Source organism: Engystomops pustulosus, chromosome 4 (assembly GCF_040894005.1).
Source record: "Engystomops pustulosus chromosome 4, aEngPut4.maternal, whole genome shotgun sequence".
NCBI classification, from domain to species: Eukaryota; Metazoa; Chordata; class Amphibia; order Anura; family Leptodactylidae; genus Engystomops; species Engystomops pustulosus.
This window is the reverse complement of record NC_092414.1, coordinates 6819633-6881710: the sequence shown is the minus strand read 5'-3', so window position 1 is coordinate 6881710 and position 62078 is coordinate 6819633. Positions and strand designations below refer to the sequence as shown.

The 62078-nt window shown below is 48.9% G+C and overlaps 2 protein-coding genes across 2 annotated transcripts; one reads left to right on the top strand and one right to left on the bottom strand.

The window, feature by feature from the left end:
• Positions 1 to 3617: 3617 nt before the first annotated feature.
• On the bottom strand, positions 3618 to 19264 carry LOC140125861 (uncharacterized). The gene is made up of 3 exons (XM_072144737.1): positions 19230 to 19264; positions 14889 to 16937; positions 3618 to 3741 (listed from the first exon to the last, which is right to left on the bottom strand). Exons 1-2 carry the CDS (start codon positions 19262 to 19264, stop codon positions 15866 to 15868), a joined length of 1107 nt encoding a protein of 368 aa, XP_072000838.1. The 3' UTR covers positions 3618 to 3741; positions 14889 to 15865.
• FBXL14 (F-box and leucine rich repeat protein 14) lies at positions 19204 to 22422 on the top strand. Its single transcript, XM_072144943.1, has one exon. It carries the CDS (start codon positions 19491 to 19493, stop codon positions 20694 to 20696), a length of 1206 nt encoding a protein of 401 aa, XP_072001044.1. The 5' UTR covers positions 19204 to 19490; the 3' UTR covers positions 20697 to 22422.
• Positions 22423 to 62078: the final 39656 nt, after the last annotated feature.

The following is a 62078-nucleotide window of genomic DNA, read 5'->3' as shown; positions in this document are numbered from 1 at the left end:
CATCTGTATACAGGGACCCCCCCATATACTGCACTATGGTCACTCACGGTGTCATCTGTATACAGGACCCCCATATACTGCCACTATGTCACACTGTCATCTGTATACAGGACCCCCATATACTGCACTATGTCACACTGTCATCTGTATACAGGACCCCCCATATACTGCACTATGTCACACTGTCATCTGTATACAGGACCCCCCATATACTGCACTATGTCACACTGTCATCTGTATACAGGACCCCCCATATACTGCACTATGTCACACTGTCATCTGTATACAGGACCCCCCATATACTGCACTATGTCACACTGTCATCTGTATACAGGACCCCCCATATACTGCACTATGTCACACTGTCATCTGTATACAGGACCCCCCATATACTGCACTATGTCACACTGTCATCTGTATACAGGACCCCCATATACTGCACTATGTCACACTGTCATCTGTATACAGGACCCCCCATATACTGCACTATGTCACACTGTCATCTGTATACAGGACCCCCCATATACTGCACTATGTGTCACACTGTCATCTGTATACAGGACCCCCCCATATACTGCACTATGTCACACTGTCATCTGTATACAGGACCCCCATATACTGCACTATGTCACACTGTCATCTGTATACAGGACCCCCCATATACTGCACTATGTCACACTGTCATCTGTATACAGGACCCCCCATATACTGCACTATGTCACACTGTCATCTGTATACAGGACCCCCCCATATACTGCACTATGTCACACTGTCATCTGTATACAGGACCCCCATATACTGCACTATGTCACACTGTCATCTGTATACAGGACCCCCCATATACTGCACTATGTCACACTGTCATCTGTATACAGGACCCCCATATACTGCACTATGTCACACTGTCATCTGTATACAGGACCCCCCATATACTGCACTATGTCACACTGTCATCTGTATACAGGACCCCCCCCCATATACTGCACTATGTCACACTGTCATCTGTATACAGGACCCCCCATATACTGCACTATGTCACACTGTCATCTGTATACAGGACCCCCCATATACTGCACTATGTCACACTGTCATCTGTATACAGGACCCCCCATATACTGCACTATGTCACACTGTCATCTGTATACAGGACCCCCATATACTGCACTATGTCACACTGTCATCTGTATACAGGACCCCCCCATATACTGCACTATGTCACACTGTCATCTGTATACAGGACCCCCCCATATACTGCACTATGTCACACTGTCATCTGTATACAGGACCCCCCATATACTGCACTATGTCACACTGTCATCTGTATACAGGACCCCCCCATATACTGCACTATGTCACACTGTCATCTGTATACAGGACCCCCCATATACTGCACTATGTCACACTGTCATCTGTATACAGGACCCCCCATATACTGCACTATGTCACACTGTCATCTGTATACAGGACCCCCCCATATACTGCACTATGTCACACTGTCATCTGTATACAGGACCCCCCCATATACTGCACTATGTCACACTGTCATCTGTATACAGGACCCCCCCATATACTGCACTATGTCACACTGTCATCTGTATACAGGACCCCCCATATACTGCACTATGTCACACTGTCATCTGTATACAGGACCCCCCCCATATACTGCACTATGTCACACTGTCATCTGTATACAGGACCCCCCATATACTGCACTATGTCACACTGTCATCTGTATACAGGACCCCCCATATACTGCACTATGTCACACTGTCATCTGTATACAGGACCCCCCATATACTGCACTATGTCACACTGTCATCTGTATACAGGACCCCCCATATACTGCACTATGTCACACTGTCATCTGTATACAGGACCCCCCCATATACTGCACTATGTCACACTGTCATCTGTATACAGGACCCCCCATATACTGCACTATGTCAAACTTGCCTCTGTATACAGGACCCCCCCCCATATACTGCACTATGTCACACTGTCATCTGTATACAGGACCCCCCATATACTACACTATGTCACACTGTCATCTGTATACAGGACCCCCCCATATACTGCACTATGTCACACTGTCATCTGTATACAGGACCCCCCATATACTGCACTATGTCACACTGTCATCTGTATACAGGACCCCCATATACTGCACTATGTCACACTGTCATCTGTATACAGGACCCCCCATATACTGCACTATGTCACACTGTCATCTGTATACAGGACCCCCCATATACTGCACTATGTCACACTGTCATCTGTATACAGGACCCCCCCATATACTGCACTATGTCACACTGTCATCTGTATACAGGACCCCCCATATACTGCACTATGTCACACTGTCATCTGTATACAGGACCCCCCCATATACTGCACTATGTCACACTGTCATCTGTATACAGGACCCCCCATATACTGCACTATGTCACACTGTCATCTGTATACAGGACCCCCCATATACTGCACTATGTCACACTGTCATCTGTATACAGGACCCCCCATATACTGCACTATGTCACACTGTCATCTGTATACAGGACCCCCCATATACTGCACTATGTCACACTGTCATCTGTATACAGGACCCCCATATACTGCACTATGTCACACTGTCATCTGTATACAGGACCCCCCCATATACTGCACTATGTCACACTGTCATCTGTATACAGGACCCCATAATACTGCACTATGTCACACTGTCATCTGTATACAGGACCCCCCATATACTGCACTATGTCACACTGTCATCTGTATACAGGACCCCCCCATATACTGCACTATGTCACACTGTCATCTGTATACAGGACCCCCCATATACTGCACTATGTCACACTGTCATCTGTATACAGGACCCCCCCATATACTGCACTATGTCACACTGTCATCTGTATACAGGACCCCCCCATATACTGCACTATGTCACACTGTCATCTGTATACAGGACCCCCATATACTGCACTATGTCACACTGTCATCTGTATACAGGACCCCCATATACTGCACATGTCACACTGTCATCTGTATACAGGACCCCCCATATACTGCACTATGTCACACTGTCATCTGTATACAGGACCCCCCATATACTGCACTATGTCACACTGTCATCTGTATACAGGACCCCCCCATATACTGCACTATGTCACACTGTCATCTGTATACAGGACCCCCATATACTGCACTATGTCACACTGTCATCTGTATACAGGACCCCCCCATATACTGCACTATGTCACACTGTCATCTGTATACAGGACCCCATATACTACACTATGTCACAATGTCATCTGTATACAGGACCCCCCCATATACTGCACTATGTCACACTGTCATCTGTATACAAGGACCCCCCCTATACTGCACTATGTCACACTGTCATCTGTATACAGGACCCCCATATACTACACTATGTCACAATGTCATCTGATATACAGGACCCCCATATACTGCACTATGTCACACTGTCATCTGTATACAGGACCCCCCCCCCCCATGCATATGACTCCTCCCCCTGAGCCCCCCTCATCCTTGTGCCCCTCTTCCTCTTCCCATCCTGTTACAATGTATCACACTCCGTGCATCAGGTACTCACCACCAGGAGTTGCCCCCCACCAGGGGCAGCAGGGCAGAGGTCAGCAGCAGTAGTAGCAGAGGTAAGTGCCCCCTCATGCTGCCCCCCGGACAGCTCGGCTCCAGCGATGTCCAGCAGCTCAGGGGTCCCTGCAGGAGAAGTGATGAGACTGATGAGTGAGGGTCCTGCCGGAGCACAGGAGGGGCTGCTCCCCTGCCGGCCGCCCCGGACACTGCACACACCCCCACCGCTCATTTACATTTTACTACCCGGGAAGTGAGAGGGCAAACACTGAGACACCAACAGAGAGACTGCAACATACAGAGAGAGAGAGACTGCAACACAGAGAGAGAGAGAGAGAGACTGCAACATACAGAGAGAGAGAGAGAGACTGCAACATACAGAGAGAGAGAGACTGCAACATACAGAGAGAGAGAGAGAGAGAGACTGCAACATACAGAGAGAGAGAGACTGCAACACAGAGAGAGAGAGAGAGAGACTGCAACATACAGAGAGAGAGAGAGAGAGACTGCAACATACAGAGAGAGAGAGACTGCAACATACAGAGAGAGAGAGAGAGAGAGACTGCAACATACAGGGAGAGAGAGAGAGACTGCAACATACAGGGAGAGAGAGAGAGACTGCAACATACAGGGAGAGAGCGAGAGACTGCAACAGGGAGAGAGAGAGACTGCAACAGGGAGAGAGAGAGAGACTGCAACATACAGAGAGAGAGACTGCAACATACAGAGAGAGAGAGAGACTGCAACATACAGGGAGAGAGAGAGAGACTGCAACATACAGAGAGAGAGAGAGAGAGACTGCAACATACAGAGAGAGAGAGAGACTGCAACAGGGAGAGAGAGACTGCAACCTACAGAGAGAGAGACTGCAACATACAGAGAGAGAGAGAGACTGCAACATACAGGAAAGAGAGAGAGACTGCAACATACAGAGAGAGAGAGAGAGAGAGACTGCAACATACAGAGAGAGAGAGAGAGAGACTGCAACAGGGAGAGAGAGAGAGACTGCAACAGGGAGAGAGAGAGAGACTGCAACGGAGAGAGAGAGAGAGAGAGAGAGAGACTGCAACAGGGAGAGAGAGAGAGAGACTGCAACATACAGAGAGAGAGAGACTGCAACATACAGAGAGAGAGAGAGAGAGACTGCAACATACAGAGAGAGAGAGAGAGAGAGACTGCAACATACAGAGAGAGAGAGAGACTGCAACATACAGAGAGAGAGAGAGAGAGACTGCAACATACAGAGAGAGAGAGAGAGAGACTGCCACATACAGGGAGAGAGAGAGAGACTGCAACATACAGAGAGAGAGAGAGAGACTGCAACATACAGGGAGAGAGAGAGAGACTGCAACATACAGAGAGAGAGAGAGAGAGAGTGCAACATACAGAGAGAGAGAGAGAGAGAGACTGCAACATACAGAGAGAGAGAGAGACTGCAACAGGGAGAGAGAGAGAAAAGAGAGAGACTGCAACAGGGAGAGAGAGAGAGAGAGAGAGACTGCAACAAGGGAGAGAGAGAGAGACTGCAACATACAGGAGAGAGAGAGACTGCAACATACAGAGAGAGAGAGACTGCAACATACAGAGAGAGAGAGAGAGACTGCAACATACAGAGAGAGAGAGAGAGAGAGACTGCAACATACAGAGAGAGAGAGAGAGACTGCAACATACAGGAGAGAGAGAGAGACTGCAACATACAGAGAGAGAAGAGACTGCAACATACAGAGAGAGAGAGAGACTGCAACATACAGAGAGAGAGAGAGACTGCACATACAGAGAGAGAGAGAGACTGCAACATACAGAGAGAGAGAGAGACTGCAACATACAGAGAGAGAGAGAGACTGCAACATACAGAGAAGAGAGAGAGAGACTGCAACATACAGAGAGAGAGAGAGACTGCAACATACAGAGAGAGAGAGAGACTGCAACATACAGAGAGAGAGAGAGACTGCAACATACAGAGAGAGAGAGAGAGAGACTGCAACATACAGAGAGAGAGAGAGACTGCAACATAGAGAGACTGCAACATACAGAGTGAGAGAGAGAGAGAGACTGCAACATACAGAGTGAGAGAGAGAGAGACTGCAACATACAGAGTGAGAGAGAGAGAGAGACTGCAACATACAGAGTGAGAGAGAGAGAGAGACTGCAACATACAGAGTGAGAGAGAGAGAGAGACTGCAACATACAGAGTGAGAGAGAGAGAGAGACTGCAACATACAGAGTGAGAGAGAGAGAGAGACTGCAACATACAGAGTGAGAGAGAGAGAGAGACTGCAACATACAGAGTGAGAGAGAGAGACTGCAACATACAGAGAGAGAGAGAGACTGCAACATACAGAGTGAGAGAGAGAGAGACTGCAACATACAGAGTGAGAGAGAGAGAGACTGCAACATACAGAGTGAGAGAGAGAGAGAGACTGCAACATACAGAGTGAGAGAGAGAGAGACTGCAACATACAGAGTGAGAGAGAGACTGCAACATACAGAGAGAGAGAGAGAGAGACTGCAACATACAGAGTGAGAGAGAGAGACTGCAACATACAGAGTGAGAGAGAGAGAGAGACTGCAACATACAGAGTGAGAGAGAGAGACTGCAACATACAGAGAGAGAGAGAGACTGCAACATACAGAGTGAGAGAGAGAGAGAGACTGCAACATACAGAGTGAGAGAGAGAGAGACTGCAACATACAGAGTGAGAGAGAGAGAGACTGCAACATACAGAGTGAGAGAGAGAGAGACTGCAACATACAGAGTGAGAGAGAGAGAGACTGCAACATACAGAGTGAGAGAGAGAGAGACTGCAACATACAGAGTGAGAGAGAGAGACTGCAACATACAGAGTGAGAGAGAGAGAGACTGCAACATACAGAGTGAGAGAGAGAGACTGCAACATACAGAGTGAGAGAGAGAGAGACTGCAACATACAGAGTGAGAGAGAGAGAGACTGCAACATACAGAGTGAGAGAGAGAGAGACTGCAACATACAGGGAGAGAGAGAGACTGCAACATACAGGGAGAGAGAGAGAGACTGCAACATACAGGGAGAGAGAGAGAGAGACTGCAACATACAGGAGAGAGAGAGAGACTGCAACATACAGGGAGAGAGAGAGACTGCAACATACAGAGAGAGAGAGAGAGACTGCAACATACAGAGAGAGAGAGAGACTGCAACATACAGAGAGAGAGAGAGAGACTGCAACATACAGAGAGAGAGAGAGAGAGACTGCAACATACAGGGAGAGAGAGAGAGACTGCAACATACAGAGAGAGAGAGAGAGAGAGACTGCAACATACAGAGAGAGAGAGAGAGAGACTGCAACATACAGAGAGAGAGAGAGACTGCAACATACAGAGAGAGAGAGAGAGAGAGACTGCAACATACAGAGAGAGAGAGAGAGACTGCAACATACAGGGAGAGAGAGAGAGACTGCAACATACAGAGAGAGACTGCAACATACAGGGAGAGAGAGAGAGACTGCAACATACAGGGAGAGAGAGAGACTGCAACATACAGGGAGAGAGAGAGAGACTGCAACATACAGGGAGAGAGAGAGACTGCAACATACAGAGAGAGAGAGAGACTGCAACATACAGGGAGAGAGAGAGACTGCAACATACAGAGAGAGAGAGAGACTGCAACATACAGAGAGAGAGAGAGACTGCAACATACAGAGAGAGAGAGAGACTGCAACATACAGAGAGAGAGAGAGACTGCAACATACAGAGAGAGAGAGAGACTGCAACATACAGAGAGAGAGAGAGACTGCAACATACAGAGAGAGAGAGAGACTGCAACATACAGAGAGAGAGAGAGACTGCAACATACAGGGAGAGAGAGAGACTGCAACATACAGAGAGAGAGAGAGAGACTGCAACATACAGAGAGAGAGAGAGAGACTGCAACATACAGAGAGAGAGAGAGACTGCAACATACAGAGAGAGAGAGAGACTGCAACATACAGAGAGAGAGAGAGACTGCAACATACAGAGAGAGAGAGAGACTGCAACATACAGAGAGAGAGAGAGACTGCAACATACAGAGAGAGAGAGAGACTGCAACATACAGAGAGAGAGAGAGACTGCAACATACAGGGAGAGAGAGAGACTGCAACATACAGGGAGAGAGAGAGACTGCAACATACAGAGAGAGAGAGAGACTGCAACATACAGGGAGAGAGAGAGACTGCAACATACAGGGAGAGAGAGAGAGAGAGAGAGAGAGAGAGAGAGACTGCAACATACAGAGAGAGAGAGAGACTGCAACATACAGAGTGAGAGAGAGAGAGACTGCAACATACAGAGTGAGAGAGAGAGAGACTGCAACATACAGAGAGAGAGAGAGAGACTGCAACATACAGGGAGAGAGAGAGAGACTGCAACATACAGGAGAGAGAGAGAGAGACTGCAACATACAGGGAGAGAGAGAGACTGCAACATACAGGGAGAGAGAGAGACTGCAACATACAGAGAGAGAGAGAGAGACTGCAACATACAGAGAGAGAGAGAGACTGCAACATACAGAGTGAGAGAGAGAGACTGCAACATACAGAGAGAGAGAGAGAGAGACTGCAACATACAGGGAGAGAGAGAGAGACTGCAACATACAGAGAGAGAGAGAGAGAGACTGCAACATACAGAGAGAGAGAGAGAGAGACTGCAACATACAGGGAGAGAGAGAGACTGCAACATACAGAGAGAGAGAGAGAGAGAGACTGCAACATACAGAGAGAGAGAGAGACTGCAACATACAGGGAGAGAGAGAGAGACTGCAACATACAGAGAGAGACTGCAACATACAGGGAGAGAGAGAGAGACTGCAACATACAGGGAGAGAGAGAGACTGCAACATACAGGGAGAGAGAGAGAGACTGCAACATACAGGGAGAGAGAGAGACTGCAACACAGAGAGAGAGAGACTGCAACATACAGGGAGAGAGAGAGACTGCAACATACAGAGAGAGAGAGAGACTGCAACATACAGAGAGAGAGAGAGACTGCAACATACAGAGAGAGAGAGAGACTGCAACATACAGAGAGAGAGAGAGACTGCAACATACAGAGAGAGAGAGAGACTGCAACATACAGAGAGAGAGAGAGACTGCAACATACAGAGAGAGAGAGAGACTGCAACATACAGAGAGAGAGAGAGACTGCAACATACAGGGAGAGAGAGAGACTGCAACATACAGAGAGAGAGAGAGAGACTGCAACATACAGAGAGAGAGAGAGAGACTGCAACATACAGAGAGAGAGAGAGACTGCAACATACAGAGAGAGAGAGAGACTGCAACATACAGAGAGAGAGAGAGACTGCAACATACAGAGAGAGAGAGAGACTGCAACATACAGAGAGAGAGAGAGACTGCAACATACAGAGAGAGAGAGAGACTGCAACATACAGAGAGAGAGAGAGACTGCAACATACAGAGAGAGAGAGAGACTGCAACATACAGGGAGAGAGAGAGACTGCAACATACAGGGAGAGAGAGAGACTGCAACATACAGAGAGAGAGAGAGACTGCAACATACAGGGAGAGAGAGAGACTGCAACATACAGGGAGAGAGAGAGAGAGAGAGAGAGAGAGAGAGAGACTGCAACATACAGAGAGAGAGAGAGACTGCAACATACAGAGTGAGAGAGAGAGAGACTGCAACATACAGAGTGAGAGAGAGAGAGACTGCAACATACAGAGAGAGAGAGAGAGAGACTGCAACATACAGAGAGAGAGAGAGAGAGACTGCAACATACAGGGAGAGAGAGAGACTGCAACATACAGAGTGAGAGAGACTGCAACATACAGGGAGAGAGAGAGACTGCAACATACAGGGAGAGAGAGAGACTGCAACATACAGGGAGAGAGAGAGACTGCAACATACAGAGAGAGAGAGAGACTGCAACATACAGAGAGAGAGAGAGACTGCAACATACAGAGAGAGAGACTGCAACATACAGAGAGAGAGACTGCAACATACAGAGAGAGAGACTGCAACATACAGAGAGAGAGACTGCAACATACAGAGAGAGAGAGACTGCAACATACAGAGTGAGAGAGAGAGAGACTGCAACATACAGAGTGAGAGAGAGAGAGACTGCAACATACAGAGTGAGAGAGAGAGAGACTGCAACATACAGAGTGAGAGAGAGAGAGACTGCAACATACAGAGAGAGAGAGAGAGAGACTGCAACATACAGGAGAGAGAGAGAGAGACTGCAACATACAGGGAGAGAGAGAGAGACTGCAACATACAGAGTGAGAGAGAGAGAGAGACTGCAACATACAGAGAGAGAGAGAGAGACTGCAACATACAGGGAGAGAGAGAGAGACTGCAACATACAGAGTGAGAGAGAGAGACTGCAACATACAGAGAGAGAGAGAGAGAGACTGCAACATACAGAGAGAGAGAGAGAGAGACTGCAACATACAGAGAGAGAGAGAGAGAGACTGCAACATACAGGGAGAGAGAGAGACTGCAACATACAGAGAGAGAGAGAGAGACTGCAACATACAGAGAGAGAGAGAGACTGCAACATACAGAGAGAGAGAGAGAGACTGCAACATACAGAGAGAGAGAGAGAGACTGCAACATACAGAGAGAGAGAGAGACTGCAACATACAGGGAGAGAGAGAGAGACTGCAACATACAGGGAGAGAGAGAGACTGCAACATACAGAGAGAGAGAGAGACTGCAACATACAGGGAGAGAGAGAGAGACTGCAACATACAGAGAGAGAGAGACTGCAACATACAGGGAGAGAGAGAGAGAGAGAGAGAGACTGCAACATACAGAGAGAGAGAGAGAGACTGCAACATACAGGGAGAGAGAGAGACTGCAACATACAGAGTGAGAGAGAGAGAGACTGCAACATACAGAGAGAGAGAGAGAGACTGCAACATACAGGGAGAGAGAGAGACTGCAACATACAGAGTGAGAGAGAGAGAGACTGCAACATACAGAGAGAGAGAGAGAGAGACTGCAACATACAGAGAGAGAGAGAGAGAGAGACTGCAACATACAGGGAGAGAGAGAGACTGCAACATACAGAGTGAGAGAGAGAGACTGCAACATACAGAGAGAGAGAGAGAGACTGCAACATACAGAGAGAGAGAGAGACTGCAACATACAGAGAGAGAGAGAGAGACTGCAACATACAGAGAGAGAGAGAGACTGCAACATACAGAGTGAGAGAGAGAGAGACTGCAACATACAGAGAGAGAGAGAGAGACTGCAACATACAGAGTGAGAGAGAGAGACTGCAACATACAGAGTGAGAGAGAGAGAGACTGCAACATACAGAGAGAGAGAGAGAGACTGCAACATACAGAGAGAGAGAGAGACTGCAACATACAGGGAGAGAGAGAGACTGCAACATACAGAGTGAGAGAGAGAGAGACTGCAACATACAGAGTGAGAGAGAGAGAGAGACTGCAACATACAGAGAGAGAGAGAGAGACTGCAACATACAGGGAGAGAGAGAGAGAGACTGCAACATACAGGGAGAGAGAGAGAGACTGCAACATACAGAGTGAGAGAGAGAGAGACTGCAACATACAGAGAGAGAGAGAGAGACTGCAACATACAGGGAGAGAGAGAGAGACTGCAACATACAGAGTGAGAGACTGCAACATACAGAGAGAGAGAGAGAGAGACTGCAACATACAGAGAGAGAGAGAGAGAGAGACTGCAACATACAGGGAGAGAGAGAGACTGCAACATACAGAGTGAGAGAGAGAGACTGCAACATACAGAGAGAGAGAGAGAGACTGCAACATACAGAGAGAGAGAGAGACTGCAACATACAGAGAGAGAGAGAGAGACTGCAACATACAGAGAGAGAGAGAGACTGCAACATACAGGGAGAGAGAGAGAGACTGCAACATACAGGGAGAGAGAGAGACTGCAACATACAGAGAGAGAGAGAGACTGCAACATACAGGGAGAGAGAGAGAGACTGCAACATACAGGGAGAGAGAGTGCAACATACAGAGAGAGAGAGACTGCAACATACAGGGAGAGAGAGAGAGAGAGAGAGAGACTGCAACATACAGAGAGAGAGAGAGAGACTGCAACATACAGGGAGAGAGAGAGACTGCAACATACAGAGTGAGAGAGAGAGAGACTGCAACATACAGAGAGAGAGAGAGAGACTGCAACATACAGGGAGAGAGAGAGACTGCAACATACAGAGTGAGAGAGAGAGAGACTGCAACATACAGAGAGAGAGAGAGAGAGACTGCAACATACAGAGAGAGAGAGAGAGAGAGAGACTGCAACATACAGGGAGAGAGAGAGACTGCAACATACAGAGTGAGAGAGAGAGACTGCAACATACAGAGAGAGAGAGAGAGACTGCAACATACAGAGAGAGAGAGAGACTGCAACATACAGAGAGAGAGAGAGAGACTGCAACATACAGAGAGAGAGAGAGACTGCAACATACAGGGAGAGAGAGAGACTGCAACATACAGAGTGAGAGAGAGAGAGACTGCAACATACAGAGAGAGAGAGAGAGACTGCAACATACAGGGAGAGAGAGAGACTGCAACATACAGAGTGAGAGAGAGAGAGACTGCAACATACAGAGAGAGAGAGAGACTGCAACATAAAAGGAGAGACTGCCACATACAAGGAGAGACTGCCAGAGAACATGATAGGGCACATGTAGAGAGACATCCTCAGACCCCCCAGAGGGCAAACACAGCCAGAGACAGTCACAGGCCCCTGCAGGGCAAACACAACCCGAGACTTGGAGAGACTGTTACATATTGGGGGGAGACAGATAAGACCCCATATATATATATGTGTGTATATACTGTCCCTTGTTATTGGGTCAACATCTGGAGAAACCAAATAGACCTTAGAGGGGGAGAGACAGTCTAGAGAGACCCTGCTGGGAGTTGTAGTGACTCCGGGCACAGGTACAGCAGCTGGTGGCCCCCAGACCCGGAGATAAGGCGCCCCGTCTGCCCCCCTGGCGGTGCCACATTTATCCAAACACATCACCGCAGGGAAAGTTACACTTGGCAGGTGCCACGTATCCCCCCCCACCCCTGGGCTCACCACTGAGGGGATACATCACATCGGACCTGGTACCGTCCAGGATCAATACACACGGTCTGCAGCTGTGCACCCAAAGATCCGCTTAACCCCTTGCGTCCCGAAGAGCCCCAAATACAGAACTAATAAAAAGTAATCCGGAAGTATCCGACGGGGTTTAATATGATTCTGTTACACACTGAGGTTTCTTATGTATTATCAGGCCATTGTTTATGAAGTTAGTAGCAGCAGGACTGTGAAATATGGATTTCTATTCCAGCGTTGTACTGGTGATATGTCCTCAGCAAGTAGCATTGGGTATAGTCCCCCGAGAGATGTGTAATCAGACCTTTGTCCATGTCCTCCTTCCTTCTAAAAACAAAATCAACTTTTAAATTTATGCTAATGAACCTGAAATGTTACCGAAGCCCCTCTGTGCTGTAGCTTTACAGGCTGTTACACTGTCTCCCCTCTGACTGGTTTAATCTTAGGGGACGTGCTCCTGCACATTGTAACAGCTGCTGATTCTGCAGCACAGAGGAGCTCGGGTAACACCCCCAGGCTTATTACCATAATTGTGAAAGTTGATTTTAGAAGGATGGAGGCCATGGATAAGAAAGATCAGGATGGATTCTGGGATATTTCCTTTAAATACTACAACAGTCACATAACTCATTGTGAGGGGCTGTGCAGAGGCTCAGTGCCCAGCAGTGTAAGGACATGTCCTGCATTCACTCCACACAATCTGCATTTTCGGGGGCCCCGGTCTATACCTGATGTGTTAGTGCCCGGCTGTCATGGAGGTTGGCGTCTGTTTGCCCCCTCCTGGCCAGCAGATGCCCGGGGGCAGGTGATCTGTGGACGTTCTGCCACATACCTGTATGACATCAGCGGTGCCGTCCCCTATACAGAGAGACGGACGGAGATTTATGGGATTGGTTTTTGGCGCCCCCTTCGGAAACTTGTCTAATGGAGCGTGAGGGATGAGGACTGCACAGCGCCCCCTGCTGGACACTCACCAGAGCACACACTCAGCGCCCCCTGCTGGACACTCACCAGAGCACACACTCAGCGCCCCCTGCTGGACACTCACCAGAGCACACACTCGGCGCCCCCTGCTGGACACTCACCAGAGCACACACTCGGCGCCCCCTGCTGGACACTCACCAGAGCACACACTCAGCGCCCCCTGCTGGACACTCACCAGAGCACACACTCGGCGCCCCCTGCTGGACACTCACCAGGGCACACACTCAGCGCCCCCTGCTGGACACTCACCAGAGCACACACTCGGCGCCCCTGCTGGACACTCACCAGGGCACACTCTCGGCGCCCCCTGCTGGACACTCACCAGAGCACACACTCGGCGCCCCCTGCTGGACACTCACCAGGGCACACTCTCGGCGCCCCCTGCTGGACACTCACCAGAGCACACACTCGGCGCCCCCTGCTGGACACTCACCAGGGCATACACTCGGCGCCCCCTGCTGGACACTCACCAGAGCACACACTCGGCGCCCCCTGCTGGACACTCACCAGAGCACACACTCAGCGCCCCCTGCTGGACACTCACCAGAGCACACACTCAGCGCCCCCTGCTGGACACTCACCAGGGCACACACTCAGCGCCCCCTGCTGGACACTCACCAGAGCACACACTCGGCGCCCCCTGCTGGACACTCACCAGGGCACACTCTCGGCGCCCCCTGCTGGACACTCACCAGAGCACACACTCGGCGCCCCCTGCTGGACACTCACCAGAGCACACACTCGGCGCCCCCTGCTGGACACTCACCAGGGCACACACTCAGCGCCCCCTGCTGGACACTCACCAGGGCACACACTCAGCGCCCCCTGCTGGACACTCACCAGGGCACACACTCAGCGCCCCCTGCTGGACACTCACCAGGGCACATACTCAGCGCCCTCCACTATTGCAATCCCCTATACTGTTTGTCCATTGAGTGACTAGATGTCTCGTGCCCACGTTACGCCCTGAATGGCTCACCCCTCTCCTGCCAGTGCCCCTTCTGCTATCAGGGTTTAGTCATTGGCATTGCAGACGTGACGTGACCCGTTCCGTAACGGATCTGATGGGATCTCTCTTATCTCCAGACGCCTCTTCTGCTGCAGTCACCACATTGTGGGGCATAGAGCGACCCCTACTGGCAAAGGGGGGGAACTGCACCCTGGTAGATGGGAATGGATCTACACCATTGTTAGACATTCGTACCTAGAAGGAGCGCGGCCTCGCAGGGAAGAGACAGCGTTATCCTGCGCCAGATTCATCATGAGGGAGCAGAGAAGTGTCTAGTCCTGCCCTGGTCTAATCACCGGCCCGACATTACATCTCCCACATTGTCACTTCATGTTGACTACAGAACATGTGCAGTTTGCCAACTGTCCACTAGAGGACGCCACCTGTATGATCACACAGTGCAGCCAAATATTAATAAGTACAACAGATATGTGAGACAGGTCAGGGCTAAAATCTCCATAGTGTAACATCGCTGTGTGCATTATCCCTGCACCACCACACCGCTGTCTCCTGTCCTTACTATCGCTCCTCCTGGTCCCCTGTGTCTCGATCGCTCCTCCTGGCCTCCCTGCTCCCCAGTCTCCTGTCCTTCTGTTGCTCCTCCTGGCCTCCCTGCTCCCCTAGTCTCCTGTCCTTCTGTTGCTCCTCCTGGCCTCCCTGCTCCCCAGTCTCCTGTCCTTCTGTTGCTCCTCCTGGCCTCCCTGCTCCCCAGTCTCCTGTCCTTCTGTTGCTCCTCCTGGCCTCCCTGCTCCCCTAGTCTCCTGTCCTCCTGTTGCTCCTCCTGGCCTCCCTGCTCCCCTAGTCTCCTGTCCTTCTGTTGCTCCTCCTGGCCTCCCTGCTCCCCAGTCTCCTGTCCTCCTGTTGCTCCTCCTGGCCTCCCTGCTCCCCTAGTCTCCTGTCCTTCTGTTGCTCCTCCTGGCCTCCCTGCTCCTCTAGTCTCCTGTCCTCCTGTTGCTCCTCCTGGCCTCCCTGCTCCCTAGTCTTCTGTTGCTCCTCCTGGCCTCCCTACTTCCCTGTCCTTCTGGCCTCCCTGCTCCCCAGTCTCCTGTCCTTCTGTTGCTCCTCCTGGCCTCCCTGCTCCCCTAGTCTCCTGTCCTCCTGTTGCTCCTCCTGGCCTCCCTGCTCCCCTAGTCTCCTGTCCTTCTGTTGCTCCTCCTGTCCTCACTGCTCCTCTAGTCTCCTGTCCTTCTGTTGCTCCTCCTGGCCTCCCTGCTCCCAGTCTCCTGTCCTTCTGTTGCTCTTCCTGGCCTCCCTGCTCCCCAGTCTCCTGTCCTCCTGTTGCTCCTCCTGGCCTCCCCTCTTCTTCTGTCCTTCTGTTGCTCCTCCTGGCCTCCCTGCTCCCCAGTCTCCTGTCCTCCTGTTCTCCCTACTTCCCTGTCCTTCTGGCCTCCCTGCTCCCCAGTCTCCTGTCCTTCTGTTGCTCCTCCTGGCCTCCCTGCTCCCCTAGTCTCCTGTCCTCCTGTTGCTCCTCCTGGCCTCCCTGCTCCCCTAGTCTCCTGTCCTTCTGTTGCTCCTCCTGTCCTCACTGCTCCTCCAGTCTCCTGTCCTTCTGTTGCTCCTCCTGGCCTCCCTGCTCCCTTGTCTCCTGTTGCTCCTCCTGGCCTCCCTACTTCCCTGTCCTTCTGGCCTCCCTGCTCCCCAGTCTCCTGTCCTTCTGTTGCTCCTCCTGGCCTCCCTGCTCCCCTAGTCTCCTGTCCTCCTGTTGCTCCTCCTGGCCTCCCTGCTCCCCTAGTCTCCTGTCCTTCTGTTGCTCCTCCTGTCCTTCTGTTGCTCCTCCTGGCCTCCCTGCTCCCAGTCTCCTGTCCTTCTGTTGCTCCTCCTGGCCTCCCTGCTCCTCTAGTCTCCTGTCCTTCTGTTGCTCCTCCTGGCCTCCCTGCTCCTCTAGTCTCCTGTCCTCCTGTTGCTCCTCCTGGCCTCCCTACTTCCCTGTCCTTCTGGCCTCCCTGCTCCCCAGTCTCCTGTCCTTCTGTTGCTCCTCCTGGCCTCCCTGCTCCCCTAGTCTCCTGTCCTCCTGTTGCTCCTCCTGGCCTCCCTGCTCCCCCAGTCTCCTGTCCTTCTGTTGCTCCTCCTGGCCTTCCTGCTCCCCAGTCTCCTGTCCTCCTGTTGCTCCTCCTGGCCTCCCCTCTTCTTCTGTCCTTCTGTTGCTCCTCCTGGCCTCCCCTCTTCTTCTGTCCCTCTGTTGCTCCCCCTGGCCTCCCCTCTTCTTCTGTCCCTCTGTTGCTCCTCCTGGCCTCCCCTCTTCTTCTGTCCCTCTGTTGCTCCCCCTGGCCTCCCCTCTTCTTCTGTCCCTCTGTTGCTCCTCTTGGCCTCCCCTCTTCTTCTGTCCCTCTGTTGCTCCTCCTGGCCTCCCCTCTTCTTATGTCCCTTTGTTGCTCCTCCTGGCCTCCCCTCTTCTTCTGTCCCTCTGTTGCTCCTCTTGGCCTCCCCTCTTCTTCTGTCCTTCTGTTGCTCCTCCTGGCCTCCCCTCTTCTTCTGTCCCTCTGTTGCTCCTCCTGGCCTCCCCTCTTCTTCTGTCCCTCTGTTGCTCCTCCTGGCCTCCCCTCTTCTTCTGTCCTTCTGTTGCTCCTCCTGGCCTCCCCTCTTCTTCTGTCCCTCTGTTGCTCCTCCTGGCCTCCCCTCTTCTTCTGTCCCTCTGTTGCTCCTCCTGGCCTCCCCTCTTCTTCTGTCCCTCTGTTGCTCCCCCTGGCCTCCCCTCTTCTTCTGTCCTTCTGTTGCTCCTCCTGGCCTCCCCTCTTCTTCTGTCCCTCTGTTGCTCCTCCTGGCCTCCCCTCTTCTTCTGTCCCTCTGTTGCTCCTCTTGGCCTCCCCTTTTCTTCTGTCCCTCTGTTGCTCCTCCTGGCCTCCCCTCTTCTTCTGTCCCTCTGTTGCTCCTCTTGGCCTCCCCTTTTCTTCTGTCCCTCTGTTGCTCCTCCTGGCCTCCCCTCTTCTTCTGTCCCTCTGTTGCTCCTCCTGGCCTCCCCTCTTCTTCTGTCCCTCTGTTGCTCCTCCTGGCCTCCCCTCTGTTGCTCCTCCTGGCCTCCCCTCTGTTGCTCCTCCTGGCCTCCCCTCTGTTGCTCCTCCTGGCCTCCCCTCTGTTGCTCCTCCTGGCCTCCCCTCTGTTGCTCCTCCTGGCCTCCCCTCTGTTGCTCCTCCTGGCCTCCCCTCTGTTGCTCCTCCTGGCCTCCCCTCTTCTTCTGTCCCTCTGTTGCTCCTCCTGGCCTCCCCTCTTTTGCTCCTCCTGGCCTCCCCTCTGTTGCTCCTCCTGGCCTCCCCTCTTCTTCTGTCCCTCTGTTGCTCCCCCTGGCCTCCCCTCTTCTTCTGTCCCTCTGTTGCTCCCCCTGGCCTCCCCTCTTCTTCGGTCCCTCTGTTGCTCCTCCTGGCCTCCCCTCCTCTTCGGTCCCTCTGTTGCTCCTCCTGGCCTCCCCTCTTCTTCGGTCCCTCTGTTGCTCCTCCTGGCCTCCCCTCTTCTTCGGTCCCTCTGTTGCTCCTCCTGGCCTCCCCTCTTCTTCTGTCCCTCTGTTGCTCCTCCTGGCCTCCCCTCTTCTTCTGTCCCTCTGTTGCTCCTCCTGGCCTCCCCTCTTCTTCTGTCCCTCTGTTGCTCCTCCTGGCCTCCCCTCTTCTTCTGTCCCTCTGTTGCTCCTCCTGGCCTCCCCTCTTCTTCTGTCCCTCTGTTGCTCCCCCTGGCCTCCCCTCTTCTTCTGTCCCTCTGTTGCTCCCCCTGGCCTCCCCTCTTCTTCTGTCCCTCTGTTGCTCCTCTTGGCCTCCCCTCTTCTTCTGTCCCTCTGTTGCTCCTCTTGGCCTCCCCTCTTCTTCTGTTGCTCCTCTTGGCCTCCCCTCTTCTTCTGTTGCTCCTCCTGGCCTCCCCTCTTCTTCTGTCCCTCTGTTGCTCCTCTTGGCCTCCCCTCTTCTTCTGTCCCTCTGTTGCTCCCCCTAGCCTCCCCTCTTCTTCTGTCCCTCTGTTGCTCCTCTTGGCCTCCCCTCTTCTTCTGTTGCTCCTCCTGGCCTCCCCTCTTCTTCTGTCCCTCTGTTGCTCCTCCTGGCCTCCCCTCTTCTTCTGTCCCTCTGTTGCTCCTCCTGGCCTCCCCTCTTCTTCTGTCCCTCTGTTGCTCCTCCTGGCCTCCCCTCTTCTTCTGTCCCTCTGTTGCTCCTCCTGGCCTCCCCTCTTCTTCTGTCCCTCTGTTGCTCCTCTTGGCCTCCCCTCTTCTTCTGTCCCTCTGTTGCTCCCCCTGGTCCCCTATATGTCCCCTCCTCCTGGTCCCTTTTATCTCTCCTTCTACAGTCCCTCTGTCCCCCCCCCCTCTGTCCCCCCGTCCCTCCTGTCACACTCCGGTGTCTGTATAAGATATCCGCCCCTGAGAGGGTTAATCAGGAAGGAGGCGGAGAGCCGGAGCAGGAGGGGGCGGTCACTATGGTAACATTCCTCCTGCGCTGAGACAAAGAAGCCTCAGGCCCCGCCTCCCCACAAGCTCCCGAGCGCGCCGGGGCCGGCGCCTGCGCAGTGCGGCAGACAGTTTTCCCAGCCCCGCCCCCGGCGCCTGCGCACACGGCGTTCTGTTACGAAGACGGCAGCGCGCACGTAAACGACGTCAGCATCGAGCACGTCGCGTATTAACGGTCCAGTCAGGGCTCCGGCCGGCGGCTGCTGCTGTATTCCGCTGAGAGACCGGAGAGCGAGAGAGAAGGCGAGAGCAGCGGGAGATGCCGGGGCGCCGCCATGCGGAGGAGAGCGGGAGCGCGCCCTGAGGAGAGCGCCCGCTGAGAGAGGAGAGAGCGCGCACCCCCCAGGCCGCGGCCTAGTCCCGGAGGCTATGCCGGCAGGATGGAGAGCCACGTCTCGTGCCTGTTCCCGGAGCTGCTCGCCATGATCTTCAGCTACCTGGACGTCCGCGACAAGGGCCGCGCGGCGCAGGTGTGTGCGGCCTGGCGGGACGCGGCCTACCACAAGTCGGTGTGGCGGGGCACCGAGGCCAAGCTGCACCTCCGCCGCGCCAACCCGTCGCTCTTCCCGAGCCTGCAGGCGCGCGGCATCCGGCGGGTGCAGATCCTCAGCCTGCGCCGCTCCCTGAGCTACGTCATCCAGGGCCTGCCCGACATCCAGAGCCTGAACCTGAGCGGCTGCTACAACCTGACGGACAACGGGCTGGGCCACGCCTTCGTGCAGGAGATCCCCTCCCTGCGGGCCCTCAACCTGAGCCTGTGCAAGCAGATCACGGACAGCAGCCTGGGCCGCATCGCCCAGTACCTCAAGCGCCTGGAGGTGCTGGAGCTGGGGGGCTGCTCCAACATCACCAACACGGGGCTCCTGCTCATCGCCTGGGGGCTGCACGGCCTCAAGAGCCTCAACCTGCGCAGCTGCCGCCACGTCTCTGACGTGGGCATCGGCCACCTGGCCGGCATGACCCGCAGCGCCGCCGAGGGCTGCCTGAGCCTGGAGCAGCTCACCCTGCAGGACTGCCAGAAACTCACCGACCTGGCCCTCAAGCACATCTCCCGGGGGCTGCAGGGGCTCCGCGTGCTCAACCTCAGCTTCTGCGGAGGCATCTCGGACGCCGGGCTGCTGCACCTGTCCCACATGCGCGGACTCAAGAGCCTCAACCTCCGCAGCTGCGACAACATCAGCGACACGGGCATCATGCACCTGGCCATGGGCAGCTTCCTGCGACTCACCGGCCTGGACGTCTCCTTCTGTGATAAAGTGGGCGACCAGAGCCTGGCCTACATCGCCCAAGGCTTGTACGGACTCAAGTCCCTGTCCCTCTGCTCCTGTCACATCAGCGACGACGGCATCAACCGCATGGTGCGGCAGATGCACGCCCTGAGGACCCTGAACATCGGACAGTGTGTCCGCATCACCGACAAGAGCCTGGAGCTCATAGCCGAGCACCTGGTGCAGCTGACTGGCATCGACCTGTACGGGTGCACCCGCATCACCAAGAGGGGACTGGAGCGCATCACGCAGCTGCCTTGCCTCAAAGTGCTCAACCTGGGGCTCTGGCAGATGACCGAAAGTGAGAAAGTCAGGTGAGGGCCGCCGTGCCCAGCTCCGTGCCACCACAGAGACTTGTAGGACTGATGCGTTATACTGCCTGAGAGGGCCGCAAGAGCTGGGCTACCAATGGTATTGGAAGGAGCTCCCCGCTGTGTGGCATGGGTCACCTGCTAACCGTACCCATCATGGTGCTAGTGTGCGCTAAACTATTGTGATCCCCACGGGCAGCAGGGACCACTGTGCTCCGGTCCCTACTTCTCACGGGGTCGGCATATTTTAGGCTGCCGAATTACTTTTGCTACCTCTGCTCCTCCTCATTTACATGTGACCCTATAAATTTGTGACATGTAAATGAGGGGGCGCTCAGAAGTAGCAGGAAACCTAATACTAGTGATAGAAGCCTCGGCCGGGGTCATAGCGGGTAGTAGGTAACCCACGCCAACCTCCAGCACAAGGAAGGGTTAATGGGGGGAGCTGCACCCGTAACATTTCTGAAACTTTTAGACTATATTTTTTTTCTATGTTTGTTTTGTAAGTAGATGGAACTTTCCAGTAAAGAAACTTTTATCCGACACATTCCCACCCATCCCCCTCCCCGCAGACGGGGGCTTCATGGTATTCCTTATGGCCGGCTACCTCGTTTTTACTTTGTTTTTGACCTCTTCTGTTTGTAGTGCCTAAACTGGAAAGCTGTCGTCTGTCTTTTTCTTTTCTTCTGTTATTTGCTCCTATTTACATTTCCGCTCCCATCGTTATAACAAAAATCTGTTCCCCCCCCCCCAAATCCTGTGCCCGGATTAAATGGAGCTTTGGTCTTTAATTTAACCCAATCATCCGCTGCCAAGTATCTCGGTCCTCCTCCTGAGTGGTCTTACAGAGGCAACTTTTCGTAAAGCTACAAGAGGGGGCGCTATAGAGTCTATGACCATTAGGGAACGATAGATGTCCCAGACAGTATTTGCCCCAAACACAACCTGGGGTACATTTACACATCGCAGAATGTTACTCTATGGACAAATCCACGGCAGATCTGTCTGCAGAACATCGCATCTGTATTATACTTGTGATCTGTCTAGAGTAATAATCGGGCTGTGTGTGAAGCCCCCACCCCCGGGACTTAGATGTAAGCGACAAGATTCTCCCCTCTCTCCCCCCCCCCCCCACCCCCTCAGTTTTATAAACTGTTAGTTCCCATATTTTGCACTCCGGAGTTTCCCCACAATCCACGTCACCCACGGCTGGAAGTTTTCTTAAACTTTTTTTTTTTTTCTTTTAAGTTTTTTTGACCAATTTGAGTTTAGGAATTGAAGTGCAGATCTTGCCTTTCTTAACTCTTGCTGCTGAAGGACGATGCAGAGCCGAGCTCCGCCTGATGACGATAGTCAAATTATATATGCAAACATCAGACTGTCCCCCTCCCCCTCCCCCCTGACATGACTGCACCGGAGCACAAGCCTTGGGCGGTCTCAGATTAGGGTTAGTTTCTGTCCTCACCCCCTTCTCTTCTGTGGATCACATGCAGCTTCTTGTTACTGGACTATGTTGGTATTTTCTATCACCCCCCCCCCCCCCCCCTCCATGTCCTAAACATCTCCACAGTTGGATCTCACCTAGAAAACGTGCCGAAAATTTCATTGTACTGTCTGTGAATTTGTATAAAAGATCCTCCGAGAAAAAAAAAACGCTTTATATTCTTACAGTTAAAAGGTTAAACGGATATTTATATAATAAAAGAGGAAATATGATGTATGTTTTTGAGAAATCTGCTGTCCGCGTGTTTTATAAGGGGGGGAGGCCGCCGGATATTGCATAATGGTGGTGGCTGCTGATCGGATGTTTGTACAGTGGGGAGGGGCATGCTGGGAGCAGGATGATGGTAGGTAGAAGATCACTGCCACCACCACTGGAGATGAGTGCACCTAATGGTTGGGTTCAGGACTCCCGCCCGGCCAGTTGAAAAGGGGGTCATTTGTTTGGCCACCAGGACATCCGGGTCAGGGGACTGACCCTGACCATGGGGTTCACTCATCTCACTATGGATGAAACACATGGAGTCACGGTCTATGGGATGCCCAATGTGAACACTAGTCTGTACAAGCCTTAAAGGGGTCCTGATCCTGACTGCAATCTCCAACACTCCCATAATATTAAATGGAGCGGCAGGATCACTTGGGATCGGTGAGGGGGGGTCCTAGCGGTAGGACCCTCTCCCATTAGCTTGTTATTGATTATACAGCATCAGGGAATGAATGGAGCTCTAGAAATATTGTCATGTGAGCAAAAAACCCCTTTAACGTCTCCATCATTCAAACCCTTAAAGGGATTGCTAAAATATCAACAGGTGAGGGGGGGGTCAGTAGGAGGTTTGGGTCCCCCCACAGATCACAGCAAGTGCTCGTGCTGCTCCATTCATCTCTATGGCGCCGACTGAGATAACCGAGCGCTGTGCTCTATCTCCATCAGTTACATTGGTGCACAATGGCAGCACAATGCACCCCCTGTTCTTGTGATCCGTGGGGGTCCCTTAACTGAGACTGCACCGATCATAAGTGACTTGTCACTGGACATTTACTGCTTTTATAGGAGCCCAAAGGGGATGAAAACCCCAGGGGCAAAGTTTACTAAACTGAACGTCCATCGTGACCCAAGTACAGAGCAGCGATTTGTTATTGGGTTTACACCTCGTCCTACACACAAGTCATCTTACAGTTATAGGAAAGGAGAACTACAACTCCCAGCATGCATCGGTATATAACACAGCATTGACTGTTCTACAGAGTTATCAGTCCCACACAATCCCCCTAATAAATGAGGGAAGGTCCTTAATAATCGATGAGGACCCGGATAAAGATGGGGTCTGGGCATGATTTTGCTCTGACCTGCAGGGGGAGCTATTTAGCTACTAATTGTGGATTGAGCACAGCTGACAATCACCACACACGCAGTATAGATAATATATAACCCAATACAATTCAATCATTACTAACCCTGTGCAGAGAACACCGGGAAATAAATAAGGATATTTACACATCCAACTAGACACAAAATGATCAAAAAGTCACATTTCCACCACCTCAACACCACTTAGAAGACAAAGCAAAAACAAGTCATTTTTCTCTCCATATGAGTTTTTATCCAGCAAAATTCTTCAAACATAAAAAAGCCATACAAACTATTTTTGCATTCCTGCCTAAAAAAAAAAGTTAATGAAATGTAAGTCATGGGATATATACACCCCAAAATACAGTGTTATACCCCTGGAGGGGTGTAGTGTACAAATAGGGTCACTTTTTTAGAGGTTTCTCTTGTTCTTCTATTATAGGCTCAGTAAATGCCTCATTGCCACTAAACTTTATTTTAAGCACAATTTGCCCTCCAGAAGTGCGATGGCGCCCCCTGCCTTCTGCCCCTGTTATGGCCCCATAAAGTGGGGTATTGCCTGGCTCCAGAGAAACTGCACAACACAACAACACAGGCCCGAGATGCGTTTTCTCATTTCATCCTGCATCAACAACAAAATTCTAGAGCAAAATTTTGTCAAAATTTTAAAATTCCGTATAGAATCTCCATCTAGTTTTATTTCATATTCGATGCTTAAATGGTTAACAGGAGTAACGGGGGCCGTTCTGAAGAGTTTGAGGGGTGCAGTTTAAAAATAAGGTACTTTATGGAGAGTTACTAATAAATAAAAAAAACTTTTAAAAAAAAATATGAACAGGCCTCTAAAATCTTAAATTTACGTGAAAATTTGGAAAATTGCTGAATGATTTGCCTCCTAATAAAATAACAAAAAAATAATAATATTTCAGTGTTTAACCTATTGGGGGGGGGGGGGGGGGTTAAACTAACTATGATGAGCAGAACATTTCGAAAAAAAATAATTTTTTTGAAATTTTCACCAAATTTCGACTTTTTTTTTTTGTAAACAAGTGCAAAACATTTGAACCAAAATATATCACTAAGGGGAAGGGGTACAACATTTACAGGAGCCATTGTCTGCTGCTGCTGTGACAGTTGGAAGCCGAGCCGTGATTGGTTGCTGTTCTGCCACAAGTCTTTAATATGAGCTCTGAGCTGTGATTGGCTACTACAGGCAATGAGTATAATACAGCTTACAATGCGTTCCCACGTTGCGTTTTGTTTGCATTAACGCATGCGTTATCCAACAGCTTGGAAGGAGATTTGCCCAAATACCTTGTTGTCAACATTGCGTTTACAAAAAGCAAGCGTCAACGCGATGTTGACGCATACGTTAAAGAATTAACACATGTATACGCTAACAAAACGTTAACACTTTCGCTAACATTGTATTAGCACACACCTTTTGTAAACTCAATGTTGACAGATGTAATTAGGCATTGTCTGCTGTGGCAATAAGCAACCAATCACAGAACAGCTTCTATTTTGCCACAGGTCATTAATATGAGCTCTGATTGGTTACTTAGGTTTGAGGTAAGATGGAAAGGGATAAAGATAGTCATGGACGGAGAGAGACAGGCGGGGAGAGCGCGGGGCGGAGAGAGACAGGCGGGGAGAGCGCGGGGCGGAGAGAGACAGGCGGGGAGAGCGCGGGGCGGAGAGAGACAGGCGGGGAGAGGGCGGGACGGAGAGAGACAGGCGGGGAGAGCGCGGGACGGAGAGAGAAGGAGAGAGACAGGCGGGGAGAGCGCGGGACGGAGAGAGACAGGCGGGGAGAGCGGGGGACGGAGAGAGAAGGAGAGAGACAGGCGGGGAGAGCGCGGGACGGAGAGAGCCAGGCGGGGAGAGCGGGGGACGGAGAGAGAAGGAGAGAGCCAGGCGGGGAGAGCGCGGGACGGAGAGAGAAGGAGAGAGCCAGGCGGGGAGAGCGCGGGACAGAGAGAGAAGGAGAGAGCCAGGCGGGGAGAGCGCGGGACAGAGAGAGCCAGGCGGGGAGAGCGCGGGACAGAGAGAGCCGGGCGGGGAGAGCGCGGGACAGAGAGAGCCGGGCGGGGAGAGCGCGGGACAGAGAGAGCCGGGCGGGGAGAGCGCGGGACAGAGAGAGCCGGGCGGGGAGAGCGCGGGACAGAGAGAGCCAGGCGGGGAGAGCGCGGGACAGAGAGAGCCAGGCGGGGAGAGCGCGGGACATAGAGAGCCAGGCGGGGAGAGCGCGGGACAGAGAGAGCCAGGCGGGGAGAGCGCGGGACATAGAGAGCCAGGCGGGGAGAGCGCGGGACAGAGAGAGCCAGGCGGGGAGAGCGCGGGACAGAGAGAGCCAGGCGGGGAGAGCGCGGGACAGAGAGAGCCAGGCGGGGAGAGCGCGGGACAGAGAGAGCCAGGCGGGGAGAGCGCGGGACAGAGAGAGCCAGGCGGGGAGAGCGCGGGACAGAGAGAGCCAGGCGGGGAGAGCGCGGGACGGAGAGAGCCAGGCGGGGAGAGCGCGGGACGGAGAGAGCCAGGCGGGGAGAGCGCGGGACGGAGAGAGCCAGGCGGGGAGAGCGCGGGACGGAGAGAGCCAGGCGGGGAGAGCGCGGGACGGAGAGAGCCAGGCGGGGAGAGCGCGGGACGGAGAGAGCCAGGCGGGGAGAGCGCGGGACGGAGAGAGCCAGGCGGGGAGAGCGCGGGACGGAGAGAGCCAGGCGGGGAGAGCGCGGGACGGAGAGAGCCAGGCGGGGAGAGCGCGGGACGGAGAGAGCCAGGCGGGGAGAGCGCGGGACGGAGAGAGAAGGAGAGAGACAGGCGGGGAGAGCGCGGGACGGAGAGAGAAGGAGAGAGACAGGCGGGGAGAGCGCGGGACGGAGAGAGACAGGCGGGGAGAGCGCGGGACGGAGAGAGACAGGCGGGGAGAGCGCGGGACGGAGAGAGAAGGAGAGAGACAGGCGGGGAGAGGGCGGGACAGAGAGAGACAGGCGGGGAGAGGGCGGGACAGAGAGAGACAGGCGGGGAGAGGGCGGGACAGAGAGAGACAGGCGGGGAGAGGGCGGGACAGAGAGAGACAGGCGGGGAGAGGGCGGGACAGAGAGAGACAGGAGAGAGACAGGCGGGGAGAGGGCGGGACAGAGAGAGACAGGAGAGCAGCGCCGGGAGCTACAGCTAGAATACTAATAGTAACGTACAGTCATGGGGGGGAGGGGGCGCCACAGTACTTGTTTTTAGGGGAGGCCTTATACAGCCCATCAATCACTAGAGAGCAGCGGCGTCATCACTGAAAATACAGCCTATCAATCACTAGAGAGCAGCGGTGTCATCACTGAGAATACAGCCTATCCATCACTAGAGAGCAGCGGTGCCATCACTGAGGATACAGCCCATCAATCACTAGAGAGCAGCGGTGTCATCACTGAAAATACAGCCTATCAATCACTAGAGAGCAGCGGCGTCATCACTGAGAATACAGCCTATCCATCACTAGAGAGCAGCGGCGCCATCACTGAGAATACAGCCTATCCATCACTAGAGAGCAGCGGTGTCATCACTGAGAATACAGCCTATCCATCACTAGAGAGCAGCGGTGCCATCGCTGAGAATACAGCCTATCCATCACTAGAGAGCAGCGGTGCCATCGCTGAGAATACAGCCTATCCATCACTAGAGAGCAGCGGTGCCATCACTGAGAATACAGCCTATCCATCACTAGAGAGCAGCCAGTTTATTCCCTATTCTATAGTTGGGTGCAGTGCCGCTCTCTGCCAGGGAGGGGCAGCACAGCTCTATGTTATGGGCTGCTGTGTGCAGGTAATTGCTGTCCCTCATGCAGGAAGCGCCCGGCCCTGAATATATAATTAAACTGCGGCACTTTGTATTCTTTATAACAGAAGACGCTTGTCAGGGGTCGGACACGGTGGCAGCGCCCCCCTCACCTACCACCCGGCACCACCTATACTATCCATTATTTACACTGATACATTGTAACAAACTTTCTGGAAAGGAGAGAAATTTGTGGTTATAGAGAATACAATTGTAACAACCCCCCAGCTGTGAGAAGTATAGGGCTGCAGCACCCGCTGCCCGCTCCGTGTAATGGATCCCAGCTGCGCCATAACCCCGCTCGGCTCTGCTGTGATTATATAGGAGAGGGGAGACGGATATATAGAAGCATCTTATCTCCAGATCCCCCCCCACGCTCCCCCCGGGGTAACTACAGGATCCTAAAGCCACAATTACACCCAGACATTTCCTTCCTATCCCACAGATGTCTGCAAAATTATACACAGCTCTTCTCCCAGAAATTACAGGTCATCTGTTCCTGGAAAAGCTGGGTGACAACCAATATGGATGCCAGTAGAGCAGCCACGTGGGTGGTCATCCAGCGCCAGGATCCAGCACCAGGGCCAGGACCAGGACCGCCATGACCAGGGCCAGGACCAGGACCGCCAGGGCCAGGACCAGGGCCAGGACCAGGACCAGGGCCAGGACCAGGACCAGGGCCAGGACCAGGACCGCCATGACCAGGGCCAGGACCAGGACCGCCATGACCAGGGCCAGGACCAGGACCGCCATGACCAGGGCCAGGACCAGGACCGCCAGGACCAGGACCAGGACCGCCAGGACCAGGACCGCCAGGACCAGGACCGCCAGGACCAGGACCGCCAGGACCAGGGCCAGGACCAGGACCGCCAGGACCAGGGCCAGGACCGCCAGGACCAGGGCCAGGACCAGGACCGCCAGGACCAGGGCCAGGACCGGCAGGACCAGGACCAGGACCGCCAGGACCAGGACCGCCAGGACCAGGATCGCCAGGACCAGGATCGCCAGGACCAGGACCAGGGCCAGGACCAGGATCGCCAGGACCAGGACCAGGGCCAGGACCAGGATCGCCAGGACCAGGACCAGGGCCAGGACCAGGATCGCCAGGACCGCCAGGACCAGGACCGCCAGGACCAGGGCTGCCAGGACCAGGGCTGCCAGGACCAGGGCTGCCAGGACCAGGGCTGCCAGGACCGCCAGGACCAGGACCGCCAGGACCAGGGCTGCCAGGACCAGGGCTGCCAGGACCAGGGCTGCCAGGACCAGGGCTGCCAGGACCAGGGCTGCCAGGACTCATCAGAATCCTAATAAATGGACCCACAAATATTTGATAAATTATAGCAATTTTTACAATTCTATTTCTAATATAAGGATTGAGGCAAAGGGGAACCAGCACCATCAACCACAGCACATTACAGCACAGCACACCTCCCCAAATATACACATAGCACAATACTGCAATATATACCGCCCCAGCAACCAAATACTGGAGACCCCCAGAACATAAAAATACTCATACTACAGACCCCCAGAGCAGATAATACAGGAGACCCCCAGAGCAAAATCAATCAATCCTCTCCTTTCATGGTTCTTCTTTTTCGTCATGCACCACACTGCTTCTGCTTCCTAAAATCCACACCGCTGCTCTCTAGTGAGGGATAGGCTGTATTCTCAGTGATGTCCCCGCTGCTCTCTAGTGATGGATAGGCTGTATTCTCAGTGATGTCCCCGCTGCTCTCTAGTGATGGATAGGCTGTATTCTCAGTGATGGCACCGCTGCTCTCTAGTGAGGGATAGGCTGTATTCTCAGTGATGGCACCGCTGCTCTCTAGTGATGGATAGGCTGTATTCTCAGTGATGGCACCGCTGCTCTCTAGTGATGGATAGGCTGTATTCTCAGTGATGGCGCCGCTGCTCTCTAGTGATGGATAGGCTGTATTCTCAGTGATGGCACCGCTGCTCTCTAGTGATGGATAGGTTGTATTCTCAGTGATGGCACCGCTGCTCTCTAGTGATGGATAGGCTGTATTCTCAGTGATGGCACCGCTGCTCTCTAGTGATGGATAGGCTGTACTCTCAGTGATGGCACCGCTGCTCTCTAGCGATGGATAGGCTGTATTCTCAGTGATGGCTCCGCTGCTCTCTAGTGATGGATAGGCTGTATTCTCAGTGATGGCACCGCTGCTCTCTAGTGATGGATAGGCTGTATTCTCAGTGATGGCACCGCTGCTCTCTAGTAATGGATAGGCTGTAGTCTCAGTGATGGCACCGCTGCTCTCTAGTGATGGATAGGCTGTAGTCTCAGTGATGGCACCGCTGTTCTCTAGTGAGGGATAGGCAGTATTCTCAGTGATGGCACCGCTGCTCTCTAGTGATGGATAGGCTGTATTCTCAGTGATGGCACCGCTGCTCTCTAGTGATGGATAGGCTGTATTCTCAGTGATGGCGCCGCTGCTCTCTAGTGATGGACAGGCTGTATTCTCAGTGATGGCGCCGCTGCTCTCTAGTGAGGGATAGGCTGTATTCTCAGTGATGGCGCCGCTGCTCTCTAGTGAGGGATAGGCTGTATTCTCAGTGATGGCACCGCTGCTCTCTAGTGATGGATCGGCTGTATTCTCAGTGATGGCACCGCTGCTCTCTAGTGAGGGATAGGCTGTATTCTCAGTGATGGCACCGCTGCTCTCTAGTGATGGATAGGCTGTATTCTCAGTGATGGCACCGCTGCTCTCTAGCGATGGATAGGCTGTATTCTCAGTGATGACACCGCTGCTCTCTAGCGATGGATAGGCTGTATTCTCAGTGATGGCACCGCTGCTCTCTAGCGATGGATAGGCTGTATTCTCAGTGATGACACCGCTGCTCTCTAGCGATGGATAGGCTGTATTCTCAGTAATGGCACCGCTGCTCTCTAGTGATGGATAGGCTGTATTCTCAGTGATGGCACCGCTGCTCTCTAGTGATGGACAGGCTGTATTCTCAGTGATGGCACCGCTGCTCTCTAGTGATGGATAGGCTGTATTCTCAGTGATGGCACCGCTGCTCTCTAGTGATGGATAGGCTGTATTCTCAGTGATGGCACCGCTGCTCTCTAGTGATGGATAGGCTGTATTCTCAGTGATGGCACCGCTGCTCTCTAGTGATGGACAGGCTGTATTCTCAGTGATGGCACCGCTGCTCTCTAGTGATGGATAGGCTGTATTCTCAGTGATGGCGCCGCTGCTCTCTAGTGATGGATAGGCTGTATTCTCAGTGATGTCACCGCTGCTCTCTAGTGATGGATAGGCTGTATTCTCAGTGATGACACCGCTGCTCTCTAGTGATGGATAGGCTGTATTCTCAGTGATGGCACCGCTGCTCTCTAGTGATGGATAGGCTGTATTCTCAGTGATGGCACCGCTGCTCTCTAGTGATGGATAGGCTGTATTCTCAGTGATGGCCCCGCTGCTCTCTAGTGATGGATAGGCTGTATTCTCAGTGATGGCACCGCTGCTCTCTAGTGATGGATAGGCTGTATTCTCAGTGATGGCACCGCTGCTCTCTAGTGATGGATAGGCTGTATTCTCAGTGATGGCGCCGCTGCTCTCTAGTGATGGACAGGCTGTATTCTCAGTGATGGCGCCGCTGCTCTCTAGTGAGGGATAGGCTGTATTCTCAGTGATGGCGCCGCTGCTCTCTAGTGAGGGATAGGCTGTATTCTCAGTGATGGCACCGCTGCTCTCTAGCGATGGATAGGCTGTATTCTCAGTGATGACACCGCTGCTCTCTAGCGATGGATAGGCTGTATTCTCAGTAATGGCACCGCTGCTCTCTAGTGATGGATAGGCTGTATTCTCAGTGATGGCATCGCTGCTCTCTAGTGATGGATAGGCTGTATTCTCAGTGATGGCACCGCTGCTCTCTAGTGAGGGATAGGCTGTATTCTCAGTGATGGCGCTGCTGCTCTCTAGTGATGGATAGGCTGTATTCTCAGTGATGGCACCGCTGCTCTCTAGTGATGGATAGGCTGTATTCTCAGTGATGGCACCGCTGCTCTCTAGTGATGGATAGGTTGTATATTGCTCTTGCCGGCTCCATTGTTTATGCCTTTGTATTACTTTCTGATTTGGGAATAAAATACAATCCAGAGCAATAATGTACAATAACCAGGAATCTGAGTGCCCGTCCCCCTCCCCCTGAGCTGGGGAATGGATCAGACCTGAATGAGGTGAGAAGGCAGCACAGCTCCCAAATCTGGAATTTGGTTTGGATTACAGGAAGTGAAGCAGGGGTGGCCGTACCAGAGAGTCCCTGAAAAGGACCATTTTACTGCAATATAAATATTTTATGCTGTGGATTAACTAGTAAAATAATGTACAGCCTAAAAATAAGGAAAAGGATCATTTAGAGATCAGCGACACGTTACTACACAGACTGACACACAGGAGCAACACCCCAGCTGTACACAAGTATCCGAGCATAGAAAATGTAATACTGCCCCCTACGTACAAGAATATAACTACTATAATACTGTCCCCTATGTACAGGAATATAACTACTATAATACTGCCCCCTATGTACAAGAATATAACTGCTATAATACTGTCCCCTATGTACAGGGATATAACTACTATAATACTGCCCCCTATGTACAGGAATATAACTACTATAATACTGTCCCCTATGTACAGGAATATAACTACTATAATTCTGCCCCCTATGTACAAGAATATAACTACTATAATACTGCCCCCTATGTACAGGAATATAACTACTATAATACTGCCCCTATGTACAAGAATATAACTACTATAATACTGCCCCCTATGTACAAGAGTATAACTACTATAATACTGCCCCCTATGTACAAGAATATAACTACTATAATACTGCCCCCTATGTACAGGAATATAACTACTATAATACTGCCCCCTATGTACAAGAATATAACTGCTATAATACTGCCCCCTATGTACAGGAATATAACTACTATAATACTGCCCCCTATGTACAAGAATATAACTACTATAATACTGCTCCCTATGTACAGGAATATAACTACTATAATACTGCCCCCTATGTACAGGAATATAACTACTATAATACTGCCCCCTATGTACAAGAATATAACTACTATAATACTGCCCCCTATGTACAGGAATATAACTACTATAATACTGCCCCCTATGTACAGGAATATAACTACTATAATACTGCCCCCTATGTACAGGAATATAACTACTATAATACTGCCCCCTATGTACAAGAATATAACTACTATAATACTGCCCCCTATGTACAGGAATATAACTACTATAATACTGCCCCCTATGTACAGGAATATAACTACTATAATACTGCCCCCTATGTACAGGAATATAACTACTATAATACTGCCCCCTATGTACAAGAATATAACTACTATAATACTGCCCCCTATGTACAGGAATATAACTACTATAATACTGCCTCCTATGTACAGGAATATAACTACTATAATACTGCCCCCTATGTACAGGAATATAACTACTATAATACTACCCCCTATGTACAAGAATATAACTACTATAATACTGCCCCCTATGTACAGGAATATAACTACTATAATACTGCCCCCTATGTACAGGAATATAACTACTATAATACTGCCCCCTATGTACAAGAATATAACTACTATAATACTGCCTCCTATGCACAGGAATATAACTACTATAATACTGCCCCCTATGTACAGGAATATAACTACTATAATACTGCTCCCTATGTACAAGAATATAACTACTATAATACTGCCCCCTATGTACAAGAATATAACTACTATAATACTGTCCCCTATGTACAGGGATATAACTACTATAATACTGCCCCCTATGTACAGGAATATAACTACTATAATACTGCCCCTATGTACAGGAATATAACTACTATAATACTGCCCCCTATGTACAAGAATATAACTACTATAATACTGCCCCCTATGTACAGGAATATAACTACTATAATACTGCCCCCTATGTACAGGAATATAACTACTATAATACTGCCCCCTATGTACAGGAATATACCTACTATAATACTGCCCCCCTATGTACAGGAATATAACTACTATAATACTGCTCCCTATGTACAGGAATATAACTACTATAATACTGCCCCCTATGTACAGGAATATACCTACTATAATACTGCCCCCCTATGTACAGGAATATAACTACTATAATACTGTCCCCTATGTACAGGAATATAACTACTATAATACTGCTCCCTATGTACAAGAATATAACTACTATAATACTGCCCCCTATGTACAAGAATATAACTACTATAATACTGTCCCCTATGTACAGGAATATAACTACTATAATACTGCCCCCTATGTACAGGAATATAACTACTATAATACTGCCCCTATGTACAGGAATATAACTACTATAATACTGCTCCCTATGTACAAGAATATAACTACTATAATACTGCCCCCTATGTACAGGAATATAACTACTATAATACTGCCCCCTATGTACAGGAATATAACTACTATAATACTGCCCCCTATGTACAGGAATATACCTACTATAATACTGCCCCCCTATGTACAGGAATATAACTACTATAATACTGCTCCCTATGTACAGGAATATAACTACTATAATACTGCCCCCTATGTACAGGAATATACCTACTATAATACTGCCCCCCTATGTACAGGAATATAACTACTATAATACTGCCCCCTATGTACAGGAATATAACTACTATAATACTGCCCCCTATGTACAGGAATATAACTACTATAATACTGCCCCCTATGTACAGGAATATAACTGCTATAATACTGCCCCCTATGTACAGGAATATAACTACTATAATACTGCCCCCTATGTACAAGAATATAACTACTATAATACTGCCCCCTATGTACAAGAATATAACTACTATAATACTGCCCCCTATGTACAGGTATATAACTACTATAATACTACCCCTATGTACAAGAATATAACTACTATAATACTGCCCCCTATGTACAGGAATATAACTACTATAATACTGCCCCCTATGTACAAGAATATAACTACTATAATACTGCCCCCTGTGTACAGGTATATAACTACTATAATACTGCCCCCTATGTACAGGAATATAACTACTATAATACTGCCCCCTATGTACAGGAATATAACTACTATAATACTGTCCCCTATGTACAGGAATATAACTACTATAATACTGCCCCCTATGTACAGGAATATAACTACTATAATACTGCCCCCTGTGTACAGGAATATAACTACTATAATACTGCCCCCTATGTACAGGAATATAACTACTATAATACTGCCCCCTATGTACAAGAATATAACTACTATAATACTGCCCCCTATGTACAGGAATATAACTTCTATAATACTGCCCCCTATGTACAAGAATATAACTACTATAATACTGCCCCCTATGTACAGGAATATAACTACTATAATACTGCTCCCTATGTACAGGAATATAACTACTATAATACTGCCCCCTATGTACAAGAATATAACTACTATAATACTGCCCCCTATGTACAGGAATATAACTACTATAATACTGCCCCCTATGTACAGGAATATAACTACTATAATACTGCCCCCTATGTACAGGAATATAACTACTATAATACTGCCCCCTATGTACAGGGATATAACTACTATAATACTGCCCCCTATGTACAGGAATATAACTACTATAATACTGCCCCCTATGTACAGGGATATAACTACTATAATACTGCCCCCTATGTACAGGACTATAACTACTATAATACTGCCCCCTATGTACAGGAATATAACTACTATAATACTGCCACCTATGTACAAGAATATAACTACTATAATACTGCTCCCTATGTACAGGAATATAACTACTATAATACTGCCCCCTATGTACAGGAATATAACTACTATAATACTGCCCCCTATGTACAGGAATATAACTACTATAATACTGCCCCCTATGTACAGGGATATAACTACTATAATACTGCCCCCTATGTACAGGAATATAACTACTATAATACTGCTCCCTATGTACAGGAATATAACTACTATAATACTGCCCCCTATGTACAGGAATATAACTACTATAATACTGCCCCCTATGTACAGGAATATAACTACTATAATACTGCCCCCTATGTACAAGAATATAACTACTATAATACTGCCCCCTATGTACAAGAATATAACTGCTATAATACTGCCCCCTATGTACAGGAATATAACTACTATAATACTGCCCCCTATGTACAGGAATATAACTACTATAATACTGCCCCCTATGTACAGGAATATAACTACTATAATACTGCCCCCTATGTACAGGGATATAACTACTATAATACTGCCCCCTATGTACAGGAATATAACTACTATAATACTGCCCCCTATGTACAGGAATATAACTACTATAATACTGCCCCCTATGTACAGGAATATAACTACTATAATACTGCCCCCTATGTACAGGGATATAACTACTTTTATACGCCTCAGTATCACACATTACAGGCTTAGGGTCCGGGTGATGGTTCTGTAATGTAAACCTATATGACCATCCGGCACCTCTGGCATCCTCCTAGTGCACTGCAGGGGTTAATAGGAAAGATGGCAGCGCCCGCCCCTCCTCCTGCGCCCAGCGCCAAGTGTAAGACACAATCCAGCACCAACACCAGAACACATTGTATAATGTACAGCAAAAGCCCAGATACCTGTAACCCTTCACTCACTGCAGTATACAGGAGAAGTAGTACTGTGCACTGTATATATACAGGAGAAGTAGTACTGTGCACTGTATATATACAGGAGAAGTAGTACTGTGCACTGTATATATACAGGAGAAGTAGTACTGTGCACTGTATATATACAGGAGAAGTAGTACTGTGCACTGTATATATATACAGGAGAAGTAGTACTGTGGACTGTATATATATACAGGAGAAGTAGTACTGTGCACTGTATATATACAGGAGAAGTAGTACTGTGCACTGTATATATATACAGGAGAAGTAGTACTGTGCACTGTATATATATACAGGAGAAGTAGTACTGTGCACTGTATATATATACAGGAGAAGTAGTACTGTGCACTGTATATATATACAGGAGAAGTAGTACTGTGCACTGTATATATATATACAGGAGAAGTAGTACTGTGCACTGTATATATATACAGGAGAAGTAGTACTGCGCAGTGTATATATACAGGAGAAGTAGTACTGTGCACTGCCCATATATACAGGAGAAGTAGTACTGTGCACTGTATATATATATACAGGAGAAGTAGTACTGTGCACTGTATATATATACAGGAGAAGTAGTACTGTGCACTGTATGTATATACAGGAGAAGTAGTACTGTGCACTGTATATATATACAGGAGAAGTAGTACTGTGCACTGTATGTATATACAGGAGAAGTAGTACTGTGCACTGTATATATATACAGGAGAAGTAGTACTGTGCACTGTATATATACAGGAGAAGTAGTACTGTGCACTGTATATATACAGGAGAAGTAGTACTGTGCACTGTATATATACAGGAGAAGTAGTACTGTGCACTGTATATATATACAGGAGAAGTAGTACTGTGCACTGTATATATATACAGGAGAAGTAGTACTGTGCACTGTATATATATACAGGAGAAGTAGTACTGTGCACTGTATATATACAGGAGAAGTAGTACTGTGCACTGTATATATATACAGGAGAAGTAGTACTGTGCACTGTATATATATACAGGAGAAGTAGTACTGTGCACTGTATATATATACAGGAGAAGTAGTACTGTGCACCGTATATATACAGGAGAAGTAGTACTGTGCACTGTATATATATACAGGAGAAGTAGTACTGTGCACTGTATATATATACAGGAGAAGTAGTACTGTGCACTGTATATATACAGGAGAAGTAGTACTGTGCACTGTATATATATACAGGAGAAGTAGTACTGTGCACTGTATATATACAGGAGTAGTAGTACTGTGCACTGTATATATACAAGAGAAGTAGTACTGTGCACTGTGTATATATACAGGAGAAGTAGTACTGTGCACTGTATATATATACAGGAGAAGTAGTACTGTGCACTGTATATATACAGGAGAAGTAGTACTGTGCACTGTATATATATACAGGAGAAGTAGTACTGTGCACTGTATATACAGGAGAAGTAGTACTGTGCACTGTATATATATACAGGAGAAGTAGTACTGTGCACTGTATATATACAGGAGTAGTACTGTGCACTGTATATATATACAGGAGAAGTAGTACTGTGCACTGTATATACAGGAGAAGTAGTACTGTGCACTGTATATATATACAGGAGAAGTAGTACTGTGCACTGTATATACAGGAGAAGTAGTACTGTGCACTGTATATATATACAGGAGAAGTAGTACTGTGCACTGTATATATACAGGAGTAGTACTGTGCACTGTATATATATAGGAGAAGTAGTACTGTGCACTGTATATATACAGGAGAAGTAGTACTGTGCACTGTGTATATATACAGGAGAAGTAGTACTGTGCACTGTATATATATACAGGAGAAGTAGTACTGTGCACTGTATATATATACAGGAGAAGTAGTACTGTGCACTGTATATACAGGAGAAGTAGTACTGTGCACTGTATATATATACAGGAGAAGTAGTACTGTGCACTGTATATACAGGAGAAGTAGTACTGTGCACTGTATATATACAGGAGAAGTAGTACTGTGCACTGTATATATACAGGAGAAGTAGTACTGTGCACTGTATATATACAGGAGAAGTAGTACTGTGCACTGTATATATACAGGAGAAGTAGTACTGTGCACTGTATATACACAGGAGAAGTAGTACTGTGCACTGTATATATATATACAGGAGAAGTAGTACTGTGCACTGTATATATACAGGAGAAGTAGTACTGTGCACTGTATATATATACAGGAGAAGTAGTACTGTGCACTGTATATATACAGGAGAAGTAGTACTGTGCACTGTATATATATACAGGAGAAGTAGTACTGTGCACTGTATATATACAGGAGTAGTACTGTGCACTGTATATATATAGGAGAAGTAGTACTGTGCACTGTATATATACAGGAGTAGTACTGTGCACTGTATATATATACAGGAGAAGTAGTACTGTGCACTGTATATACAGGAGAAGTAGTACTGTGCACTGTATATATATACAGGAGAAGTAGTACTGTGCACTGTATATACAGGAGAAGTAGTACTGTGCACTGTATATATATACAGGAGAAGTAGTACTGTGCACTGTATATATACAGGAGTAGTACTGTGCACTGTATATATATAGGAGAAGTAGTACTGTGCACTGTATATATACAGGAGAAGTAGTACTGTGCACTGTGTATATATACAGGAGAAGTAGTACTGTGCACTGTATATATATACAGGAGAAGTAGTACTGTGCACTGTATATATATACAGGAGAAGTAGTACTGTGCACTGTATATACAGGAGAAGTAGTACTGTGCACTGTATATATATACAGGAGAAGTAGTACTGTGCACTGTATATACAGGAGAAGTAGTACTGTGCACTGTATATATACAGGAGAAGTAGTACTGTGCACTGTATATATACAGGAGAAGTAGTACTGTGCACTGTATATATACAGGAGAAGTAGTACTGTGCACTGTATATATACAGGAGAAGTAGTACTGTGCACTGTATATACACAGGAGAAGTAGTACTGTGCACTGTATATATATATACAGGAGAAGTAGTACTGTGCACTGTATATATACAGGAGAAGTAGTACTGTGCACTGTATATATATACAGGAGAAGTAGTACTGTGCACTGTATATATACAGGAGAAGTAGTACTGTGCACTGTATATATATACAGGAGAAGTAGTACTGTGCACTGTATATATACAGGAGTAGTACTGTGCACTGTATATATATAGGAGAAGTAGTACTGTGCACTGTATATATACAGGAGAAGTAGTACTGTGCACTGTGTATATATACAGGAGAAGTAGTACTGTGCACTGTATATATATACAGGAGAAGTAGTACTGTGCACTGTATATATACAGGAGAAGTAGTACTGTGCTCCCTATATACACAGTACAGTAGGGGCTGCGGTGTCGGTACAGTGTGTCAGGTGGGATGAGGTTCTGGTATGTGGAGAGCAGTATTATGTCCTCCGGAGCAGACATCTCTTCACCTGACACTCGGGTCTCTTCACATTCTTGTCTACACGTCTGGGGACGGTTTCGGGGGACACTTTCCCTGATCTTTCTTTCCATGAGATTTGTGTATTTAAAGGGAAACTCCACAATCTAAATCCTGACTGCAGACAGGATTTGAAGACCTTGATGTGAAGTGTCAGAGGTCATGGGGGGTCAAGTACAGTCCAGACTACTGAGAGAGCAGGACAGGAGCAGAGTACACTATCATACTCAGAATCAGCCCAAGGACACTACAGCTGTATCCTCACACTGCTGCGCTTTCTTCACTGCACTACTACTCTCTATTCCCTTTTGAGTGAACGCATGAGTATAGGGGGAGGGGCTTCGGAAAAGTTTAGTGCAGAAACCACAGAGCACAGCAGTGCAAGGACACACTCCCAGTACAATCCTGGAATATAACTACATATATCACAGTCCTGCTGCTACTAACAACATAGAAAGAGGTATGGTTACACATCTCTACAGAGACAATACATAACACTGGCTGCAGAGAGCACAGAGCACAGCAGTGTGAGGTCTGATTACACATCTCTCCAGGGACAATACATAACACTGGCTGCAGAGAGCACAGAGCACAGCAGTGTGAGGTCTGATTACACATCTCTCCAGGGACAATACATAACACTGGCTGCAGAGAGCACAGAGCACAGCAGTGTGAGGTCTGATTACACATCTCTCCAGGGACAATACATAACACTGGCTGCAGGGAGCACAGAACACAGCAGTGTGAGGTCTGATTACACATCTCTCCAGGGACAATACATAACACTGGCTGCAGAGAGCACAGAGCACAGCAGTGTGAGGTCTGATTACACATCTCTCCAGGGACAATACATAACACTGGCTGCAGAGAGCACAGAGCACAGCAGTGTGAGGTCTGATTACACATCTCTCCAGGGACAATACATAACACTGGCAGCACAGAGCACAGCAGTGTGAGGTCTGGTTACACATCTCTCCAGGGACAATACCGAACACTGTCTGAGAGTGCACAGAGCACAGCAGTGTGAGGTCTGATTACACACCTCTCCAGGGACAATACATAACACTGGCTGCAGAGAGCACAGAGCACAGCAGTGTGAGGTCTGATTACACATCTCTCCAGGGACAATACATAACACTGGCTGCAGAGAGCACAGAGCACAGCAGTGTGAGGTCTGATTACACATCTCTCCAGGGACAATACATAACACAGGCTGCAGAGAGCACAGAGCACAGCAGTGTGAGGTCTGATTACACATCTCTCCAGGGACAATACATAACACTGGCTGCAGAGAGCACAGAGCACAGCAGTGTGAGGTCTGATTACACACCTCTCCAGGGACAATACATAACACTGGCTGCAGAGAGCACAGAGCACAGCAGTGTGAGGTCTGATTACACATCTCTCCAGGGACAATACATAACACAGGCTGCAGAGAGCACAGAGCACAGCAGTGTGAGGTCTGATTACACATCTCTCCAGGGACAATACATAACACTGGCTGCAGAGAGCAAAGAGCACAGCAGTGTGAGGTCTGATTACACACCTCTCCAGGCACAATATATAACACTGGCTGCAGAGAGCACAGAGCACAGCAGTGTGAGGTCTGATTACACATCTCTCCAGGGACAATACATAACACTGGCTGCAGAGAGCACAGCAGTTTGAGGTCTGATTACACATCTCTCCAGGGAAAATACATAACACTGGCTGCAGAGAACACAGAGCACAGCAGTGTGAGGTCTGATTACACATCTCTCCAGGGGCAATACATAACACTGGCTGCAGAGAGCACAGAGCACAGCAGTGTGAGGTCTGATTACACATCTCTCCAGGGACAATACATAACACTGGCTGCAGAGAGCACAGAGCACAGCAGTGTGCGGTCTGATTACACACCTCTCCAGGCACAATATATAACACTGGCTGCAGAGAGCACAGAGCACAGCAGTTTGAGGTCTGATTACACATCTCTCCAGGGACAATACATAACACTGGCTGCAGAGAGCACAGAGCACAGCAGTGTGAGGTCTGATTACACATCTCTCCAGGGACAATACATAACAATGGCTGCAGAGAGCACAGAGCACAGCAGTGTGAGGTCTGATTACACATCTCTCCAGGGACAGTACATAACACTGGCTGCAGAGAGCACAGAGCACAGCAGTGTGAGGTCTGATTACACATCTCTCCAGGGAAAATACATAACACTGGCTGCAGAGAGCACAGAGCACAGCAGTGTGAGGTCTGATTACACATCTCTCCAGGGACAATACATAACATTGGCTGCAGAGAGCACAGCAGTGTGAGGTCTGATTACACATCTCTCCAGGGACAATACATAACACTGGCTGCAGAGAGCACAGAGCACAGCAGTGTGAGGTCTGATTACACATCTCTCCAGGGACAATACATAACATTGGCTGCAGAGAGCACAGCAGTGTGAGGTCTGGTTACACATCTCTCCAGGGACAATACATAACACTGGCTGCAGAGAGCACAGAGCACAGCAGTGTGAGGTCTGATTACACATCTCTCCAGGGACAATACATAACACTGGCTGCAGAGAGCACAGAGCACAGCAGTGTGAGGTCTGATTACACATCTCTCCAGGGACAGTACATAACACTGGCTGCAGAGAGCACAGAGCACAGCAGTGTGAGGTCTGATTACACATCTCTCCAGTGACAGTACATAACACTGGCTGCAGAGAGCACAGAGCACAGCAGTGTGAGGTCTGATTACACATCTCTCGAGGGACAGTACATAACACTGGCTGCAGAGAGCACAGAGCACAGCAGTGTGAGGTCTGATTACACATCTCTCCAGGGGCAATACATAACACTGGCTGCAGAGAGCACAGAGCACAGCAGTGTGAGGTCTGATTACACATCTCTCCAGGGACTATACATAACACTGGCTGCAGAGAGCACAGCAGTGTGAGGTCTGATTACACATCTCTCCAGGGACAATACATAACATTGGCTGCAGAGAGCACAGAGCACAGCAGTGAGAGGTCTGATTACACATCTCTCCAGGGACAGTACATAACACTGGCTGCAGAGAGCACAGAGCAAAGCAGTGTGAGGTCTGATTACACATCTCTCCAGGGACAGTACATAACACTGGCTGCAGAGAGCACAGAGCACAGCAGTGTGAGGTCTGATTACACATCTCTCCAGGGACAGTACATAACACTGGCTGCAGAGAGCACAGAGCACAGCAGTGTGAGGTCTGATTACACATCTCTCCAGGGACAGTACATAACACTGGCTGCAGAGAGCACAGAGCACAGCAGTGTGAGGTCTGATTACACATCTCTCCAGGGACAATACATAACACTGGCTGCAGAGAGCACAGAGCACAGCAGTGTGAGGTATGATTACACATCTCTCCAGGGACAGTACATAACACTGGCTGCAGAGAGCACAGAGCACAGCAGTGTGAGGTGTAATTACACATCTCTCCAGGGACAGTACATAACACTGGCTGCAGAGAGCACAGCAGTGTGAGGCCTGATTACACATCTCTCCAGGGATAATACATAACACTGGCTGCAGAGAGCACAGAGCACAGCAGTGTGAGGTCTGATTACACATCTCTCCAGGGACAGTACATAACACTGGCTGCAGAGAGTACAGAGCACAGAGCACAGCAGTGTGAGGTCTGATTACACATCTCTCCAGGGACAGTACAGAACACTGGCTGCAGAGAGCACAGAGCACAGCAGTGTGAGGTCTGATTACACATCTCTCCAGGGACAATACATAACACTGGTTGCAGAGAGCACAGAGCACAGCAGTGTGAGGTCTGATTACACATCTCTCCAGGGACAGTACATAACACTGGCTGCAGAGAGCACAGAGCACAGCAGTGTGAGGTCTGATTACACATCTCTCCAGGGACAATACATAACACTGGCTGCAGAGAGCACAGAGCACAGCAGTGTGAGGTCTGATTACACATCTCTCCAGGGACAATACATAAAACTGGCTGCAGAGAGCACAGAGCACAGCAGTGTGAGGTCTGATTACACATCTCTCCAGGGACAATACATAACACTGGCTGCAGAGAGCACAGAGCACAGCAGTGTGAGGTCTGATTACACATCTCTCCAGGGACAATACATAACACTGGCTGCAGAGAGCACAGAGCACAGCAGTGTGAGGTCTGATTACACATTCTCTCCAGGGACAATACATAACACTGGCTGCAGAGAGCACAGAGCACAGCAGTGTGAGGTCTGATTACACATCTCTCCAGGGACAGTACATAACACTGGCTGCAGGGTCACGGAAGGATTAGATACACCATATAAACCCAGAGATATCCAATCCCTTGTCTCGCTGCTGTTATCGGAGCGTCAACCAGGACACCAGGACCAGGACTCTGTGCAGAGCCCAATTATCCCTTCTGCCCTCGGCTCTGGGCTGGTGGATGGTTTCGGGTCCTTATCTAAAGATTTAGTCCGGTTTCCCACAAACAAATATCAAATAAATTCGGTCTCCTCACAATTCGTTATAGAAGTTGACAACTGGGTGTGGCCTCAGTCCAGTCAGTGCCCATGGTGCTGGGCATATTTATGGACACGCCCCCTGAGATGGGACCACCTAGTTGTCAGTAACAGATGATTCCCCATACACAGTGTAGTTACAGGTGACGGTACATGGGGGTCACCCCGGGCGGCGCTCACTCCTCTGTCCTAGGCGAAAACTGCCTGAAATTTGGTCAAAGGACAAAGGTTTGTTAAGTGCTGACACAAAGGAGCGAAGCTGCTGAGGTGACGTTCACAGCCGAAAAACCTGAGCTCCTCCAGCGAAGCCAGAACACAACCTCCCAGACTCAGCGGCAATCGCTCAGTGTCCCTCAAGGTTTATAAAGTTGGGGCAACATGTGTCCTAGATTAACTGCGAGGCTCAGGAAAGGGGGGGACTCCGCAACGTGAGACGATGGAGGCCGGAGAGGAAGCGTAGGGCGGGACGGGCGAGAGGGGGATGAGAACACCAGCGAGTACAGAGGAGAAGACCCTCTAATACCACCAACATGTCATCACACACCGGGGTGACCACACTGTAACAGGGAGGAATAGTGAGCGCAGCTCTGGGGTATAATACAGGATGTAACTCAGGATCAGTACAGGATAAGTAATGTCATGTATGTACACAGTGACTGCACCAGCAGCAGAATAGTGAGTGCAGCTCTGGGGTATAATACAGGATGTAACTCAGGATCAGTACAGGATAAGTAATGTCATGTATGTACACAGTGACTGCACCAGCAGCAGAATAGTGAGTGCAGCTCTGGAGTATAATACAGGATGTAACTCAGGATCAGTACAGGATAAGTAATGTCATGTATGTACACAGTGACTGCACCAGCAGCAGAATAGTGAGTGCAGCTCTGGGGTATAATACAGGATGTAACTCAGGATCAGTACAGGATAAGTAATGTCATGTATGTATACAGTGACTGCACCAGCAGCAGAATAGTGAGTGCAGCTCTGGAGTATAATACAGGATGTAACTCAGGATCAGTACAGGATAAGTAATGTCATGTATGTACACAGTGACTGCACCAGCAGCAGAATAGTGAGTGCAGCTCTGGAGTATAATACAGGATGTAACTCAGGATCAGTACAGGATAAGTAATGTCATGTATGTACACAGTGACTGCACCAGCAGCAGAATAGTGAGTGCAGCTCTGGAGTATAATACAGGATGTAACTCAGGATCAGTACAGGATAAGTAATGTCATGTATGTACACAGTGACTGCACCACCAGCAGAATAGTGAGCGCAGCTCTGGAGTATAATACAGGATGTAACTCAGGATCAGTACAGGATAAGTAATGTCATGTATGTACACAGTGACTGCACCAGCAGCAGAATAGTGAGTGCAGCTCTGGGGTATAATACAGGATGTAACTCAGGATCAGTACAGGATAAGTAATGTCATGTATGTACACAGTGACTGCACCAGCAGCAGAATAGTGAGTGCAGCTCTGGAGTATAATACAGGATGTAACTCAGGATCAGTACAGGATAAGTAATGTCATGTATGTACACAGTGACTGCACCAGCAGCAGAATAGTGAGTGCAGCTCTGGAGTATAATACAGGATGTAACTCAAGATCAGTACAGGATAAGTAATGTCATGTATGTACACAGTGACTGCACCAGCAGCAGAATAGTGAGTGCAGCTCTGGGGTATAATACAGGATGTAACTCAGGATCAGTACAGGATAAGTAATGTCATGTATGTACACAGTGACTGCACCAGCAGCAGAATAGTGAGTGCAGCTCTGGAGTATAATACAGGATGTAACTCAGGATCAGTACAGGATAAGTAATGTCATGTATGTGCACAGTGACTGCACCAGCAGCAGAATAGTGAGTGCAGCTCTGGGGTATAATACAGGATGTAACTCAGGATCAGTACAGGATAAGTAATGTCATGTATGTACACAGTGACTGCACCAGCAGCAGAATAGTGAGTGCAGCTCTGGAGTATAATACAGGATGTAACTCAGGATCAGTACAGGATAAGTAATGTCATGTATGTACACAGTGACTGCCCCAGCAGCAGGATAGTGAGTGCAGCTCTGGAGTATAATACAGGATGTAACTCAGGATCAGTACAGGATAAGTGATGTCATGTATGTACACAGTGACTGCACCAGCAGCAGGATAGTGAGTGCAGCTCTGGGGTATAATACAGGATGTAATTCAGGATCAGTACAGGATAAGTGATGTCATGTATGTACACAGTGACTGCACCAGCAGCAGGATAGTGAGTGCAGCTCTGGGGTATAATACAGGATGTAATTCAGGATCAGTACAGGATAAGTAATGTCATGTATGTACACAGTGACTGCACCAGCAGCAGAATAGTGAGTGCAGCTCTGGAGTATAATACAGGATGTAACTCAGGATCAGTACAGGATAAGTAATGTCATGTATGTGCACAGTGACTGCACCAGCAGCAGAATAGTGAGTGCAGCTCTGGGGTATAATACAGGATGTAACTCAGGATCAGTACAGGATAAGTAATGTCATGTATGTACACAGTGACTGCACCAGCAGCAGAATAGTGAGTGCAGCTCTGGAGTATAATACAGGATGTAACTCAGGATCAGTACAGGATAAGTAATGTCATGTATGTACACAGTGACTGCACCAGCAGCAGAATAGTGAGTGCAGCTCTGGGGTATAATACAGGATGTAACTCAGGATCAGTACAGGATAAGTAATGTCATGTATGTACACAGTGACTGCACCAGCAGCAGAATAGTGAGTGCAGCTCTGGAGTATAATACAGGATGTAACTCAGGATCAGTACAGGATAAGTAATGTCATGTATGTGCACAGTGACTGCACCAGCAGCAGAATAGTGAGTGCAGCTCTGGAGTATAATACAGGATGTAACTCAGGATCAGTACAGGATAAGTAATGTCATGTATGTACACAGTGACTGCCCCAGCAGCAGGATAGTGAGTGCAGCTCTGGAGTATAATACAGGATGTAACTCAGGATCAGTACAGGATAAGTGATGTCATGTATGTACACAGTGACTGCACCAGCAGCAGGATAGTGAGTGCAGCTCTGGAGTATATTCCCTATAGCTGTTAGCTCTCACTATGTCTCATCCCTTGTATGTGCTGGATACATGAAAGAGATGGATTCTATTAGTCCCTCCTCTCGCTCCTCTTGCACCTTATCTCTAGTATCTCGCCTCTTTCATCCTTATCACAGATCTTCTGCTCTCTGTCCATTACTTGATAACTCAATCCTCCCTTTACTTCCCAAACATCTCCTTAAGGTGACACATGGTGGGGGGGGGGGGGGGTCAGAGGTGCAGAGCCCGGTCCTGCTCTTGTATAGAAGGCTATGAGTGCTGGAGGATGGGATGGGGTGTAGTAGCAGGACATGTAGGGGGCTGTCATCTTCAAAGAGACCATTGCAATACGGGTTGTACAGACAGGGTCCACGCGTTTCAGGGTCTCGCAACTTCTCCCCGGCGATCAAATCATATATTCTCAGATACAATTACTTTATTACTATAGGATCATAGCCTCCAGCACAACGATGACCTGTTCTTATAGAGAAGAAGAAGCCCCAAGCAGGATCGTATCAGCTACAACGCGTTTCAGGGTGTTACTGACTCATCTCCGCAGTGAGCCGGGCCTGATGTCAGGATCACACATCATCTTCTCTTAGACATGGAGGAAAGACTATAAAGCTAGCGGATCATTGGTTGCAAACCTCACCGCGTTTTGGGTCTTATCTAGAGAAGGATTCGAGACCAAATCCACCAATTCCCGTAGACCGCATGCGCACTGTATAACATTGCCAGATCATCAAGCACAACATAGGGGGCAGTATTATAGTAGCTATATTCCTGTACATAGGGGGAGTATTATAGTAGTTATATTCTTGTACATAGGGGGCAGTATTATAGTAGTTATATCCCTGTACATAGGGGGCAGTATTATAGTAGTTATATTCCTGTACATAGGGGGCAGTATTATAGTAGCTATATTCCTGTACATAGGGGGCAGTATTATAGTAGTTATATCCCTGTACATAGGGGGCAGTATTATAGTAGTTATATTCCTGTACATAGGGGGCAGTATTATAGTAGTTATATTCCTGTACATAGGGGGCAGTATTATAGTAGTTATATTCCTGTACATAGGGGGCAGTATTATAGTAGTTATATTCTTGTACATAGGGGGCAGTATTATAGTAGTTATATCCCTGTACATAGGGGGCAGTATTATAGTAGCTATATTCCTGTACATAGGGGGAGTATTATAGTAGTTATATTCTTGTACATAGGGGGCAGTATTATAGTAGCTATATTCCTGTACATAGGGGCAGTATTATAGTAGTTATATTCTTGTACATAGGAGGCAGTATTATAGTAGTTATATTCCTGTACATAGGGGGCAGTATTATAGTAGTTATATTCTTGTACATAGGGGCAGTATTATAGTAGTTATATTCTTGTACATAGGGGCAGTATTATAGTAGTTATATTCTTGTACATAGGAGGCAGTATTATAGTAGTTATATTCCTGTACATAGGGGGGCAGTATTATAGTAGTTATATTCCTGTACATAGGGGGCAGTATTATAGTAGTTATATTCCTGTACATAGGGGGCGGTATTATAGTAGTTATATTCCTGTACATAGGGGGCAGTATTATAGTAGTTATATTCTTGTACATAGGCGGCAGTATTATAGTAGTTATATTCCTGTACATAGGGGGCAGTATTATAGTAGTTATATTCTTGTACATAGGGGCAGTATTATAGTAGTTATATTCCTGTACATAGGGGGCAGTATTATAGTAGTTATATTCCTGTACATAGGGGGCAGTATTATAGTAGTTATATTCCTGTACATAGGGGGCAGTATTATAGTAGTTATATTCCTGTACATAGGGGGCAGTATTATAGTAGTTATATTCCTGTACATAGGGGGCAGTATTATAGTAGTTATATTCCTGTACATAGGGGGCAGTATTATAGTAGTTATATTCCTGTACATAGGGGGCAGTATTATAGTAGTTATATTCTTGTACATAGGGGGCAGTATTATAGTAGTTATATTCCTGTACATAGGGGGCAGTATTATAGTAGTTATATTCTTGTACATAGGTGGCAGTATTATAGTAGTTATATTCCTGTACATAGGGGGCAGTATTATAGTAGTTATATTCCTGTACATAGGGGGCAGTATTATAGTAGTTATATTCTTGTACATAGGGGACAGTATTATAGTAGTTATATTCTTGTACATAGGGGGCAGTATTATAGTAGTTATATTCTTGTACATAGGGGGCAGTATTATAGTAGTTATATTCCTGTACATAGGGGGCAGTATTATAGTAGTTATATTCTTGTACATAGGGGGCAGTATTATAGTAGTTATATTCCTGTACATAGGGGACAGTATTATAGTAGTTATATTCCTGTACATAGGGGACAGTATTATAGTAGTTATATTCCTGTACATAGGGGGCAGTATTATAGTAGTTATATTTCTGTACATAGGGGGCAGTATTATAGTAGTTATATTCTTGTACATAGGGGGCAGTATTATAGTAGTTATATTCCTGTACATAGGGGGCAGTATTATAGTAGTTATATTCTTGTACATAGGGGGCAGTATTATAGTAGTTATATTCCTGTACATAGGGGACAGTATTATAGTAGTTATATTCCTGTACATAGGAGGCAGTATTATAGTAGTTATAGTCTTGTACATAGGGGGCAGTATTATAGTAGTTATATTCCTGTACATAGGAGGCAGTATTATAGTAGTTATAGTCTTGTACATAGGGGGCAGTATTATAATAGTTGTATTCTTGTACATAGGGGGCAGTATTATAGTAGTTATATTCCTGTACACAGGGGGCAATATTATAGTAGTTATATTCCTGTACACAGGGGGCAGTATTATAGTAGTTATATTCCTGTACATAGGGGGCAGTATTATAGTAGTTATATTCTTGTACATAGGGGGCAGTATTATAGTAGTTATATTCTTGTACATAGGGGGCAGTATTATAGCAGTTATATTCCTGTACATAGGGGGCAGTATTATAGCAGTTATATTCCTGTACATAGGGGGCAGTATTATAGTAGTTATATTCCTGTACATAGGGGGCAGTATTATAGTAGTTATATTCCTGTACATAGGGGGCAGTATTATAGTATTATATTCCTGTACATAGGGGGCAGTATTATAGTAGTTATATTCCTGTACATAGGGGGCAGTATTATAGTAGTTATATTCTTGTACATAGGGGCAGTATTATAGTAGTTATATTCTTGTACATAGGGGCAGTATTATAGTAGTTATATTCTTGTACATAGGGGCAGTATTATAGTAGTTATATTCTTGTACATAGGGGCAGTATTATAGTAGTTATATTCTTGTACATAGGGGGCAGTATTATAGTAGTTATATTCCTGTACATAGGGGGCAGTATTATAGTAGTTATATTCCTGTACATAGGGGGCAGTATTATAGTAGTTATATTCCTGTACATAGGAGGCAGTATTATAGTAGTTATATTCCTGTACATAGGGGGCAGTATTATAGTAGTTATATTCCTGTACATAGGGGCAGTATTATAGTAGTTATATTCCTGTACATAGGGGGCAGTATTATAGTAGTTATATTCCTGTACATAGGGGCAGTATTATAGTAGTTATATTCTTGTACATAGGGGGCAGTATTATAGTAGTTATATTCCTGTACATAGGGAGCAGTATTATAGTAGTTATATTCCTGTACATAGGGGGCAGTATTATAGTAGTTATATTCTTGTACATAGGGGGCAGTATTATAGTAGTTATATTCTTGTACATAGGGGGCAGTATTATAGCAGTTATATTCCTGTACATAGAGGGCAGTATTATAGTAGTTATATTCCTGTACATAGGGGACAGTATTATAGTAGTTATATTCTTGTACATAGGGGGCAGTATTATAGTAGTTATATTCTTGTACATAGGGGGCAGTATTATAGTAGTTATATCCCTGTACATAGGGGGCAGTATTATAGTAGTTATATTCTTGTACATAGGGAGCAGTATTATAGTAGTTATATTCTTGTACATAGGGGGCAGTATTATAGTAGTTATATACTTGTACATAGGGAGCAGTATTATAGTAGTTATATTCTGGTACATAGGGGCAGTATTATAGTAGTTATATTCTTGTACATAGGGGGCAGTATTATAGTAGTTATATTCCTGTACATAGGGGGCAGTATTATAGTAGTTATATTCCTGTACATAGGGGGCAGTATTATAGTAGTTATATTCTTGTACATATGGGGCAGTATTATAGTAGTTATATTCTTGTACATAGGGGGCAGTATTATAGTAGTTATATTCCTGTACATAGGGGGCAGTATTATAGTAGTTATATTCCTGTACATAGGGGGCAGTATTATAGTAGTTATATTCCTGTACATAGGGGGCAGTAGCTATGTATATTGTATGATACTCTTGTGTATATGGGTCGCTGGACATTCCTGGCTGGGCTCGTTATCTGCTTCTTTAATCATTAATCAGGTCTGTAGAATTTATCTGGACAATCACAGCTGTATAACACTAATCCACAAGAACACACATGAGATAAGGTGGAGATCTGATAGGGAGGTGGTGGGAATCCCTGCGTGCAGTATACGGGGTGATATGTGGGGTATATAGCAGAGTATACAGACACTGGTCCAGCCTATGGCGATGAAAGATCCGTTTTATGTTCACGGATCAGGCAGAAAAACCAGGGGTGATATTTCCAAAGCAATGTTACACCGGACACGGACATTATCCCCATGACATAATGTTGGGGGGTCGTCCCCAGTGTCACCCTATATGTCAGTCCACTTGGCGTCATCCTGCGGCCCCTTACATGCCTTCCTTTCAGCAACCAATCAGAATTCAGGCATCATCTTCACAGAGCAGGTGAGAATATACAAGCTGAACTCTGATTGGCTACAGCACAATCCCAAACAGGAAGTGAAGCTCTTGCTTGCAGTTTTCTGACACCCAGCTTTCCTAGGCTCCGGAAAAGCAAAGGAACAGGGGCGTTAAGCATTATGAGAGTGTATAACAGACATGACCCAACTTTTCTGCACCCCGAATAGTAAACCAGCGCATACGCAGAGTATTTAAGCGATAATGGCAGATTTTTCCTGTCCGGAATCCGGAAAAGTTGGGTGGGAGACACTTAGTCTGTCACCATCGCCTCCCCACCCCCTCCTCACATTGTGACCCCCCCCATTATCACTGTACACGCACCTGGGACCAGGCACAGATATGGATTTCACGGTTCCGCTTTAATACGTAACAGACGCGTAGACGCTCAGCAACGCCGCACGGACATAGACAAGACCCGGATCATCCCCCCCGCACCCCGGGATTTAAGGGATTTCACAGAATTTTGCATCGTGAAGTTGAAATCTACATAAAACATCGAATTTGTTCACAATTCTGCAGCTTCAGAGCTGAAATCTCCCAGCATGCCGAGCGAAAGGATGATGCGCTCCCCAAAAATCGCAGCCTCCAGTCAACCCCTTAGTGGGCCAGTCTCACGACCCCCTACTAGTGTGACTTACACACACTCTTCTCACAGCTGAGGGTTTGTTGCAATTGCATCCAGACGAGACACAATCCTCCGTAAGGTAAACGCATCCACAGAGCAAAATCTTTCACTCACATTTATAGTTTGTTACAATGTATAACCACAGGGCGCTACTGTAACAACCCTTCAGCTGTGACAGGATTTATAAGATGGGGAAGACATTAAGCCCCGTGTGGAGACCAAAGAGAAATAATAATCTATATGTATATATAGCGCCATCATATTCCACAGCGCTGTACAAATCATAGGGGACAAGGATGAGGGGGGCACAAGAGCTTACAGTCTATGAGGATGAGGGGGGGGGACACAAGAGCTCACAGTCTATGAGGATGAGGGGGGGGGACACAAGAGCTCACAGTCTATGAGGATGAGGGGGGGGGACACAAGAGCTTACAGTCTATGAGGATGAGGGGGGGGGACACAAGAGCTTACAGTCTATGAGGATGAGGGGGAGACACAAGAGCTTACAGTCTATGAGGATGAGGGGGAGACACAAGAGCTTACAGTCTATGAGGATGAGGGGGGACACAAGAGCTTACAGTCTATGAGGATGAGGGGGGGGGGACACAAGAGCTCACAGTCTATGAGGATGAGGGGGTGACACCAGAGCTTACAGTCTATGAGGATGAGGGGGGGGGGACACAAGAGCTTACAGTCTATGAGGATGAGGGGATGACACAAGAGCTTACAGTCTATGAGGATGAGGGGGGTGACACAAGAGCTTACAGTCTATGAGGATGAGGGGGGTGACACAAGAGCTTACAGTCTATGAGGATGAGGGGGTGACACAAGAGCTTACAGTCTATGAGGATGAGAGGGGGCACAAGAGCTTACAGTCTATGAGGATGAGGGGGTGACACAAGAACTTACAGTCTATGAGGATGAGGGGGTGACACCAGAGCTTACAGTCTATGAGGATGAGGGGTGACACAAGAGCTTACAGTCTATGAGGATGAGGGGGGGGGGACACAAGAGCTTACAGTCTATGAGGATGAGGGGATGACACAAGAGCTTACAGTCTATGAGGATGAGGGGGTGACACAAGAGCTTACAGTCTATGAGGATGAGGGGAGGACACAAGATCTTACAGTCTATGAGGATGAGGGGAGGACACAAGAGCTTACAGTCTATGAGGATGAGGGGGTGACACAAGATCTTAAAGTCTATGAGGATGAGGGGGTGACAAGAGCTTACAGTCTATGAGGATGAGGGGGACACAAGAGCTTACAGTCTATGAGGATGAGGGGGACACAAGAGCTTACAGTCTATGAGGATGAGGGGGAGACACAAGAGCTTACAGTCTATGAGGATGAGGGGGGACACAAGAGCTTACAGTCTATGAGGATGAGGGGGGACACAAGAGCTTACAGTCTATGAGGATGAGGGGGGCACAAGAGCTTACAGTCTATGAGGATGAGGGGGTGACACAAGAGCTTACAGTCTATGAGGATGAGGGGGTGACACAAGAGCTTACAGTCTATGAGGATGAGGGGGTGACACAAGAGCTTACAGTCTATGAGGATGAGGTTGGACACAAGACCTTACAGTCTATGGGGATGAGGGGGTGACACAAGAGCTTACAGATTATGAGGATAAGGGGGTGACACAAGAGCTTACAGTCTATGAGGATGAGAGGGTGACACAAGAGCTTACAGTCTATGAGGATGAGGGGGTGACACAAGAGGTTACAGTCTATGAGGATGAGGGGGACACAAGAGCTTACAGTCTATGAGGATGAGGGGATGACACAAGAGCTTACAGTCTATGAGGATGAGGGGGGTGACACAAGAGCTTACAGTCTATGAGGATGAGGGGGTGACACAAGAGCTTACAGTCTATGAGGATGAGGGGAGGACACAAGAGCTTACAGTCTATGAGGATGAGGGGGTGGTGACACAAAAGCTTACAGTCTATGAGGATGAGGGGGTGACACAAGAGCTTACAGTCTGAGGATGAGGGGGGGCACAAGAGCTTACAGTCTGAGGATGAGGGGGGCACAAGAGCTTACAGTCTATGAGGATGAGGGGGACACAAGAGCTTACAGTCTATGAGGATGAGGGGGGACACAAGAGCTTACAGTCTATGAGGATGAGAGGGGGGACACAAGAGCTTACAGTCTATGAGGATGAGGGGGTGACACAAGAGCTTACAGTCTATGAGGATGAGGGGGGACACAAGAGCTTACAGTCTATGAGGATTAGGGGGTGGTGACACAAGAGCTTACAGTCTATGAGGATGAGAGGGTGACACAAGAGCTTACAGTCTATGAGGATGAGGGGGTGACACAAGAGCTTACAGTCTATGAGGATGAGGGGGTGACACAAAAGGTTACAGTCTATGAGGATGAGGGGGACACAAGAGCTTACAGTCTATGAGGATGAGGGGAGGACACAAGAGCTTACAGTCTATGAGGATAAGGGGGTGACACAGGAGCTTACAGTCTATGAGAATGAGGAGGGACACAAGAGCTTACAGTCTATGAGGATGAGGGGGTGGTGACACAAGAGCTTACAGTCTATGAGGATGAGGGGGTGACACAAGAGCTTACATTCTATGAGGATGAGGGGGGGCACAAGAGCTTACAGTCTATGAGGATGAGGGGGACACAAGAGCTTACAGTCTATGAGGATGAGGGGATGACACAAGAGCTTACAGTCTATGAGGATGAGGGGAGGACACAAGAGCTTACAGTCTATGAGGATGAGAGGGGGGACACATGAGCTTACAGTCTATGAGGATGAGGGGGTGACACAAGAGCTTACAGTCTATGAGGATGAGGGGGGACACAAGAGCTTACAGTCTATGAGGATGAGGGGGTGGTGACACAAGAGCTTACAGTCTATGAGGATGAGGGGGTGACACAAGAGCTTACAGTCTATGAGGATGAGGGGGGGCACAAGAGCTTACAGTCTATGAGGATGAGGGGGGACACAAGAGCTTACAGTCTATGAGGATGAGGGGGGGCACAAGAGCTTACAGTCTATGAGGATGAGGGGGTGACACAAGAGCTTACAGTCTATGAGGATGAGGGGGACACAAGAGCTTACAGTCTATGAGGATGAGGGGGGACACAAGAGCTTACAGTCTATGAGGATGAGGGGGGACACAAGAGCTTACAGTCTATGAGGATGAGGGGAGGACACAAGAGCTTACAGTCTATGAGGATAAGGGGGTGACACAAGAGCTTACAGTCTATGAGAATGAGGAGGGACACAAGAGCTTACAGTCTATGAGGATGAGGGGGTGGTGACACAAGAGCTTACAGTCTATGAGGATGAGGGGGTGACACAAGAGCTTACAGTCTATGAGGATGAGGGGGGACACAAGAGCTTACAGTCTATGAGGAGGAGAGGGGGGACACATGAGCTTACAGTCTATGAGGATGAGGGGGTGACACAAGAGCTTACAGTCTATGAGGATGAGGGGGGACACAAGAGCTTACAGTCTATGAGGATGAGGGGGTGGTGACACAAGAGCTTACAGTCTATGAGGATGAGGGGGTGGTGACACAAGAGCTTACAGTCTATGAGGATGAGAGGGGGGACACATGAGCTTACAGTCTATGAGGATGAGGGGGCGACACAAGAGCTTACAGTCTATGAGGATGAGGGGGGACACAAGAGCTTACAGTCTATGAGGATGAGAGGGGGGACACAAGAGCTTACAGTCTATGAGGATGAGGGGGTGACACAAGAGGTTACAGTCTATGAGGATGAGGGGGTGACACAAGAGGTTACAGTCTATGAGGATGAGGGGGACACAAGAGCTTACAGTCTATGAGAATGAGGAGGTGACACAAGAGCTTACAGTCTATGAGGATGAGGAGGTGACACAAGAGCTTACAGTCTATGAGGATAAGGGGGTGAGACAAGAGCTTACAGTCTATGAGGATGAGGGGGTGACACAAGAGCTTACAGTCTATGAGGATGAGGGGGTGACACAAGAGCTTACAGTCTATGAGGATGAGGGGGGGGACACAAGAGCTTACAGTCTATGAGGATAAGGGGGTGACACAAGAGCTTACAGTCTATGAGGATGAGGGGGACACAAGAGCTTACAGTCTATGAGGATGAGGGGGTGACACAAGAGCTTACAGTCTATGAGGATGAGGGGGACACAAGAGCTTACAGTCTAGGAGGATGAGGGGGGGGCACAAGAGCTTACAGTCTATGAGGATGAGGGGGTGACACAAGAGCTTACAGTCTATGAGGATGAGGGGGTGACACAAGAGCTTACAGTCTATGAGGATGAGGGGGGGACACAAGAGCTTACAGTCTATGAGGATGAGGGGGGGACACAAGAGCTTACAGTCTATGAGGATGAGGGGGGACACAAGAGCTTACAGTCTATGAGGATGAGGGGGTGACACAAGAGCTTACAGTCTATGAGGATGAGGGAGGGACACAAGAGCTTACAGTCTATGAGGATGAGGGGGTGACACAAGAGCTTACAGTCTATGAGGATGAGGGAGGGACACAAGAGCTTACAGTCTATGAGGATGAGGGGGGACACAAGAGCTTACACTCTATGAGGATGAGGGGTGACACAAGAGCTTACAGTCTATGAGGATAAGGGGGTGACACAAGAGCTTACAGTCTATGAGGATGAGGGGGACACAAGAGCTTACAGTCTATGAGGATGAGGGGGTGACACAAGAGCTTACAGTCTATGAGGATGAGGGGGACACAAGAGCTTACAGTCTATGAGGATGAGGGGGTGACACAAGAGCTTACAGTCTATGAGGATGAGGGGGACACAAGAGCTTACAGTCTAGGAGGATGAGGGGGACACAAGAGCTTACAGTCTATGAGGATGAGGGGGGGGCACAAGAGCTTACAGTCTATGAGGATGAGGGGGGGGGGGCACAAGAGCTTACAGTCTATGAGGATGAGGGGGGTGACACAAGAGCTTACAGTCTATGAGGATGAGGGGGTGACACAAGAGCTTACAGTCTATGAGGATGAGGGGGTGACACAAGAGGTTACAGTCTATGAGGATGAGGGGGTGACACAAGAGGTTACAGTCTATGAGGATGAGGGGGGACACGAGAGCTTACAGTCTATGAGGATGAGGGGGGACACAAGAGCTTACAGTCTATGAGGATGAGGAGGTGACACAAGAGCTTACAGTCTATGAGGATGAGGGGGTGACACAAGAGCTTACAGTCTATGAGGATGAGGGGGTGACACAAGAGCTTACAGTCTATGAGGATGAGGGGGTGACAAGAGCTTACAATCTATGAGGATGAGGGGGTGACACAAGAGCTTACAGTCTATGAGGATGAGGGGAGGACACAAGAGCTTACAGTCTATGAGGATGAGGGGGTGACACGAGAGCTTACAGTCTATGAGGATGAGGGGGTGACACAAGAGCTTACAGTCTATGAGGATGAGGGGGTGACACAAGAGCTTACAGTCTATGAGGAGGAGGGGGTGACACAAGAGCTTACAGTCTATGAGGATGAGGGGGTGACACGAGAGCTTACAGTCTATGAGGATGAGGGGTGACACGAGAGCTTACAGTCTATGAGGATGAGGGGGTGACACGAGAGCTTACAGTCTATGAGGATAAGGGGGTGACACAAGAGCTTACAGTCTATGAGGATGAGGAGGGGGACACAAGAGCTTACAGTCTATGAGGATGAGGAGGGGGACACAAGAGCTTACAGTCTATGAGGATGAGGAGATAACACAAGAGCTTACAGTCTATGAGGATGAGGAGGTGACACAAGAGCTTACAGTCTATGAGGATGAGGAGGTGACACAAGAGCTTACAGTCTATGAGGATGTGAGAGGGTGACACAAGAGCTTACAGTCCAATAGCAATCAGCAATACAGACCTGGTACCAAGGTACAGAGCCCAATAGCAATCAGCAATACAGACCTGGTACCAGGGTACAGAGCCCAATAGCATTCAGCAATACAGACCTGGTACCAGGGTACAGAGCCCAATAGCAATCAGCAATACAGACCTGGTACCAGGGTACAGAGCCTAATAGCAATCAGCAATACAGACCTGGTAGCAGGGTACAGAGCCCAATAGCAATCAGCAATACAGACCTGGTAGCAGGGTACAGAGCCTAATAGCAAACAGCAATACAGACCTGGTACCAGGGTACAGAGCCCAATAGCAATCAGCAATACAGACCCGGTACCAGGGTACAGAGCCCAATAGCAATCAGCAATACAGACCTGGTACCTGGGTACAGAGCCCAATAGCAATCAGCAATACAGACCTGGTACCAGGGTACAGAGCCCAATAGCAATCAGCAATACAGACCCGGTACCAGGGTACAGAGCCCAATAGCAATCAGCAATACAGACCTGGTACCTGGGTACAGAGCCCAATAGCAATCAGCAATACAGACCCGGTACCAGGGTACAGAGCCCAATAGCAAACAGCAATACAGACCTGGTACCAGGGTACAGAGCCCAATAGCAATCAGCAATACAGACCCGGTACCAGGGTACAGAGCCCAATAGCAATCAGCAATACAGACCTGGTAGCAGGGTACAGAGCCCAATAGCAATCAGCAATACAGACCTGGTACCTGGGTACAGAGCCCAATAGCAATCAGCAATACAGACCCGGTACCAGGGTACAGAGCCCAATAGCAATCAGCAATACAGACCTGGTACCAGGGTACAGAGCCCAATAGCAATCAGCAATACAGACCCGGTACCAGGGTACAGAGCCCAATAGCAATCAGCAATACAGACCACCTCGTATCCAGTCATATACAAAGGGGGGCATCATGTACATTAATGGGAGAAATAGTCAAATATGGGGAAGGAGAGGGAACCAGTCATATACAGGAGGGGGGCAGTCATATACAGGAGGAGGGGGGGACACCAGTCATATACAGGAGGAGGGGGGGACACCAGTCATATACAGGAGGAGGGGGGGGCACCAGTCATATACAGGTGGAGGGGGGGACACCAGTCATATACAGGTGGAGGGGGGGACACCAGTCATATACAGGTGGAGGGGGGGACACCAGTCATATACAGGTGGAGGGGGGGACACCAGTCATATACAGGTGGAGGGGGGGACACCAGTCATATACAGGTGGAGGGGGGGGACCAGTCATATACAGGGGGGGGGGGGACCAGTCATATACAGGAGGGGGGGCAGTCATATACAGGAGGGGGGGCAGTCATATACAGGAGGGGGGGGCAGTCATATACAGGAGGGGGGGGCAGTCATATACAGGAGGGGGGGGCAGTCATATACAGGAGGGGGGGCAGTCATATACAGGAGGGGGGGGGAGTCATATACAGGAGGGGGGGGCAGTCATATACAGGAGGGGGGGGGCAGTCATATACAGGAGGGGGGGGCAGTCATATACAGGAGGGGGGGGCAGTCATATACAGGAGGGGGGGGCAGTCATATACAGGAGGGGGGGGCAGTCATATACAGGAGGGGGGGGGCAGTCATATACAGGAGGGGGGGCAGTCATATACAGGAGGGGGGGCAGTCATATACAGGAGGGGGGGCAGTCATATACAGGAGGGGGGGGCAGTCATATACAGGAGGGGGGGCAGTCATATACAGGAGGGGGGGGGCAGTCATATACAGGAGGGGGGGCAGTCATATACAGGAGGGGGGGCAGTCATATACAGGAGGGGGGGCAGTCATATACAGGAGGGGGGGCAGTCATATACAGGAGGGGGGGCAGTCATATACAGGAGGGGGGGGGCAGTCATATACAGGAGGGGGGGCAGTCATATACAGGAGGGGGGGGACCAGTCATATACAGGAGGGGGGGGACCAGTCATATACAGGAGGGGGGGGGGGCAGTCATATACAGGAGGGGGGGGGCAGTCATATACAGGAGGGGGGGCAGTCATATACAGGAGGGGGGGCAGTCATATACAGGAGGGGGGGCAGTCATATACAGGAGGGGGGGCAGTCATATACAGGAGGGGGGGGCAGTCATATACAGGAGGGGGGGCAGTCATATACAGGAGGGGGGGGCAGTCATATACAGGAGGGAGGGGCAGTCATATACAGGAGGGGGGGGCAGTCATATACATGAGAAGGGGGTGACACTTGGGGGGTCCCTTACACTTGGGGGTGCCACTGTCGGGTGACTTACCTGCACGGGGTGTTGCGGGTCACCTGCGGGTGGTGTCGGTGTAGTGAGCGGGACACTTGCAGGGCAGGCACTCCTCTAGCTGTGGCGGCTGGGCGGGTGAGCGGGTGACATGCTGCGGGCTCTGGCCCCGGGGCCGCTTCTCTCTCTCCGGCCGCTCAGCTACAACTTCTCTCACAGCGACCCGTAACTCCGAGACCACGCCCACAGAGACAGGCCCGCCCACAGCGCGCAGGCACGCCCACACCAGACGGAGACCACGCCCACACCGCCAAACCTGAAACTGACAGAAACGTGACATCACCGAGGTGTGAGGAGAAACGTGACGTCACTGAGGTGTGAGGAGAAACGTGACATCACTGAAGTGTGAGGAGAAACGTGACGTCACCGAGGTGTGAGGAGAAAGGTGACATCACCGAGGTGTGAGGAGAAACGTGACATCACCGAGGTGTGAGGAGAAACGTGACATCACCGAGGTCTGAAGAGGGGAAACGTCACATCACTGAGGTGTGAGGAGGAGAAACGTGACGTCACTGAGGTGTGAGGAGAAACGTGACGTCACTGAGGTGTGAGGAGAAACGTGACGTCACTGAGGTGTGAGGAGAAACGTGACGTCACTGAGGTGTGAGAAGAAACGTGACATCACTGAGGTGTGAGGAGGAGAAACATGACATCACCGAGGTGTGAGGAGGAGAAACGTGACGTCACTGAGGTGTGAGGAGAAACGTGACGTCACTGAGGTGTGAGGAGAAACGTGACATCACTGAGGTGTGAGGAGGAGAAACGTGACGTCACTGAGGTGTAAGGAGGAGAAACGTGACATCACTGAGGTGTGAGGAGAAACGTGACATCACCGAGGTCTGAAGAGGAGAAACGTGACATCACTGAGGTGTGAGGAGAAACGTGACATCACCGAGGTCTGAAGAGGGGAAACGTCACATCACTGAGGTGTGAGGAGGAGAAACGTGACATCACTGAGGTGTGAGGAGGAGAAACGTGACGTCACTGAGGTGTGAGGAGGAGAAACGTGACGTCACTGAGGTGTAAGGAGGAGAAACGTGACATCACTGAGGTGTGAGGGGAAACGTGACGTCACTGAGGTGTGAGGAGGAGAAACGTGACGTCACTGAGGTGAGAGGAGGAGAAACGTGACATCACTGAGGTGTGAGGAGGAGAAACGTGACATCACTGAGGTGTGAGGAGGAGAAACGTGACATCACTGAGG

What these genes read in the sequence shown, in the direction of transcription:
- FBXL14 (XM_072144943.1), top strand. Translation starts at nt 19,491, where the DNA reads ATGGAGAGCCACGTCTCGTGCCTGTTCCCGGAGCTGCTCGCCATGATC.
- LOC140125861 (XM_072144737.1), bottom strand. Translation starts at nt 19,264, where the DNA reads ATGCTGACGTCGTTTACGTGCGCGCTGCCGTCTTC. An exon ending in ACGTGCGCGCTGCCGTCTTC is followed by an intron (nt 16,938 to 19,229) that starts GTAACAGAACGC and finishes ACAGAGGGACAG; the next exon opens with AAGAAGAGGGGAGGCCAGGA.